The sequence below is a fragment of the Quercus lobata genome, chromosome 3, assembly GCF_001633185.2.
Source record: "Quercus lobata isolate SW786 chromosome 3, ValleyOak3.0 Primary Assembly, whole genome shotgun sequence".
NCBI lineage: Eukaryota > Viridiplantae > Streptophyta > Magnoliopsida > Fagales > Fagaceae > Quercus > Quercus lobata.
The window spans coordinates 18,393,544-18,464,652 of record NC_044906.1 but is presented as its reverse complement, the minus strand read 5'-3'; the positions used below and the strand labels follow the sequence as shown (position 1 = coordinate 18,464,652).

General features: G+C 35.0%; 4 protein-coding genes and 2 pseudogenes across 7 annotated transcripts; 5 read left to right on the top strand and 1 right to left on the bottom strand.

Annotated features, from left to right (window-relative positions):
- Nucleotides 1–9,258: 9,258 nt before the first annotated feature.
- LOC115980478 (zinc finger MYM-type protein 1-like) lies at nt 9,259–11,328 on the bottom strand. The gene is made up of 2 exons (XM_031102719.1): nt 10,965–11,328; nt 9,259–10,886 (listed from the first exon to the last, which is right to left on the bottom strand). The coding sequence occupies exons 1-2, from the start codon at nt 11,326–11,328 to the stop codon at nt 9,259–9,261; spliced, it is 1,992 nt and encodes a 663-aa protein (XP_030958579.1).
- A 5,124-nt stretch (nt 11,329–16,452) lies between these two features.
- LOC115979845 (GTP-binding protein SAR1A-like) lies at nt 16,453–25,943 on the top strand. 3 transcript variants are annotated; one of them, XM_031101913.1, is made up of 6 exons: nt 16,453–16,643; nt 19,188–19,319; nt 22,998–23,872; nt 23,960–24,067; nt 24,264–24,425; nt 25,406–25,943. In XM_031101913.1, exons 3-6 carry the CDS (start codon nt 23,810–23,812, stop codon nt 25,811–25,813), a joined length of 741 nt encoding a protein of 246 aa, XP_030957773.1. In that variant the 5' UTR covers nt 16,453–16,643; nt 19,188–19,319; nt 22,998–23,809; the 3' UTR covers nt 25,814–25,943. The 3 variants fall into 3 exon arrangements, with proteins under 3 accessions (XP_030957773.1, XP_030957772.1, XP_030957774.1); XM_031101912.1 differs by having other exon boundaries at nt 20,811–23,872; XM_031101914.1 differs by lacking the exon at nt 16,453–16,643 and adding an exon at nt 18,212–18,278 and having other exon boundaries at nt 20,811–23,872.
- LOC115983028 lies at nt 19,840–19,959 on the top strand (annotated as a pseudogene).
- Nucleotides 20,263–20,382, top strand: LOC115983035 (annotated as a pseudogene).
- A 9,202-nt stretch (nt 25,944–35,145) lies between the features above and the next one.
- On the top strand, nt 35,146–40,681 carry LOC115979846 (GTP-binding protein SAR2-like). Its single transcript, XM_031101915.1, has 4 exons — nt 35,146–35,445; nt 35,555–35,656; nt 37,022–37,147; nt 40,239–40,681. Exons 1-4 carry the CDS (start codon nt 35,302–35,304, stop codon nt 40,551–40,553), a joined length of 687 nt encoding a protein of 228 aa, XP_030957775.1. The 5' UTR covers nt 35,146–35,301; the 3' UTR covers nt 40,554–40,681.
- Nucleotides 40,682–61,440: 20,759 nt separating this feature from the next.
- Nucleotides 61,441–62,162, top strand: LOC115979449. 2 transcript variants are annotated; one of them, XM_031101497.1, is made up of 2 exons: nt 61,441–61,638; nt 61,732–62,162. In XM_031101497.1, exon 2 carries the CDS (start codon nt 61,738–61,740, stop codon nt 62,101–62,103), a length of 366 nt encoding a protein of 121 aa, XP_030957357.1. In that variant the 5' UTR covers nt 61,441–61,638; nt 61,732–61,737; the 3' UTR covers nt 62,104–62,162. The 2 variants fall into 2 exon arrangements, with proteins under 2 accessions (XP_030957357.1, XP_030957358.1); XM_031101498.1 differs by having other exon boundaries at nt 61,467–61,638; nt 61,709–62,161.
- The last annotated feature ends 8,947 nt before the right edge of the window (nt 62,163–71,109 follow it).

Here is a 71,109-nt window from a genome sequence, read left to right as displayed (position 1 = left end):
GGAGCTTATTTCTGTATCCATCCCATCAACCGTCCCGTCTAACTTTCTATTAGTTGCATGGATCGAAGTTTACACCGTCCAAACGTCTTTTCTCATTAATCATCTCTGGGTATTGGCAGGTGCATTTACTGAAGAGGGGACGCATTTTCCTTGGTTCAATTTCACACCCTGCTTCCCTATGGGCCCCATTCCGTTCACATTCCCTTGAGGGGGCTGTTTGGGGATTGCCTACACCATGGTGTTGGTCTTCCCATTGAAGCTCTGGAATGCCGAAGACAGGGTAAGTTCTCAGCCGTTCCCCTTGCTACCTCGGCCACTGATCATTCGTCTTCGGCAGGATACCTCCTCGGCACGGGCCCTGGGCCCAGATAGAGTTTGGGCCGGATTGCAGACCTCTCGGACCCACAATAGCCCCTCAAAATCCTACTATCCGTCCCCTCGGACGGATAGGAGGGTTTTGATGACATCAGGGATCTGCCAATGCCTATCAATCCTTGTCATCTATCGATTCCCGAGGTTTTTCACCTGCCCAAGGCACGTTCCTAGAGCCGTTGGAAGGCGAAACGTGGCCTCATTAAATACGGGCGGCTTGGTGCTTCCCATGTTCAACGGTGTGATGGAAATCGAACGTTGGTGATCTCCTGGCCTCTTTGGGCGGGAAAAAGGGCGTGCAACTTACCCTAGAAAGTATAAAAGATTTTTTTGGAGATGGATCCGTCTCTCCAGTTCTGTACTTAAGAGTTTTAGCGCGTGTATCCAGAGTTCATCTGAACTTCCGCCCAAATTCAAGTCTATCTCAAGCACATATAGCCCATCCGAAGCGTAATTCTCCTTTTATGTAAGTTCCCTACCCCCATTAACTCGCGTTTTTTCTTTTCTGAGTTTATTTCTCTTTGGCTCTCTTTCTTTTCCGTCGCGGGTTAGGTTTGTTTTAGTAAATGACAAAGGCGACTAAATTGAGATTGAGGAAGTTGGTCGATACTGAAGAGGCGATGAATAAGTTCATCGCTGATTATAGGATTCCCCCCAACGTAAGTCTGGAGCAATGTAAGATGGGGGAATGGTACATTAAGAGGGGAACGGGCGCGGTTGTAATTCCCGTCCTCGCCTTTGTAGAGAGAGGTATGAGAATCCCTATGGGACCAGTGACGAAGGGTTACCTCAGGCATTTCCGTTTAACCCTTACCCACTGCGCCGGCAACGTTCTTAGGATTTTGGGTTGCGTGGACGCTTTAAACGAGAAGATGGGTTTAAGACTGACCCACCATGATGTAAACTGGTGCTATAACCTCCAGAAATTGAAAGGAAAAACCTACTACATGAGGTCGAGGGACGATAGGGTTCGGTTGATCCAGTGCCTCCCTGATTCCAACAAGGGACTGAACAAGGATTTCCTTATCGTCTCTGGGGAGTGGCATGATGGCGATCCATGCCCCGTAGTAGAAGGAGAACCAGGTGGGGTATTAGGAATGGAAGAGGGAGAGGGATAACTCTTTAAACCATTCTAACCTAACGCCTTTCGATAACTAACCATGCATATATGTTTGTTGCTTTTGTAGATGAACACGCCTATGCACGGCATTTTCATTTAGTCAATCGGGCAAACTTGGAGACCGTTTTACAAGCGGCGGTTTTTGTGAATGACAGTGATGGCCAAGTCCGTGCAGCTCACAAAATACTAGGGTACCCTCCGGTTTAGAAGTCATTCGGGGACGCGAAGCACGTGATCAGTGCCCGCCGTCCTTGGCTTCCAAAAATTACCGTAGTAGAGAAGGGGTTTTTAATCTCGCAGGAGCCAGCTGTCCCCAAGAACATCCCCCTGGTGGGCCCCTCTTCGTCTCATCAAGCAGCAGAGGACGAAGGTGAGCCAGATCAGCCGGAGGAAGGGTTCGGGGTATTTGACTTAGTCTACCAATCCGAGGACCCTCCTGGTGACCTAGGTGACCCAGCCTTGTCCGAGGCGGAATTGTCGTTAAGAGGCACCTCTTCTCAAGCCGAGATGGGAGTCAAGAGAATACCTTTAACCCCCCTTCTCCAACTCCTCGAGGACCAACCAGGGAAGGATACCCAGGAGGCACCACAACCCAATGCTCCTCCTCCACCACCTCAGCCCCTTACAATCCAAACCAGGTCATCCTCCACCAAGTCCCAGCCACAATCCACCCGCCCCGAACCTCCCACCTCCTCCCAACCAGCTCGGTCTCCTCGACCTGAATGTGCTAATCCTAAGAGAAAGAGGAGCCCCAAGGGCAAGGACATCGTGGACGAGGGAAAATCCCAACCTCCTAAGGAGAAGGATGAGACTCCGCGCACAAAACAACTGAAGATCGGACCCCAAGGCAAGGGCAAAGGACTCGCGGTTCCAACCTCTCAAGGCAAGGGAAAAGGAATTGATTCCCAATCCCTACCGAGTGCCTGGCTTCCTGCCCCAATGCTTCACGGGGGTCCATTACTGGAAACGGCCTCTCTGAGGGACCTTGGAGACGGCGAGGGTGGATACGTGGCGGATGCATTAGGGAGAACCATGTTACTCCCTAATGATATGGATGAGCTGAAGAGAATGAGGATGCAAGAGGTTTTTCTCAGTACTAAGAGATACTTGGGCATGGTAAGATTTCTTGAAACCTAATACTTTATTAACTCCTGTCACCGGTTTGTCACTCACTACACGTTCATCTTTCTTGACAGGCTCTCCAGGTAACCTATAGGATGGAGGAAGAAGTGAATGACAGGAGTAAGGCGGCCGAGAACGAACGCAAGAAGCGCATAACGGCCTCAAAGACTCTCGAAGCTTCTGAAAAAGAACTTGCCAAAGTCAAAGATGACTTAACAATGACTACCCGCGAGAGGGATAACGTCTCGGCGGGCCTTGCTAGTGCCCAAAAACAGGCCAAGGATCAAACCAAGCGCGCAATTGAAGCCGAGGACCAGCTGCGAATAGCCAGAGATCTAATCGAAGATTTAAATAAGCAACTGGCCGCGGCTCTGCATGAGAAAGGAGTGGCAGAATATGCCCATGATGAAGCCGTAAGGGCAAAGCAGGAGGCCGAGTTTGCCAGGAATGAGGCAGAGGCTGCCAAGAATACGGCCGAGGACGATGGTTACAACATGGAGTAGCCGAAACCCAAGCCACCCTTAAGGCGCAGATTCCTGGAGTGTGCAGGTTTTATTGCTCCCAGGTCTGGGAGGAAGCATTGAAGCGAGCTGGGGTGGATGCTTCATCAGATTTATGGAAGGCGGAGAGCATATTCTACCCGGCGGCCATCCGCAAGACCACTTCCACCAGCTCTACGACCACGGATGATCAACTCGATGAAGAGGTCACCCCGTCGGAAAACTTACAAGCCAGTGGTTCCTCTAGCAAGGCGCCCAAAGAGGGAAAACTTCAAGATGTGATAGTGATATCGCAGCATACGGATCCTGGGGCATCTACAGAGGTTACTGAGCCCAAGGTTGGCACTCAGGTGTCCAGTACAGAAGAACCAGCCACACTTGCACAGCCGTCACAGGCCATTCCCCTTGCTGTGGTCCCTCAGAGTACCAGCGCTGGCCCTGTTCAGCCTTCCCCAGAAGGAACCGTCATTCCGGCATCGAAGCTGATCCTGTTCCCATCTCCCAAGATGTGACCGACAAAAAAGCAGAAAAGTAGAAGCCTTGGTTGGGCTTTTGTATTCGTTTCTATTTGAACGATCAACTTGTTTCTTTTCCTTTCACAAACTTCCTAATTTATTGATGGTTTACAAGTATTTGAACATGTATATATGAAATCTTATTTTTCCTTTTTCCTTCTGGTTACATCGTTAACCGCCCTCGTTGATGCGCACTATTTGCTTATGAACTCTGCGCTGATTCATTTTAACATGTACAAATAGCTATGCATGCAATACATTTATCATCATGTTCCCCAAACCCTAATTTACTTGCACCCACAAAGGCCTTAGATTCATTTCTAACCTTCGTCTTACAAAGATATAAGCACCATTTTCGACGTCACGCATAGTAGCTAAATCTCGCTTAGTACCTAGTTTTCCTCATCCAAGTAGTTGGTTTCCCCATAGGCTTGAGTCCGTGGACCATGCAATGCCTTGGTTCTGTCCAAAACCTAGTTTTCCTCATCCAAGTAGTTGGTTTCCCCATAGGCTTGAGTCCCATGCAAGGATCCAAGTAGTTGGTTTCCCCATAGGCTTGAGTCCGAGGACTATGCAAATGCTTTGGTTCTGTCCAAAACCTAGTTTTCCTCATCCAAGTAGTTGGTTTCCCCATAGGCTTGAGTCCGTGGACTATGCAATGCCTTGGTTCTGTCCAAAACCTAGTTTTCCTCATCCAAGTAGTTGGTTTCCCCATAGGCTTGAGTCCGTGGACTATGCAATGTCTTGGTTCTGTCCAAAACCTAGTTTTCCTCATCCAAGTAGTTGGTTTCCCCATAGGCTTGAGTCCGTGGACTATGCAATGCCTTGGTTCTGTCCAAAACCTAGTTTTCCTCATCCAAGTAGTTGGTTTCCCCATAGGCTCGAGTCCGTGGACTATGCAATGCCCTGGTTCTGTCCAAAACCTAGTTTTCTTTGGCACTGTAACTTGGTTTTACGGGAGTTAGCTCCTCGGCTAAGCCCCTAGAATTATTCACGCGATTAACGCTGACAAACGTAGCCCCTAATCAAGAAGTATAGCCCCTAACGGAACTTTACGCTGAAACTCTATAACCAATTGTTAGGAATAAAAAAGGAACTATTTCGACCTACCGCCTACGCCAACACACAAGCCTTTCCCACAGACGGCGCCAATTGTAAGGACACGATTCGTGGCGGACCGTAACAGTGTCGGGTTCGCACGTGAAAAGGCCCTAACAATATCATTTGTAGAGCGAGGGTTTGAAAGGCTAGGCCTTGATCGACAGGCGGTGGGTTTTTCGTGGTGTTCATACAAGGTTAAGTTTTCCTTCACCCCTGGAGTCTTTCTCCTGGAGGTGGGCTGGGAGGCTCTGGTTTTTGGCCATTTTTCCCAGCCCCTCTGTTGGTACACCTTCCTTTTTATTATATAGTCCATCTTGGCTGATCCTGACCCTCCACTTGTAGGTCAGGCAGGAGCTTATTTCTGTATCCATCCCATCAACCGTCTCGTCTAACTTTCTATTAGTTGTATGGATCGAAGTTTACACCGTCCAAACGTCTTTTCTCATTAATCATCTCTGGGTATTGGCAGGTGCATTTACTGAAGAGGGGACGCATTTTCCTTGGTTCAATTTCACACCCTGCTTCCCTATGAGCCCCATTCCGTTCACATCCCCTTGAGGGGGCTGTTTGGGGATTGCCTACACCATGGTGTTGGTCTTCCCATTAAAGCTCTGGAATGCCGAAGACAGGGTAAGTTCTCAGCCGTTCCCCTTGCTACCTCAGCCACTGATCATTCGTCTTCGGCAAGATATCTCCTCGGCACGGGCCCTGGGCCCAGATAAAGTTTGGGCCGGATTGCAGACCTCTCGGACCCACAATAATAATAAAAGAGGGAAATAAAATAATTTTTTTGTCCCAAATTGTTGATCCTATTTAGAAAATCAAAAATTTTAAAAGAATATTATTTAATGCATTTTTTATACCTAATTTTACTCCCATTGATTTAAATTACACAAAAAGAATGATATTGACTTTTTAGATAAAGAAAAAAGGTAAAATAAAAGTTTTATTTATTAATTTTAAATAACGAACTTTATTTTAGAACGTCCTAAATAGAATAAAAGATCAACCATTTGAGACAAAAGGAATAAGCATTAATGCCACTAATAAATAGGTCATTATTATTTTGTTTATTTTTAATAAAGGAGTTGTTTTTAATAAATAGGTCATTAAAATTTTGTTTGTTTTCAAAAAATAAATAAAATAAAATAAAGGAGTTGTGGTCCTCGTGGATCACAGCAACCCACATGGGGGAATAATCTCGCAGCCAATCAAAACATAAATACTAGTATAAAATACTACAACGGTTATAGGTAGGTATGTGACAACCTTTTTGTCCTGTCTGTTTTCAGACTTTCGCGTTTCCAGTTTCCACTGTCCAAGAAGTTTCTTCCAGTCTTCTTGTAAGCATTGAATATTTTAACGTAACGCTTTTTTTCTTTTTTTATCAAATCAAAGTCCAACGTTGGAAAAAATGATTGGTGCGGTCCGTGTGGTGTTTGTGGATAAGGATCTGAGTAACACTTTAGTGTATATTGTTATTTATTTCTTTCTCTTTATTTATTTCAACCTATTTTTTATTTTTTTATTCCATTGAGGGTCATTCTTTAAATGTTTATTCTCAACCAGCACTTGCACATTATCTATATTTTAAGTTGGGTGGGGAAGTGGTAAATATTGGTGGGGAACGGAAAAACTTGCTATCAGATTCTCGGTGTCTAATTTTTGTTATTCCTCTAGATAAATTAATTCGTTGGTCCATAATTTGGTGAACTTAAGCTACCTTTATTTCATTTGAGAAAGTTATAAAGGGGTCTTTATATAAACCTAAATATAGACACAATGCAGTTTATGAAAATTATAAATTAACAAAAATGGACGCAAAAAAAAAAAATAAAAATTGTCCAAGAGGCAAAATATAAGGCTTATGATAAATTATATAACTGATAAGGGAACTAAAAACGATAAAATTGAATGGTGTTCGGTGCATTATAGATGAATATTAAAAAATATAGAGACACTTGACATCAAATAGTAAGACAAGTAGAATGACACTTGCCACAAAATTGGAGTGCAATTCAAATTTAACTAGCCAATCTCGCATGCAATGCACTTATACACTATAAGTCTATAAGTTCATTTTGAAATGTTTTAATAAAAAATTATTTCTATGACTCATGTATAATTGTTGAGGAATTTATTCCAATTATGATGTGCGTTGTTGTAAAAAAGGAAACATAAACTTTTATGATTATTATAATTAAGAATATGAAATTATTTCTTAAGTGAATTGAAAATCTTTAATTATTTCCACTAACGTAAGCGCACAATCATTTTATTATATTCATGATTGCATGTTTCATTAAAAATATTTCTCATTTTTCTTGATTTTGTATCAATTGTTGTCAATTGTTGTAGGTCTTGCTTATTTTGTAGAAAATAAATAATTTTAAAATTAATATCATTGTCCTTTTTCAATCCATATTTGTACGTATTATAGAAAACGATTATATATATATACACACACTCACAAATATCACTACAACAAAATACATTTTTGGTGATGAAATTTAGTGATGAAACACTTTTTTGTCACCAAAACATAATATAGATTCCATTGCTATTTAAAAAAAAAAAAAAACTTTTGGTGACATAAGTATTTTTTCATCACTATTAGTTGTACTGAAAGTAGGGTACTGCCAAAGAAAAAAGTGGGGCGTGAAACTAAATTGATTTATAGCGATGAAATTTTTCATCGCTCAAAGTATAACATTTGGGCAACAAATAATTTTGTCACTATAGATTTTCTGGGAACAAATTAGGTGAAGAAACAATATTCATCATGAAAGATCACCAATAGCAACGAAATAAGTCATCATTAAAAAGCGGACAAAATGGGTTTCTGCCCTTTTTGAGCAAATTAATTAGCCTTTTGCCCTTTTTCCCAAACTAAATAGGAAAATGCCCCTCTTTTGGAAATCAAGTTTTTGAAAATCGATTTAAGCCCTATAGTGACGTTTTCAAGGACTTATAGTAACGTTTATAAAGACCTATAGTAGCGTTTTGTAACTTGATATCCATAAAATCGAGTTATAGGCAATAAAGTGACGTTTTAAATTGCCTATAACTCGATTTCATGGATATCAAGTTACAAAACGCTACTATAGGTCTTTATAAACGTTACTATAAGTCTTTGAAAACGTCACTATAGGGTTTAAATCGATTTTCAAAAACTCGATTTTCAAAAGAGGGGTATTTCCCTATTTAGTTTGGGAAGAAGGGCAAAAGGCTAATTAATTTGCCCAAAAAGGGCAGAAGCCCATTTTGTCCTTAAAAAGCTCACTAAAACTTTTAAACTTAGGTTTTTTCACCTCCCTTCACTCTATCTCGCTCCCTTCCTCAGTCTAATATGCCCAGCATCTAAAGAATCAAATAGTTGAGCTCAAGGAGGCAAAAGCAAAGCAAGACGAGGTAAACAGTTATATCTTTCACTTTTTGAGGAGCAAGAGTTACGATGACACTCTTAACTATAGGGGTAGCTCGTCTTCAAGCTAAAAGACTTATTGGTTAGTATTTTATTTTAGCAATTGTGCATTACATGGTGTGACTACTTTTATTGCATTGCATGATGTGACTACTTTATCTGCAACTCAAAAACTTCACTAATAAGTCATCTTAATAATCTTTGTCTAGAAAACCACTTTCGCATTCAAGTCTCCTCGTGAAAAATAAATGATAAGTTATTAGTGAAGTCTAAACATCGGTATAATATGTATAAGATGGTTTGTTTGGGCAAATAGTTTCCTAAATCCAATGGCAAGAAAACAAAAAATCGTTCGGATCTATGTCACTAACAATGACACCACCAACTTGTCAGGTAGTGAAGATGATGAAGAAATGCCAATTGTTCAACACCAAGTGAAGAAACAAGTTAGCGATATCATAATGAAATATTTATCAAAATAAGTCTCAAGCTGAGTCATGAACCAAAATGCATCAAAATAAGTCTCAAGCTGAGTCATGAACCAAAATGCAAAGCTAGCACAAAATGCAATGGTGAAAAGCAAGCCCAATGGGGTTAAGAATAGGGGCGTAGTCAGGAATACATACTTGGGGGGGCCGGGTTGTAACAGAGATATACCAAATATAATTCTTAAGTCTATTGGATACAAAATTATCAACTTTCATATATTATTATATACTTGAACATGTTGGGAATTCAACCGAAATTCCAAACTTGTGAGAAACAAAAAAATAGAGAAAACAAAACTCAAAAAGTAAAACAATCACACGCACAAGACAGTATTTACGTGGTTCGACAATTTGCTTACGTCCACAGAGTTGCAAAGATTTTACTATTATCAAAGAAAATTACAATATGCGGCTACAGTGTTTTTCTTTCTCAAAAACAACAATAAAACAAAACCCTAATCACCAAAAAAACAGCTTTTATATCCTGCGCACAGGATTCACAACGGGCTACAAAACGGGCCAAAAGTTTTTTGTCGGGCCAAGCCTTCGCTCTATGGACTAAGCCTCAATAAATCTCCCATTATTCGGGTCAGGTTGGGTCATCAACCGGATCAAATCATGCCTGACGACGATTTTTCATGGAATAAAATTCATCCATTATCATCTCTATAGTGAAATTCCCTGCAATTTCCTTCTCTATATAAACTATCATATTATCTGCCAAAAGCTCATCCTCCATTCTATTGCGAAGTCTTGTTTTTAACAACTTCATAGCTGAGAAAGCTCGTTCTGTAGTTGCTATAAAAACTGGAAGAGTCAACACAAGACGAATAAGTCTATCAATCAAAAAATAGATTTTAGACTTTCCTGAAATTTTTAATCCCCTACATAGCTCGGAAATTGTACTCATATTCTGAAAATCTGGATGTTTTATCACATCAAACTCATAATGTTGCAATTGAGACTCCAAAAGTTCTTGTTCATGTTCAGTGAAATCTTGAGAATAATATTTCTTAACCAAATTGCATATATCAACAATTTTGAATAATCTAAAAGCATCCTTGGGATTTAAAGCTGAACTAAGAATGATAAGTTCCGTTGTTAGCTCACAAAATCTAATTTTCAATTCTTGCAATTGAAAGTCTATTGCAATTGTAAATATGCCAATTCTAAAATGATGTTCCATTGTTAAATCGTCATCTTGACGACGATATCTACCTCGACCTTTAGTGTAACGAGCATTCATATCAGGAATATCAATTTCATATTGCTCACAAAATGATATAACACTAGCAAGTAAAGGCTCCCATCCATCATCTCTCAACTTTTGAATAAGTAATTTTGTAGTTGAAACTAAATGCATGGCATTTAAAAAGTCTTGAGAATGTTGTTGCAAAACTTGACAAAGAACATTAGTAATTCCCATTATCTCTTTCATCAAATGCAAGATTAAAATAAATTCAAATGATGTTAATACCTGATAAGCTCCCTCGGCATCACCGCGTTGTTTATAGTTAGCCCCTTCCTCAGAAATAGTGTTGATAACTTTGCAAGTAGTATCAAACATTTTAATCAAACTACAAATAGATTGAAAATGAGATCCCCACCTAGTATCTCCAGCTCGTTGCAAAGTACCAATCTGGTTTGCACCTATTCCGGTCTCAATTTCATTAGAAGCAATCATATTCTCAACTTGTTCTGTTTGAGCATGTTGCAATTCATCATTACGCTTACTAGAACCAACAACAATATTGATAATATTAACCAAATGATCAAAGAATTGATTAACATCTTTTACTTCTCTAGATGCTGTAACTAGAGCTAATTGCAACCTATGAGCCATACAATGTACATAATAAGCATATGGGCAATCTTTAAGAAAAAGAGCTTGTAATCCATTCCATTCACCACGCATGTAACTAGCCCCATTATATCCTTGACCTCGAATATTTTCAATGCGGAGATTATAACGAGAAAGGATAGCACATATCTCATTCTTTAAAGTCAATGCAGTAGTGTCTCTAACATGCACAACATGAAAGAAACGCTCTTTAATGAAACCTTCTTTATCAACAAACCTCAAAATGATGGCCATTTGCTCTCTCTTCGACTCATCCCGGGCTTCATCAACAAGAATGCAGAATTTTGCATCCCTAATTTCTTCACGAATAGCATTTCGCACATTACTAGCAAGAATATGCAAAATCTCATTTTGAATTGTGGGTGATGTATATTTGGCATTTCCTGGAGCATTTTCCAAGACAACACTAGCTTATTTGTCATTGAAAGTTGATGTGAATTTTATCAATTCAATAAAATTACCTCTATTTTTTGAATTAAGGCTTTCATCATGACCTCTAAAAGCACAAGCTTGGAATGCTAGCCATCGAGCACACTCTATTGAGGTTTTGAGCCGCAACCGATTATTCTCTAATTCTTTTGACGTTTGTTTCTCAATTAGCTTGTCAATATGTCGTGAATAATTCTTTAAATCCTCGCAACATTTCACAGCAATTTTATGTGGGGAGTTTGGTTCTTTCCCTTCATGACAAATTAAAGGACAATTCATTCCATCTTTCACCTTTTTCCAATTATTAAAACCTGTTGAAATGAATACATCTGATCCAGGACGACCTATTGGTTTCTTACTAAAAAGGTAGCAAGGTAGACAATATAACGCATCCATTGAAGGTGAGTATTCCAACTAATCCTTATGTGAAACAAACCATGAAGGTTGAAATCGACGACGATAAGTATCATCATTGTATGGATAGACTATATTTTCAGGTTAGTATGGACCTTCTATGAAATAAGCTTGTCGGATTTCATCTTATTTGTTGATAGGAAATTCACATATTTGTTCATGTGTTCCTGGATATTAGCACAAACCAAAACTTCATACGAGAACGGAAATTAGCAAGTCTTGAACAAATAGTATTTGATATTTACAAACCATAAACAAGATAAATAGATAGAAAATAGTCAAAATTCCTTCCATGGCTTCAAATAGAGAGCAAAAATTATGAATTTCAAAGAGAAAGATTGTGTTTTATTGTCAACAATACAACGGACACAATTAACTTTGCCACTTTTCATGATGCCTATTGGGCATTTATTAATTTAATTTAATTTAAGGGCATAAAACTGATAATAATTGACGGATATTAAGGAATGAGATTGAGGAGACAATTATGCTTTTAATTTAATTTTATGGATGTTTTAAAATTAATAAATGGAAATTGTTGATATATCTCTTGGCCACGTGTCATTTGGATCACTTGTTACATGGCAGCTCATCCAACTCTATATTGCACCCATTATATATTATTATTATTATTATGCATTGATTTATAAACTTTTGTTGGATTTTATTTTTTATTTTCTCGAAACTTTTGACTCTTTCCTCAAGCATAGGAGTCACACAGATTCTAAAAAAAAGCATATATAGGAATCAAACTTAATCGTTGTTTACTTTCACATTTCGTGTGCCCAAAGCATCCAACTCTTTTTTTTATTTTTCTTTTTTGCTTTTTGAGCTTAGCACAACAAATTTGGACTTTGGAGGCACAACCAAAGTCTACTTAAATTAAAGCTACCTCATTTAATCCTAATTACTATAAAGGGCTCCACAGCTTTTCTTTATAAGTACGTACCTAATGAAATGCCTAGATAATATTCTTACTCAGAGAGATTAACAATTAAGGGAGAGAGAGAAAGATATAAAATAATAAAAAGAACAATTAATTTCTTTTCTACAAAAGGTTGGAAAGAAATTTCTACCTTGTGAACAAAATCATATGTAGACTTCTTTACATGGAAAGGAAATAAAAGTCGGCCACCTTTTATAGTGGATAATTTATGATGGTAATTTATGATCATTATATTCTATTCTACCCATTTAAAAATTCAAATTCTTTAGGAGTAATTTAATGATGTACATTAAAGATTCTAAATTTAAATCTTTCGACTCAAAGTACACGTGGACTCATAAACCTAAAGTGTAGCACAGGTTTTCATAATTGTATATAATATTGGATTAGATTAGATTAGATTATGTTGGGGGGAGACAACACCTTGAGGAGTTTTTAATTGAGTGGTTAATATAATATATAATAACACCATTTGACTTAAAAGACTTAAATTTATAAGTTTAGACCCAACTATATTATATTAAAGGGAAAAATGCCTTGCCACCCCCTAAACTTTGAGGTAGTAGTCATGACACCCTATAAACTTTTAATTTAGCCCATTTAGTACCTGAACTATACACATGTACCAAATCACTACATCTATTAGTCTACTGTTAAAACTAACGTTTGAACTCACGTGAGAGACATGTTCAACAAAAATTACCAAATCCCAACCCCAAGTGAACTGATTGAGAGGAGAGAAAATTAGAGTTTAGTTTTGAGAAAGGACAGAGGAGATTGAACTAGATCCTCCATTCGTGGCTCGTCGGAGCCGGAGTTCGTGTTTGGCTACCAATTGCACTATGTCACCAAATCCTCTTGTCAATTCTCCCTTTTATTTTATTTTTTACAACAAGGTGTACATATTTACAACAAGGTGTACATCATTACATCTTACATGTTGATTATGCTTTCTTGTTGGTTGTTTTAAATAACATCTGGGAAATGTTGAAAAAAAAAAAGGTGATCCTTATATATCTCTTGAGATTCTGGATTAAGAATTTGGCTTAATTTGTGTCTAATTGGATAACAAAGTGGAAAATGTTTCTAGTTATGCTTGGCATTGTGAGTTGCTCCACCATGCTGCCTTCCCTGTTAAGTAATGCAATTTTGCTTGATACATTTCAATTTTTGTTCTGTAGATGGATGCAGTTGTCTACATTGTGGATGCTGCCAGGGCCAATGAGCAATTTTTGGGGCCAACAAGAGACCTGAATGATCTACTCTCAAATGAGGTCTTTGCCAATCTTCCATTCCTTATTTTGATTACCCAGGAGAGGAATTGTGTTCCATTTTATACACTACCATTCAGTCATTTACAATTTGTCATATATTTATAAGAAATGCTATATTCACAATATTTTTACAATAAATCATAAGTGGCAAATTGTTATTAGCTGTTACTGATGGATAAAAAAGTGATTTCAATAGTGGATTTAAACTATGGGCTATAAAAACTTACTACTAAAGATTTGTTGTGAAAGTATTGTGAAAATGTTGTGGATGTGGTACTTTTTTTTTTTTTTTTTTTAACTTATAATATAACCAAAGTTAATAAAAAAAAAAAAAAAAAAAATCAGACACGGTGTTACACACCGTGATTGTAGTATTCAAAAACAGATTTTTGATAATTGCCTGTTGGAATATATTGGTTACATTATTAAAAACAGACTATTTGTAAGTACTAATTGGAGTGCATTGTCTATTTGATTGTAGATTCTATAGATTCTGTGTATTTTAGAATGTAATTCTTCTTTTATTTAATTTTTATTTTTATTGAACTTTGTTTATACATCCTCTTGCATCAATGGAGTTGTTAAATTCTTCTTATCCACTGATTTCGATTTTTCAAATGAGCGGATTTGGAATTTACTATGTCACCAAATGGTAAATGTTTTACCCTATAAATAGTAGAATCCAATTCATTCATTTCAAAATGAGTAAATACAATTTTAGAAACTTTACAATGAAATTATCATAAAAATTCTTGAAAAATTTAATCCATGAGTAAATACAGCATCATACATTAACTATGCAATGTATAGGCCTCCTATCCTATACCCTATCCAAAGAGAATATCCTAGTGGGCGTAATTGTTGGCAGTGATGATGGTTTTAGCTGTTGTGAGAATGCTCAAAGATTTGTTTACTCCTTAAGCATGTTTATGTGGGTGTATGCGTGTAATGGCCTGAATAAGGTGAGGAGTGTTTCTCTCTTAGAAATCAGCTATGTTATTTATATTTATCTTTACATGATTTTTTTAAAGAATGAATTCGGCATTAATATAGTCGAATTCAAAATGGCATTTTAAAAAATTTTGAAAAATGTGAAATTAATATTAACATTTTAACATAGCAAATTTTCAACAAAAAAAAATTAATTAATTTTTTTTACAGTGATGTTAATGATTTCTATTTTTTAAAAAAATAATGAAATGAGCAATGGCATTGTATTTTCGCATTTACTTTTGGATGAAATATATAGACTTATAAAAAGTTTCTATTTCATTAGAAAATTTTAACTAAAGTTTTTCTTAATATTGTATTTTAGGTTGTTAAATTAAATTGATCCACGTGGTTGTATAATTATCTATATTCAACTTTTTCAAAGGTAATTAAATTCAACCTTGCGGTTGAAAAAGAAAAGAAAAAACACAAAATGCATAACTTTAAAAAAAGAGTCCAAATCCTCTATACGACTTTTTGTATACCACTTTATGTTCCATATCACTACTTGCCATGTTTTCATTTTACTTCTCCTTATAGAATAACCGAAGTTTAAAATGGAAAACAATCATACACATGGTAAGTAATGATTGGTGGAATATAAAGTGGTCTAGAAAAGGTAATACTGAGGATTTGGACTCCTAAAAAAAGCATACATATTGTGGGAGGAATGAATCTTTCCCCAATCAAGTATTGTCCGCTTTGGTATGGGCAGGGTCAATCCTTGCTCCCACCCGCACGGATTTGCTCAATCCCACATTAAGGAGAGACGCCTCCCACCCTTATCTTATAAGCATTTGGTCTAAGAAAGGGTGTACCATAATGTGTGTGATCACAGAGCAAGTCTAAAAAGTTGCTGTGCATCGCATGCACTATGCACTCCTAAGCAAGTCTAATAAACTAGCAGGGGGAAGGTGGTTTCCCCTTAAACCCCAAAAGGCGTCTTTTGTGGGAAGAACAAATCTTTCCCCAATTAGGTATTGTTTGCTTTGGAATGGGTAGGGCCTAAAGAAGGGTGTACCATAGTGTGTGTGATCACAAAGCAAATCTCAAAAACTGTTGTGCATCACATGCACTATGCACTCCTAAACAAGTCTAATAAACTAGTAGAGGGAAGGTGGGGGTTTCCCCTTAAACCTCAAAAGGCACCTTTTTGTGGGAGGAACAAATCTTTCTCCAATTAGGTATTGTCTCCTTTAGGATGGGTAGGGTTGATCCTTGCTCCCACCCGCACGGATTTACTCAATTCCACATCGGGAAGAAACGTCTCTCACCCTTACCTTATAAGCGCTTGGCCTAAGGAAAGGTGTACCATAGTGTGTGTGAAACCCCCACCTTCCCCCTTCTAATTCAAAGTGCTGGGCCCAATCGAAGGAGTGCATAGTGTGCATGAGTGCACATATACTTATAAGGTAAGGGTAGGAGGCATCTCTCTCCAATGTGGGATGTCGCAAATTCGTATGGGTTAGAATAAGGGTCGACCCTGTCCATTCTAAAGCGGACAATACTTGATTAGAGAAAGATTCGTTCCTCTCACACATATATTTATACTCTTAAGACATACATTAATTATTCATTTAAAAAAATTTATGATTTTTTTTTAATATTAAGTATTTTTAACACATATGAAGAGAGGGGTTAAAAAAAAATTGACAGTAGTGTATATCTAAATTAAAAAAGTGGTAAAAATTGAAAAAACTGTAAAAAAAAATTAGTCACTTTTTCATACAAAATTTCATAAAGTAATTTACTAATATACCCCTATATTAGTAAAACCCGATATTTATTTACTTATTATTTGGAGGAAAGTATAGTTTTAGTTTTCATTTAAACCATCAATCAGAAGGTTTTTTTTTATTTTTTTTTATTTTGTGGAGAGGAAGAAAAGATGGTAAAAACTTGGAAACTTACATCGGCCCGACCGTTGGAATGAAAAGTTGACTTTGCATCTTGGCCATCCATGGGTGTTGCACCCGTGCAAGACCAACTTGAAAATCTAAAGCGAAGAAGGATCTAAAGATTTAGGATGACATTGAATAGCTGGTAAATTTTGTGGTTGTGGAGAGACAGACTACTACTGTGCCAAGGTAGATTTTTTCTCGATCTACCAAATTGTCTCAATCATCAGAATATTCCTTCAGTTAATATTGCACTGTGACTGTAATTTCAATTTCTCTGTTTTATCTGATATATTCTCTTTCTGTTAATGTAGAGACTGTAGAGCCAATTTTTTTATTTTTTATTTTTTAATTCAATTGTTGTGAGTGGCTTTTGATAGCAACCCAGATTCAGGTTTGAAGCACGATGAACTTTGAGTTGTGACTTATAATATTAACAAAATACTAAGGAAAATGAGAATGTTGGGGTGCTCTTATATATCTACAGTTGTTATTATTATTATTTTTACTTTATTTTATTTTTATATAGGTAATAGAAGCTTTATTGATTAGAAAAGTACAATGTGTTTAAGATTATAAACCCGCTGCACTTGAAACGAATACAAACTAATCAAAGAGAAGAGCTAACAGAAATTAAGAAATCAGATATGGAAATACAATGCGTAAAACCCCAAATAATAGACCACTCAAACAAAGTCCCAACTAGCAAAGCCTTCAAAAGATCTACAGGTCTCTCTATATCTTCAAACGTACATTAATTGCATTCCCTAAAGATTTACCTATGTTATTGCCTGACCCTAAAGCAAAGCTTTCTGTGTTTATATCTGATTAATGGGAGAACATCGATGACATGAGTTTGCCGATAACGCCTCTTGTTGTAAAGTAGCCATTCCCTTCAATTCTCCCTTGATGCAAGATACCATTCCTCTGCTGCCATATGTGATACACAGCAAACCATAAAGCTAAACGGAATACATTGGATCTAAGGCTCTAACCTTTGGCATGTCCTCCACCCCCAGCTGCAATCTTGAGTTATTTTGATTATCCAAAAGCTTTTACCCTTTAGGAGATTAGTTGTAACCCATGCTACCCATAATGACCGAGCTTGAACAAAGAGAGACCAAATAAAACCCATTATTGCTGCTTTATTCTAATCTTCAAGCCTTTTCAAACCCAAGCCATTTTCATATTTTGGTTTACAAACCAAGTCCCTTTTTACTTTAATAACCTTTTTAGGCAATATGAACGTCCTACACCAATAGGACTGAAGACTAAACAGAACAGACTTTATTAACTGGAGCCTACCTGCATAAGAGAGATATTTCACAGACCATGACTGCTGTGATTTTATCTACAAGAGGCTTGCACTCTATTTCAGATCATCTTCCTGATATAAGAGGGACTCCAAGATATTTAACAGGCAGCTTCCCTTCTTTAAACCGAAGGAAGTCTAGGATCTGGTGCTTTAAATGTGCAGGAACAGCCAAAAGAAATTTTTCACTCTTTGTAGGATTTGCACTAAGGTCTGAAATTCTTTTGAAAGCCTCAATAGTATCTTGAATTATAGTAAGAGATTGGATGTTAGCACTTGAAAACAGCATCAAATCATCTGCAAAACAGAGGCGAGTGAGTTTTAGAGTTTCACATTCAGGATGGAATCTAAATGCAGAGGATCTTGCGATAGCTGACTGTAACATTCTCAAAAAGACTTCAATTACCAATACAAATAAGTAAGGAGACAGCAGATCCCCTTGTCTTAGCCCTCTCCTCCCTTTGAAGTATCCCACAAGGCTGCCATTGAAAGCAATAGAGAATTTTGTGGTGGTAATACACTCCCTGACCCAATATGGATTTTCATAATTTTACTAGTACATCATTTACTTCTTACATGTTGATTATTCTTTCTTGTTTAGCCCTTGTTTCTTGTTAGTTGCTTCAAAAACCATTTGGGAAGCCAAGAGCCTTGTAGCTTATTGTTGGCACCTTCTGGTGTTTCCAAGGAAGACATTAAGGGTTCAAATCGCTTCTCCCTAGTTATTTCTATTGAATTATAAAATAAATAAATAAACCATTTGGAAAATGTGAAAAAAGGGTGATTCTTAAGTGTATCTTGAGATTCTGGATTGAAAGTTTGGCAAATTGCTGCCTGATTGCCTAACAAAGTGGACTGACCATTTTCGAGTTATGCTTGTCATTTTGTGTTGCTCCACCATGCTATCTTCCTTATTAAGTAATGCATTTTTGCTAAATTCATTTCAATATTTGTTCATCTAATCACAGAGCAATTTTTGGGGCTAAGAGAAGAGCTGTATGCTCTACTCTTTGATGAGGCCTTTGCAAATGTTCCATTCCTGATCTTTTGCATAACATTTGCTGGATCTTCTTCTTGGCCAGAAGAGGATTTGTGTTCCCTCCTCGGCCTGACCAATGTCATCACAGGGCCTTGGGGTAGAGCTGGCAGAAGCACGTCCCTTTGAGGCTAAGAGAAGAGCTGTATGCTTTACTCGTGCATCTGTGGTTTTCTCCCTAGGGGTGGGTCCAAATGGCCTTGCCTTGGTGAGATTCCACGTCGTCAAAAAAGAAAAAAGCCATAACAACACAAAACTTAAGACTGAAACAGCTTTTTTTTTTTAATTGTGATTCTAAGCAAACAATTGGTGGATTTTGTATGGTTTGATTACCATTGGCTTGATCTTTTTTTTTTTCCTGGGTATTGGTAAGGGAACATTGCAGAGATTAGTTCAACACCAGCCAACTCAGTACCCTGCATCAGAGGAGATGAGTATCGGGAAAATCAAGTTTAATGCTTTTGACTTGGGAGGACATCAAATAGCTCATAGAGTGTGGAAAGACTTCTATGCCAAGGTAGATATATCAATCTATCAATTATCTTTGATGAGAGTGTTTAGTTAATGTTTTTACTCTTGAGAGTACTTGCAATTTTTATACTTGTTTTTCATAGAGCGTCAATTGTGTGATTCAAGGATGAACAATAGGGAATGTGGTTTAAATGATTGTGACTAGTTTTTGCTAGCCAGATTCAGATTTGCTTTGATTTGAATTGTGATAAATTTAGGGTTGTAACCATATGTGCCATAAATTTGGCAATAACAAATATTTTGATATGGAATAATTACCCCTTTGTAATAAATTAAACTAATTTGGCTGAAGTCTAACTAAAATACTAAGAAAATGAAAATTTTTGGTGCTTTTATATGAATTAACCCCCCCCCCCCTCCCGCAGCCGCCTCTGAACTAGCTAGATGATAATCCATGTCCCATATTCCTGAGTTTTGCTATCCTAATAGAATACCAGCGTCCTGTGAAGTTGTTTTTGCTTATGTTGTCACCTGCAGAATGATCTTAGGATAGTTCTTCCTTCATAATCCCAGACAAACCTTTCAGTGTTTATTTGATTCATGGGAGGCAGATATTGATTGTGGGAGTTTGCTAATAGCACCTTTTGCTTTTAGAAGGTCTGCTAATAGTATCTCACCATACACGATTCACTCTCTACTTTATTTTGCCAAATCTATCTAGGTCATGAATCATGATGTGCATTTTGGACCTCTTTCATTAAAATATGGAATTTTTTTTTTACTAGTAGATCAGAGATTTCTTATATGTGAATTCTTTCTTTCTTGATTTGATCTTGTTTCTTGTCAATTTTTCTTAAACCAGAGAAAAATAGTGACTATTGTATTCCTGAGCTTTGCTATCCTGATTGAGTAACAACATTCTTTGCAATTGTTTTTGCTTATGTTATTGCATGCAGAATCCTAAATGTTATGATAGTCCTGCTTTCATAAACCCAGACAAACATTTCCATGTTTATCTGATTCATGGGAGGCAGTCTTTGATTGTGGGAGTTCGATGAAAGCACCTTTAGTGTTTAGAATGTCTGCTAATAGTATCTCACCATACATAATTCATACTCTTAGCCATTGTACCAAATCTATCTACGTCAAAATATACATTGAAGATCTCTTGCATTAAAATATGGCATTTCATAATTCTACGAGTGCATTGGTGACTTCTTTGCAAGTTAATTTTTATTTCTTGATTGGACCTTCTTTCTTGTGAGTTTTAAAAACCAAAGGAATGCTTTTAGTAGTTGAGGGTAAAAATGCTTCCATTTGAGAAATGTAAAGAAATAGAGATCCTTAAATCAAACTTGAAACTTGGCAAGATGTTGCCTTATTGCCTAACAAAGAGAAATATATTTCAAATTATGCTCATCATTGCATGTTGGTTCACAATGCTGCAGGATTTTTTTTTTTTAATGGCTCAAATTATGCCTATATCTTCCTTGATAAGTAATGTATTTTTGCTAAATACATTTCCATCTTTCTGAAGGTGGATGCAGTTATCTACTTAGCGGATCCTTATAGAGCTAAAACTTATAGCTTTTGCAAATTCATAAACTTGGTTTAGAAGTTGTGAGTTCCAAGTTTTTTTTCATGATTAATTAGGTCTGAAACAGAATTTAGACCTAATTGTTGAAGCTGTGAGGGGGTTAATTTAGGAGAGAACCAGTCCTTGTGATTAAGTTCAAATACTACAACCATTACCCACTCTCCACTTTGCCTGAGTCAGAAGGGAATTCTTGCAAGAGCAAAATCCATGAGTCTAGTGGTTTGAACTGTCCCTCAATGGGGAAAGTTTTGGGAAAGTATTGGCTTTCAGTGTCCTAGACATGATTGATTGGGGCTGATTGGCTAATCTACAGACCTGTTTAGCTAGTACAACCTTAATAACCAACGAAGCTTCTCTAAACTCCGGCCCCCTCTCCAAATAGGTTGACATAAGGCATCCTGACCCACCATATGGAGTTTCCTAATGCCCCCACCAAAAATTGCACTGTCCTATCCATGGCACTAAGTTTCTGGAATCTTGAAACAAGAAAATGTGTATAAAGGCAAGGAACTAATCACTGGTTTAATTAAGGTCATTCTACCTGCCTGGGATAAGAGTTTAGCTTTCCATCCTTGAAGCTGGAATTAATTTTATCCAGCAAGGAGTGAAAGTGTGGCACCTTACACCTGCTGAAATTAAAATTATAACCAAGGTACCTTCCAAGAGTGCTCACACTTCTAATGTGCAAGGAGTTTTCCTATTATAGTTTTAGATCTATGGCTGTGTTTGGACTGAAAAAAATCTGAGATTTGGATGTGTTGATCACTTGTCTAGAAACTCTAGAATACCAATCAAGTTTTTCCACCAAGATATATATAATTGCAGGAGCATTTCTGGCTATTTTGATGCCACAGAAGGTCTTGGACGGTTCACCATCAAGAACAACACGAGAAACATTTGTGCAGAGGATGAAAAGGTAAGGGGATGGAGGATCCCCCTGCCTAATTCCTCTTCTTCCTCCTATGCTTCTACACAGGCAATTACTGATGGCTACTGATCCACCATGTTTTGAAGGTTGTGTTGTCTGCCTCCTTTGCCTATTGTAGAATGCCATTATCTCATTTGAGAAGTGGTCCGCCGTAGCTTCTAATTTGAATTGTACTCCATGAAGTTCGGTTAGTCTTAACCTTTGAGCATGCAACATTCTTTCCACTTCATCTGCCTCCAAGGTTCATTGAAGCCTTTCATGACCTATCATCCTGCACTTTGTACACAGCTTAAAAAAACTCGTTCATATCAACACTTCATCCATTGCTTTACTCCATTGTCCATCTTAAGGACAAAGCCTGCAAGGAGAGGCTTCAACGGGTCCACTTGAATTCTAATGTTTCTGTGGTGTCTGGTTCTGCCAATCTTCCTTTTCAACCAAGCCAATCAGACCACCCATTCTTTCCACCATGCGAGAACTGGTACTCTATCAGTAATCCATGAAATTGGACCCCAAGAGAGAGATACTTTGAAGTTCCAGGTTACCCAAAAACCAGATTGGGTCTCCAATGTTCTCATTAGTGGCTGTGGTGTGGGGTCTTGGCTTGGAAGCGGTTAGAATGCTACTATGATCACGCTTAGGTCGGAAAGCTACACTAGTTGCCCCCCTCAAACCATTTTTCTTTTACCAAAAAAAATCACATCTAGGGACCATGGCCCTTTAGCACAAATGAAGTCCTGATCAATTCTAGAAGAGAAATGAAGTAGATGAAAGGAAGCTTCCATACTCAACACCCTCACTATGCCTTAGAGACGCCATGCAGCATTAATCAGTTGCTGCATGCAGGGCACAGAGAAAGATCTAAACAGAAACTTCATTGAATCAATAAAGTACAGCTACTTTGAGCCAATAAAGTACAGCTACTGAAGGGCAAGAGAAACCCCACTTGCTTTCCAAAAGCTCTAGGACAAGAATAATAAACTATAAAGTATAAAGGATAGAGAAGCTTTTAAGAGTCAAGAGAAGAGGGACATATTGTGAAAAGTAAGGTTAAATTAAGGTGATTGAAGATGATGATTAGCAATTGCAGGACCACGCCCTTTGTCACAATTTTTCACTATTATCTTATATGGGAGACTATGACTAGTTGCTTTTTACTTTCATATGAGACTGACCAATTTTTTTTCTACTACTCACAGCTTGTCACATTAGAATTACGGTGTAGCACAAAAAGATGTGATCCTAGATTTGATGGTAGTCTATGGAGAAGACAAGAAGACACTTTAGAAACTGCAAGCTAATGCGTGAGAGAGAGAGAGCAATTAAGTAAAGGCACGCAATAGGTTGGACTTCTCAAATCTCAACAGTCAAGACTATAGAAACGGCGGCTGGTATAATCTGAAAAAGATATTATTAAGCACTAGAAGACTAGAAGTAATTAAAAATGATTGCCTCCTGTCCTCTACTCAATCCAAGAGAACATCTTATTGGGCTTGTATATTTTATAAGCCTATTGGGCTTGTTTGTTGGCGGTAAAGTAAGCAAACTATTCTTTAAAATTTTCAATTAAACTAATCACCTGATTATATTAATCATTGCAAGAAAGTCAATGTTATCTTATCTATAAACATAATACATAACTAAAAGCAACTAATAAGTGTCGCCTATTTTGACTGAAATGTCAAAATCCAACTGTCATTCAATGTGGGTGATGCTAAGTAAACTTAAAGTGGTTTCACCGTTTGAGGATGGGACAAATTGACAGTTTTTTGTTTATTTTCCTCTCTTGACCCTGACACATAGCTTAGTGGGTCCCACAATTCCAGCTGTGGAAATTGTGGACCAATTGTACCTTAAAGGGTACCAAAAGCTCCAGAATCATTGCCTTATAAACACTCCCAGACAAAGCACACGCACATATAACACCTAGGTTGTCTACTTCTCTCTCTCTCTCTCTCTCTCTCTCTTTCTGTCACTGAAACACACAACAGAGAAGAAAAGAAAGAAGGAAATGGATTTTATCAACTGGGTTCAAGAGTCGACGACTCGGGTCTCTCGTTTCTTCATTTATCAGGTGCCTCTCTCTCTCTCTCTGTTTTCTTGCTCATTTTTGAAGTTGTGTGTTAATTTGTATGTGCTCTTTCTTTTTCCCTGAGAAAAGCTGGGCGCCTTTAATCCCTCTGAAACAAATTCAAAGGAGGCCAATATCTCGTTCTTGGGCCAGGATATTGACTGCAAAGAGGCTGTGATTTTTAGCCTCTCAGATGAGGTATCTCTCTCTCTCTCTCTCTCTCTCTCTCTCTCTCTCAAGTGTTTGGTTAATAACAAAGAAAGAGAAAGGAAATAGCTGAAACTTAATACTGATAAAGCTTCTTTTATTTATTTAATTATTTAAATTTATTCTCAACCAACAAATGGTGAACTTGATGTTCTTTGTTGTGGGCATTGATGAGTGCATATTGCAGATCCAGAGCATATATAGGAAAAGGACAAATATTATGCGATCTATGTTTCCATCTCAGTATTTGACATCATGGGTGTCTAGTATTGGGAAAATCAAGTTTAACTTTTTTGATTTAGGAGAACATGGGATAGCTCACAGAGTTTGGAGAGACCATTGTGCCAAGGTAGATTTCTCAATCTATCAATCATCTTTGATGAGAATATTTAGATAATTTGTGTAATATGATGGTCTTATGATTATAATTTAATTTTTTTATTAACTCTTGAGAAAGCTTGCATCTTGCAGTGGTAGACCAGGCTGTTTAATGGAATCCTTTATGTCTTTAAGGTTTTTATTTTATTTTATTTTATTTTTTTATTTTTAACATAGAGTCAATTTTTTGATTCTATTTTGACAAATAGGGAACATGTCTTACATGATTGTGCTAGTTTTTGTTAGAAAGTTAGATCCAGATTCACCCCAATTGAACCATGATAAACTTTGAGTTGTGACTGTTTATATTTGCCTGATAGATTTGGCAATATTGAATATTTTGGTTTTAAATGGAAAAGTTAACCATTGCTATATTTTTAACTGATTTGGCTTACATCTAATAAAAATACTATGCAAATGAGAATTTTGGTTCTCTTAACGTATCTACATTTATTAAATTCCTTTTATACATGTCTCATATGCTTAAGCTTTGTTATCCCAACTGAACACCAGTGGCCTGTGAAATTCATTTTGCTTATTGTATTGCGTTACCCTAAATCTTAATATACCTTTGCCTTCATACTCCCAGGCAAACCTTTCTGTTTTTATATTTCATTCATGGGAGGCAAGCATTGATCATGGTATATTGGTTATAGCACATTGTGTTTTAGAAGGTCTGCTAATAGTGTCTCAACATACAAGTTGATTATTCTTTCTTGTGTAGCCTTTGTTTCTTATTAGTTGTTTTGTTATACCATTTGATAAATGTGAATATATATACACACACACTGATCCTTGTATGTCTCTTGAGATTCTGGATTGGGATTTTGGCAAAAGTGCTGCCTGATTGGCTTGCAAAAGAAAAGTGTTTTGAGTTATGCTTGTCACTGTGTGTTGCTCCTCCATGCTATCTTCCTTGTTAAGTGATGCATTTCAATCTTTGTTCTGTAGATGGATGCAGTTGTGTACATTGTGAATGCTGATGCTCTACTCAGGTGGCGATTTCTGAGGCCAAGAGAAAAGCGGGATGCTATACTCAGGGAGCATTTCCTGGGACCAAAAGATGAGCTGAATGCTTTACTCTCTGATGAGGCCTTTGCAAATGTTCCATTCCTTATTTTTGGTGTAACATTTGCTAGAACTCGTCTTCACCTTGAAAGGAGATTGTGTTCCTTCCTTGGCCTGCCCAACATCACCACAGAGCTGGCTGATGCAAATGCTCGTCCATTTAAGGTTTTTGTGGCTAAAGAATTACGCAAAGACCAATATCTAGATGGTCCCCCTGAACATTTTTTGGCTAAAGCATGCAAAGACCAGTATCTAGATGGCTTCAAGTGGCTTTCTCAATACATTAAATAGCAGTAGAGGTGTATCTTATGTTTCATACATATACGTGTAACATTATTCTCACAATGAGGTTGTATTTTATGGATCTTATAGGCAGTTTGAATGAATATTTGGCATCTTATCTCAAGTGGAGTTGCTGGCACACTTTTAGCTTGATTGTTGATTTTCCTCTATTGATTGCCTGCTATAAGAAGTATATCCATTTGGTTTAGGTGGAGAGGTGGGATCGGAAGTATTGCAAAAGATTGAAATCCGTTTGGATTCAATCACTGTGCATTTAGGCAATTCCCCTTCAGTTTCTGAATTTGGGAGCTTGAGATGGATGTTTGAAGTGAGTGCCTATTTCAGTGGGCTCTTTACCAAAAATTCTTATATCTCCACCCATTAGACGCAGCTAGAGCACAGAAACTATAACATCTAGGTATATGCATATATTTTTAGCTTAAAAGCAATGATATACTTCATCATTTCCCAATTGAGGTTACCTTATGCCAATTCCGAAGTACTTTTTATCTCCTTCAAAGTAAACTTAGCTTCACTTTTGCTATATTAAGACAGAAAGACCTTAACTATTGGTAAAGATTGTACAACAACAAACCAAAGCAACACTTTCTTTTGGAATGTAGTTCTTCTATTTTTTTAATTTTTGCTTGAACTTTGTACATACATCCTTTGTACGTGAAGTATCTCCTCTTTATCGATAAAAAATGTCTTTGTTACCGGATGAATTGTGAATAATACAGATAAGATAAATCAATTCAACTCACTTGTAGCTATAACCGCTAGGAAGATGATTATAATAAATAATACACAACTTAAGATTGTTCTTTTCATAGAAGAACGTTGGTCTAACATACTAGTACATATGTGGGAGTGATATGCAGAAACTCTTGTGAAAGTTTCTGAAAGCATGGATAGCAAGGGATGTAGCGGGTACTATAGCCACTGGGTAATGTGTTGCACTCATAGTAATTATGGAAGCTTACCCCTGAAAGTTTGTCATCTTTAAGGGCGATTCTTAAAACAGCATTTCAACCATTAGGATGATACTTGGAACAAAATTGGAGTGCAATTAGGATCTAATCGATCTCATGTGTGATGTATGTATACACTATAAGTTCATTTTTGAGGAATTAATTCTAATTATGTTGTATGTCATTGTAAAGAAATGAAATATGAATTTTTGTGATTATTATAATGAAGAATATGAACTTATTTCTTAAGTAAATTGAAAAAAATTTAATTATTTCCACTAACTTAAGCATACAATTATTTTATTATATTCTTGATTGCTTGTTTTCTTAATCAAATATTTTTTTTCTCCTTTTGCTTGATTTTGTTTCAATTTTTGTCAGAGTAATTAAACTCAAGCAAGAATACAATATTCCTAATCAATAGTTTCTCATATAAAATTTAGAAAAAAAAAAACTATATAATTTCGTTTGATATAAATAATCGGTGTACCATTTATAATTAGTAATGAAATAAATACATTTACCCTTGTAAACTCTTCTTAAAAAAAAATGTGAACTATTGATTAAATATCACATCCCTTTTATAATTTTAAGTTTTCTTTTTGTATGTATTTAAAAATTATACATACATACATTTATATATATATATATATATATAAACTTAAGTTTATTAATCAAATAGTAATTATTAGCATCTTATTAAAATGAAATTTGATATGTGTGTTAAGGATTGTGAAAATTATTTAACCCAATTATGCAATTTTGAATTAATTAAACTAACTAAAAATAACTTATAAGTTACATACATATTTGAAATTGAAATAAAAACAAATTCAAAACAAAAAAATAATAATAATAAAAGAGGGAAATAAAATACTTTTTTTGTCCCAAATTGTTTGTCCTATTTAGAAAATTAAACTTTTTAAAAAAATATTATTTAATGCATTTTTTATACCTAGTCCTGCTCTCATTGATTTAAATTTAAAAAAAAAAAAAAAGAATGATATTGACATTTTAGATAAAGTAAAAAAAAGTAAGATAAAAGTTTTATTTATTAATTTTAGATAACAAACTTTATTTAACATCCCAAATAGAATAAAAGATCAACCATTTGAGATAAAAGGAATAAGCGAGTAAAGCCACTAATAAATAGGTCATTATAAATTTGTTTGTTTTCAAAAAAATAATAAATAAAATAAAGGAGTTGTGGTCCTTGTGGATCACACCAACCCACAAGGGGAATAATCTTATCTCGCAGCCAATCAAAACATAAATACTAGTATAAAATTTGGTCAAAAAAAAAAAAATGCTAGTGTAAAATACTAAAACGGTTGTGGGTAGGTATCTAGATTCCAGAGGATATTCATTGTCGCTACCATAAATGACAACCTTTTTTTTTTTTTTCAGACCTATCCAAGAAGTTTCTTCCAGTCTTCTTGTAAGCATTGAATATTTTAACGTAACGCTTTTTTCTTTTTTTTCTTTTTTTAAAATCAAATCAAAGTCCAACGTTGGAAAAAATGATTGGTGCGGCCCGTGTGGTGTAAATAACGATCTGACCAATACTTTAGTGTATATTGTTATTTATTTCTTTCTCTTTTTTTTTTTTCAACCTATTTTTTATTCCATTGAGAATCATTCTTTAAATTTTTATTCTCAACCAGCACTTTGCAGATTATCTATATTTTAAGTTGGGTGGGGAAGTGGTAAATATTGATGGGGAATGGAAAAACTTGCTATCAGATTCTAGGTGTCTAATTTTTGTTATTCCTCTAGATAGATTAATTCGTTCGCCCATAATTTGGTGAACTAAGCTACCTTTATTTCATTTGAGAAAGTTATAAAGGGGTCTTTATATAAATCTAAATATAGAGACAATGCAGTTTATGAAAATTATAAATTAACAAATATGACCGCACACTCTTGGTACGGTGGTCACTCTATAAATATAAACGTTTATGGAGTGTGGGGGGTAAGGGCCGGGATTCAAATCTCCAGTAGGGAGCTTCATACACATATACACTTAGATTAGGTTAGAATATAAATTCTATTTTGTATCAAAAAATAAAAAACAAATATGGAGGCAAATAAAAGTTGTCCAAGAGCCAAAATGTAAGGCTTATGATAAATTATATAACTGATAGGGGAACTAAAAACAATAAAATTGAATGGTGTTGGTGCATTAAAGATGAATATTAAAAAAATATAGAGACATTTGACATCAAATAATAAGACAAGTAGAATGACACTTGCCACAAAATTTGAGTGCAATTAAAATTTAACTAGCCAATCTCGCATGCGATGCAACTATACACTATAAGTTCATTTTGAAAATTTTAATAAAAAATTATTTCTATGACTCATGTATAATTGTTGAGGAATTAATTCCAATTATAATGTACACCGCTATAAAAAAGGAAACATAAATTTTTATGATTATTATAATTAAGAATATGAAATTATTTCTTAAGTGAATTGAAATTTTTTAATTATTTCCACTAACTTAAGCGCACAATCATTTTATTATATTCATGATTGCATGTTTTATTAAAAAAAAATTCTCATCTTTCTTGATTTTGTATCAATTGTTGTCAATTGTTGTAGGTCTTGCTTATTTTGTAGAAAATAAATAATTTTAAAATTAATATCATTGTCCTTTGTTCAGTCCATATTTGTACCTTTTTATACGCACACTCACAAAAATCACTACAACAAAATACATTTTTGGTGATGAAATTTAGGGACGAAAAATTTTTTGTCACCAAAAAATAATATAGATTCCATCGCTATTTATAAATAATAATAAAAACTTTTGGTGACATAAGTATATTTTCATCACTATTAGTTGTATAGAAAGTAGGGTGCCAAAGAAAAAAGAAATTTTTCATCGCTCAAAGTGTAACATATTTGGCAACAAATAATTTTGTCGCTATAGGTTTTTTGGGAACAAATTAGGTGAAGAAACAATATTCATCATGAAAAATTACCAATAGCAACAAAATAAGTCGTCATTAAAAAGCTCACTTAAACTTTTAAACTTAGGCTTTTTCATCTCCCTTCACTCTATCTCGCTCCCGTCCTCAGTCCAATATATCTAGCATCTAAAGAGTCAAATAGCTAAGCTCAAGGAGGCAAAAGCAAAGCAAGACGAGGTGAACAATAATATCTTACACTTTTTGAGGAGCAAGGATTACGATGACACTCTTAACTATGGGGGTAGCTCGTTTTCAAGCTAAAAGACTTATTGGTTAGTATTTTATTTTAACAATTGTGCATTACATGGCGTGACTACTTTTATTGCATTGCGTGGTGTGACTACTTTATCTGTAACTTAAAAACTTCACTAATAAGTCATCTTAATAATCTCCGTCTAGAAAACCACTTTCACATTCAAGTCTCCTCATGAAAAATGAATGATAAGTTATTAGTGAAGTATTCTAAACATCGATATATTATGTATGAGATGGTTTGTTTAGGCAAAGAGTTTCCTAAATCCAATGGCAAGAAAACAAATTATGTCAAGTCTGTTTTCAAAAAGTGGACACAAACTATGGGCTTCACTATTGCTCCAGATGCTATTTTGCTACCCACCTTGGTTGTGCTATTGATGAGGGAAATGTGGAGGAAATAATTTTGCTGGGACTTAAAAAGGAGTAGTCCGTCGTGTCAAAAGCTATGCTAGAAAATATAGATTCAAAGCTCGTTCAATCCGTTAACTCAGAAGTAATGATTGTGGGGGAGGACGGAACTGAAATTGCCACAGAAATCAAGCACTTTAGCCATGAGGATGACTTAAAGCTTACTGATGAGGTTCCAAATAACAAAATTTGCAATGGGTGCATACGAGCTATTCTCCCTCCATCCTTTTATAATTGTGTCAATTGTAGCTTCCTTCTTCATATATCTTCTATTAAATTACCCAAAATAATACGATACCCACTTCATCAACACCAACTCACGCTCAATTATCTAGAATATGGTTTTGGGTGTGATGCACGTGTCCAGAGCTGCAATGGGTTTAGGTACATTTGTACTAAATGCGACTTTAGACTCGATGTTCAATGTAGGTTGATCTCAAACACAATTACTCATGCCTGTCATGAGCATTGTCTTTACCTCTCCATCACAAACTATGAACAAAAGTGTAGCATTTGTGGTTCTAAAAGATACCATGTATTCTGTTGTAACACATGTGAATTTGTTCTAGACTTCAAATGTGCTACACTACAACAAACTGCATGGTACAACCAACATGAGCATACCTTTTCTTTATATTATGCTCCTAAAGATGAAATTGATGAATATTACAGTGACATTTGTGAAGAAGAACATGATCCCAAGTAATAGTTCTACTATTGTGCAAATTGTAGTTATCCTACTCATTCCAAATTTATTATTGGGAAAGACCCAAATTGGAAGAAAAAGATATATTAGCCCCCTGTTTAGAGATGCTACATATTAATTTGACTGTAAAGACAACCCTTAATGACCCAAATGATCTATAAATCTATCCAATGTAATTTCAATATACACAATAATTGTTTATAGAAAGAAAATTTTTGTTTTAATTTTAATTTGTATATTTTTCATTTGGGTCAAGTTTTAATTCTTTGTTATTGAATATAATGTGTTATTATGACCGTCTATATGTGTAGTTTAGGAAACTTTTTTTTCTTATTTTTTTGCCTTTTGAGATGAAGCTAGTAGGATTGCTGTTTTGTACTCATTAAAGCATTTAATGTATTTTGACATTATTTAAATTTGGATTTTAATTCTACAATCTGCTTCTTAAATTCTTCATTGCAACTACAAATCATGGTGTTAGAAATAACCCTAAGTTGAGTTTTTTTCACACTTTTTTTTTTCTTGTTATTTGTGATGGTTTGCACCTGATCTACTTTGGTGGGCATGTTGTGATTTTGCTTGTGTGTTTAGGTGTTAGTTGTCGGTGATGTGACACTTTTGGGTTTGTGGGTGGTATTTTGGGTATATACTACATGTTTGACAAAAGGTCTTAGTAACCTCAAGTGACAAGTTGCATCAATTTATGATGTATAGGCAGATAAGATTCATAACTTTAAAAATTCAAAAAATTTCATTTTTAGTAAATTTACCTTCTATTTTGTTGCGGCCATAGTAATACTACCTAAAGGTTATTGCAAACTTTTTTTTATATATTTTTTTTTACCATATTTATCAGTATACCTAAATTACTATTTTGCTTAAATAATTCCCAATGCACCAAAAATATCAACTTTGTTGGATTCCTATGGAGGAATTGTCTTAAATAGAGGAAAACATTGTGGCCATCAAAATAGCCCTATAGGCAATTATGCAATCTCAGAGAAGACTAGAATCAAGGAGGGAAGATAATAAGAGAAAGGAGATTTTCCTTTGACGAGATATTTCATTGCTATTAAATTGAACAGTAAACGTAACTAACATTTGGTGATGAAAAAAATTTGTTGCCTTAATGTGGAAAATTAAAAAAAAAAAAGTTTTGGCCATGAAATATTTTGTTGTCAAATATGATTAAATAAAAAATAAAATATATTTGGTGACGAAACTTTTTCATTGCTAAATAATGTATTTAGTGAGGAAAATATTAGGTGACAAAATGGTTTCGTCACCATTTTTTTTTTTTTTTTTAAATAATCGAACTTTTTGGTGATGAATTGTTTTGTTGCCATTACTTTTGGTGATGGGGGTATACGTAGGTGATAACATGAGAAAAATACAATTTTATTGTAGAGTATATATAAAAGAATTTTGTTAATGAATTTCCTAAATGTAATGATTAAGATTCATTTAATACTTTATTACATAATATTGTTATACATTTTTCCAATAATAAAGTAAAACATAATACAAAGCACACATAAATACAATGAATTATTGACATGTATATTTTTATTATTTTAAAAAAGTGGGCATTATAACTTGTAATTGAGTAGTTATGAATCTTTAATATATAAAACAAGCATGGTTTATTAATAAATTAAATATATATATATATATATATGGATTTTACTAATGTGTGCCCTTAGGGCACACACTAATTTCCATTTTTGGAAAAAAATTTCTTGAGAATTGAAAAAGTAATGACAGCTTTTTCAATTGTTGAGAAAATGTTTCTAAAAATAGAAAGATTAATGTGCCGGACCCTTATTAAAAAAGCCGCGCTTTCTTCATCAGTAGGTTTCCGCTTTCAACGGGATATTAATTGCAACTCTACCTAGATAGAACCCAGCATTCTTGTGTCGGCTAGTCGCTACCATGAATGGCAAAGAAAACTATTGTACTTTGTGCCGGTTTGGATCCAGCTGAAAGTCACGTCTTGCATTTTGCCTTTTTTTTTTTTTTTTTTTTTTTTTTTCTTTTTCTGCACAGATTCTGCTTTGGGAGGACAAGAGTACTGTTTACATACTGTTGAGCACTGTTTATATACTGTTTGACACTGTTTATGGGTTAAAAAATATTAAAAATGAATCCCATGATACTATTTACATATTTAAAAATAATTTTGTTACAGTGTTTTCAGTTTTCAATTTCAGTAACAATAAGTTCAATCTAAACGGACTCTCCTACCTTTTTAAATTTAATTAGTTTTTCATCATTTGACCTCTTTTTCACGTGCAAAAGCATTGGGTGTTATATGATTATATCCACCAAACATATTCCAGTCTTTGAAGTCGTTTGGGGTACAAGTACCATTGAAAAAATTCACACGCTGCTTGGAATTTGTTGATGGGTATGGAATGTGGACCACTCTTTGAGGTCGTTATTTATTACTTTTATTTTTTTAATTTTTAATTTTAAAAAAATATTGGAAGTCATTTTTAAAGAGTCATATTGGGTGTATTTAGAGTAATTATTAGTAAATTATTTTAAAAATATTTTTATACAGTTTTTTTAGGCAAGATAAAAAGCCCTCAAAATTTTTTTTTCCTTATAAAAATTTTCTAAACATATTTTTTAAATCGTCCCCTTTAGTGCATTCGTCAACTTTTTCTATTTTGTAAAACTCATTCTTAATCATTGAAGCAATTGCACAGTCGAATACTCTAGGACCAGGATTTTAGATTTAGAGAGCCAAATTATGAATATATATATATATATATATATATTAGAGTTCTAGAATTAAAAAAATATATAATAGAATCCAGGATTAAATACACTATGAATAATAACACTAACACTAATTCAATATTAACAAAATACAAACAAAAGAGAAGAGAGAAAATAATTATTCTCAATAAATTTTAAATCAATTATTTTTTATAATAAAATTAGACATTCTTTTAAATCCCAAATATAATCTATAATTTATTTTATATTAGGTTGTAATGAGGTACAAAGCTAGGACTTGTAGTTACGAGGGCGACTTTGGTGCAGCTTGTGTGCGGTGGCTTAGCCGCTGAGTTGGTTTTTTATTTATTTATTTATTATTATTTTTTTTGACTTTGATGTGTGTTGTTGGGTAAGGACAATTATTTTGTTTGAAATTTTTTAAAAGGCCAGATTGTTTATTTTGAGTAAAATTAGTTGATTGGACTTAATTATTTTAGCTTCATTATTAGTAATTTATGTTGTTGAGCTAATTTTTTTGAGCTTGTATATTTTGTTTTAAAATTAAAATTTATAGATTTTTTTATGGTCTTTTAAAAGAAGAAAGTGGTAGAGCTACAAATTTTTTTTACAAAATACTAATGTGGTGAGTGGTTATTGGTAAGTAAAAAAATGGTGTAAGTGATAGGCCTGGATGCGAAATCTTTGTATATCTCTTGATAGCAAAGTGGAGAATGTTTCGAGTTATGCTTGACATTGTGTGTTGCTCGACAATGCTCATTAAATGCATTTATGTGAAGCATATGTTATGTATCAAGGTTATGCATATTTATTAAATGCATTCATAGACACCTAGAGCACAAATACTATAACATTTACTTATAAATGTATTTTATGTATCGAGGTTTTTTTTTGGTGGATGTGAAGCCTATGTATCAAATTAAAAGCAACAATATGCTTCATCATTTCCCAAATTAGGGTTACCCTTTGCTAATTCCGGAAATATTTGATATGTTCTTGGAAGTTGAAAGTAAACTAAGCTTCAATTTTCTTTCATTTACCACCAAAAAAACAAAAACTTCAATTTTGCTTTCATAAGCAAATAGAGTATAAAATAGAAAGACCTTAAACTATCTGCAAAGATTGGACAATAGAAAAACATTCACTTCCAAAAGTAGGCAAATCATTTAGTGCATTAACTACAACAAAGTGGTAAAAGTGTTGTAAAAATAGAATGGTGTCCGGACCGTTGTTGTCTCAAAAGTCAAAAGGACTAAATGTCCACCTAATGGTCACTGATACGTGTGAAAGGTACTTGCCCGTGTGAGAGAAATTTTTTCCTTGTCTCCTTCCCCATCCATCATCACCGTACACTCTGCACTCTGCTCTCTGTTGCTTCTCTCTCTCACACACACAGTCACACAGAGACACAAAAACCAGAAAAGTAAACAAGAAAGGATGGATATTCCGAACTGGGTTCAACCTTTGCCCTTTATTCTGTTGAATTTGGTAAATCGTTACTTTCATTTCCTCATTCAAGCCTGGCCTTTTTTTTTATTCCTCTTGCTGGATCTATTGTTCTCTCATTTCTTCAACACTGAGGTATCTCTCTCTCTCTCTCTCTCTCTCTCTCTCTCTCTAATTTCTTAAGTTTAAAGCCTTTTGTTAATTTGATCTTTCTTCTTTTTTTTTTTTGCTTGCTTAAGAGAAGTTGGGTGAATTTTATCCCTTCAGACCAAAAACAGCCAATCTGTTGTTCCTAGGCAGGAATGAGTTCTGCAAACGGTCAGTGATTTCGGATCTCTCAGATGAGGTAATCTTTTTTTGTGTGTGTGTGTGTGATAGTTTTAGTAGATTATGTTTTTTTGGTATAGGATAGAGTTTAATAAATGTAACTAGAGTAGCAGCTAACACCTAGTTGGAAATCTAGATGGTTCAGAATTTAATAATGTGTTTGGCAAAAACAAAGGGACTGGGAGAGAATATGGAAGAGAAAGTAAAGATGTTAGCTCATTGATTGATCCCACAGATAAAAGCCCTTCTTCTCTCTCCATTTTCTCCCAAATTGGTGGCCCGGGGAGGGAAATAAATCCCTCCCTTTTACTTTCCTCTACTTCAATTCATCTCAACCATACAATAGATTCCCTTTCCTTTCCCCCCACTTTCCGTCAAACCAAGCATAATGTTAGAGGTTTTAGGTTAAGCAGAGTGTGACGTTACTAAAAATAGAAGCAAATAGGGTTGTAAAAGGTAAAAACTTGATGCCAAAGAGAAACCAAGTGAGATTGATTTCTTGGGTCAATAATTCAAAAGGATGTAAAGCAGGAAAAAAAAAAGACCGAGCAGAACTCCTACCTAGCGCAAAACAGTTATTGTGGAGGTGCAGCCCACGCTATGGTAGCAATCATTAGGCTTGGGTCACAATTAATTTATATAAAACTGAGGGTATAACTCACAATGGGAGGTTCAAGGAAAGATTAAGCTGGTGGTTGGTGGTTAGAGGCTGTTATATGGTGGTTTGGGATTATCTATTAGGCCATCTGAGGAGATTTTCAGTCGGCAAAAGTACCTTTCAAGAATTCCGAACTAGACACTCTTACCCAAAAGAAGTGTGTCGTCTTCTTGTTCGCTCATGTTTCTCACCCCAAAAAATGTTCCAACCCTTTGTTCTTTGAATCTATCTTCTTTTATACTCTCCCATTAGTGGGTCAGTAATGATGGGAATATTCCACTTGTGCATGAGCTCTACCACTTGCAAGATTTGGGTGGCTCTACCACTTGTGCACTGTTCTAGCATGTCTAATTTCGTACCAGGAGATGGGTCCCCTTGACTCCGTCACTGTGATGATTCCCTTGTAACTTGAACCATGCATCGAGACCTATGCTTGGATGGCGGACTCTCCCAAGGAATTATTTCTCCTTGGCAGTACTTCTCTTCCTTGGGGAATAAGAGAGATCTATCCGGACCCTAACATAGTTACTTATGTAATGAGCCAGTTTGGGCCTCAGGCTGAATTAGGTCTAGGACGAACTTTATCCACCCACAGTTATTAAAATCAATAGTGAATGTGAGAATTTTTAAACTGAAACTTGATACCGGTAAAGCTTCTTTTATTAATTTATTTAGATTTGATTCTTATTGAACAAGTGGTGACTTGGTGTTTTGTTTTACTTGCAGAGAATACTAGAAATACAGAGACCACCATATTCACGGCTGTCTATTATTGGGAGAATCAAGTTTAACTTATATGATTTTGGAGAACTTCGGACAGCGTGTAGAGTTTGGAAAGGGTACTGTGCCAAGGTAGGTTGCGCAATCTATCAATTATCATTGATGAGAATATTTAGTTAATGATTTGTGCAGTATGATGATATTGTAAAAGCTAGCATGTTTCGGCATAACCTAGATCTAACTCTCTTGCTGTGTTAGACCAGGCTGTTTTATCTGATGTACTCTCTGTTTTAGTTTAATGGGATCCTTCATGTCTTTGGCTTTTTTAGTTTTTTAATTAACATACTTATAGTCATTTTTTTTATTCAATGTTGACTGATAGGGAGCATGACTTACATGATTGTGGCTAGTTTTTGACAGTAAGCCAATTCAGATTCGCCCCAATTTGAACCATGATAACTTTGAGTTGTGACTGGATATTCCATAAATTTGCCAATATTGAATATTTTGGTTTAGAATGGAAAAGTTAGCCTTTGCTATATTTTAAACTAATTTGGCCAAACCTCTAACCAATATAACAAGAAAATGAAAATTTCGGTGCCCTTATATATCTACCCCTAAATCGCTCAAACTGCACGACCATACCCAAATCGATCAAAATCGCCCGCAAAATGAAGTAAACGCACCACACCGCAAGTGGCAATGAATTGCATCGCATGTTGCGGTGTGGTATACAGTTTTATGATAAGAAAACTGCATAAAACTACATCGCTCCCATATATATATATGGAGTATTAAATATATATTAATAATTTAATATTATATGAAATAAGTGGCCCGCCCAACATTAGTGCGTTCCAGTTTCATGTTAAAACGGTTTCGTTTTGGATAAATACAAAATCAAAAGTTCAAAACCTCATTCACTTCTCCATCTCACACTCTCACTCTTCTCTCCCGGTCCTCATTCACTCTTAGTCTCTCTCAAGTCTCACCCACTCTCAGCCTCTCTCGAGTATAGCATTGGATGGATGGACCTTTTTTGTTGCATTCACGTTTATTTAAACAATTTCTTGTTGGGTTTGTAATTTAATACTTGTTTTGGGTTTGTAATTTATTTCATGCTTGCTTTAGACTTGTTTCCATTTTGGTTGTAATAATTGAAAATAATAGGCATGGCTAGTCGTGTATAAGATATTCTATTATGGACCTTATGGTTGATGCTTATTAAGCATTTTTTTGTTATATGTTATATTTGTTTAACATGTATAATTTTGTATCGTTTACTTTCATGGATTATTTTTTTGTTTTGTATATATTTGTGGTACTTTTTAGTTTACTATATCATGGATTTTTTTTTGGGTCTATTATATATTTGTGCTACTTTTTTTGTTACATAGGTTATATTTTTTTTGGAAACTTATGGTCATATTTTCATGGTCATTAATAGTAAACTAGTAATTAGCCATGACATCTTGAAACATATACCAGCCCATAACCGACCAAATTGCACCTTGTACATTGCACCAATTCCGCACTACATCACACATGTGACCACAAAACTAAGGTGTGGTGCAATGATAGTTTTGGCCAAACCGCACCGCAAAGTGCGGTGCTAAAAATGGCTCAAAACCACACCAAACCGCACCGCGAATACCCCTTTATTTACTTTCCTTAATATATGTTCCTTATGCTTGAGCTTTGCTATCCCAATTGTAGAGTCCATATTTTTAGGTTGGCAAACCGTGATCAAATGTAATCCATTTATAGCGTTTTTGATGAATCTTGAGTGTGTTAAATGTGTATTTTATAGTCCAAGACAAAGACCCAAGTTCAGATCAAGAAAGAATCAAGTTCAGAGCAAGAAAACAAGTTTCTGTCAGTTTGAAACCTGATTCGACACCTGGCTCGACTGATCGAGATTTTCAATTACAAGCTCGATACTTAGCTTGACCGATTGAGATTGTGATATCAGCAAAAATCTGAAATGTAAAAAAACCCATAACTTGCTCATTTCAAGCCCAATTCATAATGTGTATGGTGTGTTATTCAAAGGACATCATAAGCTATCCCTAGAGAGCCTTTTTAGAGAGAAAAATCACTGTATGTATGGCTAGGGTTATATAACCAAGTTTCTCTCAATCTCACTATACTAACTTTCAAAGTAGATCTGAGCCTCTATCTATTCAACCTGTGAGATTTCAAGAGCACATAGAAAAAGATCAACACGATGTTGCTACTGCCATAGTGTAGATCTATATGAAGCCATAGAGCATTCCAGTCTACAACATTTGTTGGTCAAAACCTTTGAGTAGAGATCTCAAAGTCACAAACTAGAGAGTTTGTGTGTAACAGTTTCACAGTAGAAGAGAAGAGTCCATGGATTCGGAGCTGCGTGTAGTCACGTAAATAAGTATTACATGAGGTAACAATAGATTTAGGGTCAAGTCTATTGTACAAACATCTATTCTATTAGTGAAATGTTGCCTTGAGGATTGTTTAGGTTAAATTCTCCTTAGGTTTTTTACTTAGAAACCACAGTTTCAAAAGTTTTCCTGGGTCATCATTCTTGGTGTTCATGTAATCTATGTTTATTTGATTCAGATTTATTGCATAATTAATCTAATTAATTATTTGGTTAATAATTAATAAAATCTTAGACAACTAGGGTCTAAAACCCTAACACCAACTGAACACGAGCGGCCTGTTTCAATTTGTTTTTGCTTATGTTACTCCCTGACCCTAAATCTTGATATAATTTTGACTTCATAATCCTAGGCAAGCCTTTTCGTGTTTATATCTGATTCATGGGAGTTCGTTGATAGCACCTAGGTCTGCCAATTGTGACTCAACATACATAACCCATTCTCTCTGTCATTCTACCGAATTTATCTAGTTCAAATATTACAATGCAGATCTCTTGCATTAAAAAATGGAATTTCATAACTTTACCAGTACATCATCTACATCTTACATGTTGATTATACTCTCATGTTGATTGTTTTAAATACCATTTGGGAAATGTGGAAAAACCAAAAAAAAAAAAAAAAAAAAAGGATCCTTGTATATCTCTTGAGATTCTGGATTGGGAATTTGGCAAATTGCTGCCTGATTGGATACCAAAGTGAGAAGTGTTGAGTCGTGCTCGCTATTGGCTGGCAAAGTGAAAAGAGAAAAGTGCTATCTTCCTTGTTAAGTAATATGCATTTAAATCTTTGTTTTGTAGAGGGATGCAGTTGTGTACGTTGTGAATGCATGCATGGAGCAATTTTCGGAGGCAAAAGGAGAGCTAGATGTTCTACTCTCTGATGAGGACTTTGCAAATGTTCCATTCCTTATTTTTTGCGAAACTCCAGAACCTTCTTATGCCTCTGAAAAGGAATTGTGTTCCCTCTTGGGCCTGACAGGCAAGACCACAGGGAAGGGTAGGGTGAAGCTCGCTGGCACAAATTCCCGTCCCCTTGAGGTTTTTGTGGCTAAACCATCCAACAGAAAGCAGCATCAAGATGCTATCAAGTGGCTTTCTCAGTACATCAAGTAGTAGGCATTAGAAGTGAAGATTTAGCAATCTTATTTCAAGTAGAGATTCTGGGTGTACTGTCAGTTAAATTCTTGATTCTTGATTTTTTGTTTTTTGATTCTTGGATAAATTATTCTTGATTTTTGATTGCCTGCTATAACAAATACGTCATGAGATCCATACTAAGAAATTAACGTACAAAGTTACAATCATATGCATAACTAAATTTGAATTTAGTAAATTCATTGTCACATTTTAGGACATCAGAATTTTCAAGTAATCTCAGATCAGTATGCTACACTTCATTTTTCTCTGGTAAAATCACAAAGACTTACAGTTTCAAATCTCTTTGCTTCATTTGTTGTTACAAATTTTCAATCGACTCACTAAGTTAGCACCAACTTAACAAAAAATTAAGGATAATTAACATATAAAATTCAAATAGCAAAGTCATTTTGGAAACATTATATAGCCAAGTGCCAACCAAAATAATCAAATCGAACGACACCATTACATATTAGAAAATTCATGCTTCAAACAAAAAAAAAGTAGTTATCAAGAGAGAACATACCAAGCTTAATTGACTTCAATTTCTCACAAGCTCTCTTGAATTTCATCACATTCCTCTTTCTAATCCTATATAAAAATCATTAGGAGAAGATGAAAAGGTGTAGGCATTTTGATGATGTTTGTGACAATGAAAACTGACGTCGTATATTCTTACGGGTTCTTATTTGAGCCAATCACTAATATCACTTTTTTACTTATCAATAATCACTCAGCAATCAGTAATTTGCACATTAGCATTTTGTAAAAAAGTTTATGACTTTAGCATTTTCCAAACTTCAAAGAAGCCAAGTATTTAGAGGTATATTATTGTAATTTTTGGATATATTTGTATTTGGTAGAATGTAAAAGACGGATTTTAGGAATCAATTTTGCATTAATTATAAAAAATTATATGTATGTTTGGTTTACCACCAATATTTTTTTAACTGGAGGTTTCTTTTTATTTTATATACACAATGGCCGTTAGTAGTGGGTTTTAATCTTCACTTTTTATTAGGTTATTAGGTGATGTAACAGTTTTTCATTAAAATAAAAGGAAATTTCAGTTAAAAAAAAAATATTGGAGGTAAGCCAAACATATTATATGTAGCCCATTTTTGGATATATCCGTGTATGATAAAATGTTAAAGAGGGGTTTGAGGAATCAACTTGCATTAAATATACATAATTACATGTAGAATTTAAATGATAGAATTGATAGTAATTTTAACTGAAAGGGAGATGGCAAAAACTTTAATCTAGGACTTGAAAGGTCAATGGAAGACATTTAAGGGCATATTTATTCTTCACACATGGCATGTACGTAGGTTGTCCCAAAAAAATTGACATGTACAAATCATTTTCAGACAGGAAAGTCTAGTGCTACAACTACAATGCACAATTTGTGCCACAACTTGTCACATGGTGAGTTGTGGTTGGTGAAAGGGTGATGTGGGGATACTCTTCCACCAACCACAACTCACCATGTGGCGAGTTGTGGCACAAGTTGTGCCTTTTTCTATAGCACTAGACTTTCTCTTTTCAGACACATGATACTATTTTGTTTGAATTATTTGAAATTTTGACACATGGCATAGCTTCGGTAGAGGTTTCTATAATAATATAAATATATATATATATATATATATGGTAAAAAGTTTCTATAATAATATATACTAGCTTATCATCTGCACTATGCGTGAGTATAATTCTGGATATTTATTTTTCTCCTTTTTTTTTTTTTTTTTTGGTTTCCCAAGGTATCCCAAGTTTTTATGTCAAAACTAATCCTTCGAGGTACTGTCGGGTGCCAGGGCGAGAACCTCTCCCTAGAAAGTTTGCTGTGAAATATGATACTTCTTTATAACCACATGAAAAACAATGTAAATAGATAACATGAGGTTTTAACTAAAAAGTAAAAATACATAAAATAAAAAATACATCAAAGTAATTTCATGTGAAGTAACAACCATAACACTCAAAAACAAATATTAATTATTGAAATAAATTAAACCCTTTCTTATGTAGATAACAGGCTTGCACTTCTCTTCCATTAAACAATTAGTTCTAGGCCTTAAATGGAATTAGACCTAAAAAATTAACACTGTTGAATCTTAGAAGAACAGAAAAATTGGAATGAAATCGAAAGAAAAAAAGAGTAAAAATATAATAAATAAAGAAAATCTAAAACACTCAATTCTACATTTTTTTATAATTTTTTTTCCATACTCCAATTCATAAACTTTTGTGGGGCCCAACAATTCGTGGACCAGGCCCATTCACCTTTAGAGAGTCCGAGGGCCCAATCCGAGGAGAATTGTAGCCCAAACTCCATGACGCAGAGCACAGACCAATTTTGGGAGGCAGCCGAGGACAGTCTAGTCCTCGGCAGACCCATAATCCCCCCAGAATAAAGGGACAAATTCGGGAGGAAATCCAAAATACCTTGGGGCGATTACCCTAAATACCCTTCTGGATAAGGCCCAATGCCTGACAGAACCGTACTCTGCAGCTTTATCAAGTCATCCCCAACAATTCCGGGATTAGACTGATGGGACCAATGTCAGTATTTGTAAAGACTGACCCTACACGTGGACGAAGGACATCGAACGCACGCTAGTATAAAAGGAGAAGTAAGTGAATCTAGTGAGGGGGGGAGGAAAAGAGAAAGACTTCATGAATAAGATCGCCGGAACGATCCATGCAGAGAATAGAGAAGGTCCTCCGTTGGACAGCCGGAAAGGACCACAAGGGTCCTCGGATCAAGTCCGAGGAGCCCATTCTCAGAAGTGGCAGCACGGCGGGGCTTTAAACGTTTAGGCCCAGTCCACTTTCCACAGGGACCTCTCTGAAATCCAGACCGGACCATCGTCCCGTGACCAAGCCCAAGCTTTTCAAGCCCACTCTCTACAAATTGTATTGTGAGGGATCTCTCCCGCGTGAACCCAAAAATGTCACTGGGCCGCGCAGGAATCGTGTCCTTACAATTGGCGCCGTCTGTGGGAAAGCATGCGCGCTTGGCGCAGGTGGCGGTGGAGTCAACTCTCTACTAAGCAAAAATTCACGGAGCTTCCGCCGTCTCTTTTGACGTGCAGCTGTTGTTCCGACATAAACTTCTGCTAGGGGCTACTCCTTGCAGCGCCCATGGCGTAGGCCGCCCTAGGGGCTCTTGGCCTCAAGCCGGCTCTCCCCGCCCTGATCTAGGGGCTTACATCCGAAAAACAAACAAACACAAAAAACAAATCTCAAACTTTGGACAGAACCAAGGTCTTGCATGGTCCTCGGACTCAAACCTATGGGGAAACCAAGTACAAGAGATCAATATCAAAAGTTTTGGACAGAACCAAGGCCTTGCATGGTCCACGGACTCAAGCCTGTGGAAACCAAACACGAAAAACAAATCTCAAACTTTGGACAGAACCAAGGTCTTGCATGGTCCTCGGACTCAAACCTATGGGGAAACCAAGTACAAGAGATCAATATCAAAAGTTTTGGACAGAACCAAGGCCTTGCATGGTCCACGGACTCAAGCCTGTGGGGAAACCAAACACGAAAAACAAATCTCAAACTTTGGACAGAACCAAGGTCTTGCATGGTCCTCGGACTCAAACCTATGGGGAAACCAAGTACAAGAGATCAATATCAAAAGTTTTGGACAGAACCAAGGCCTTGCATGGTCCACGGACTCAAGCCTGTGGGGAAACCAAACACGAAAAAAAAATCTCATAAACTTTGGACAGAACCAAGGTCTTGCATGGTCCTCGGACTCCAAACCTATGGAAAACCAAGTACAAGAGATCAATATCAAAGTTTTGGACAGAACCAATGGCCTTGCAATGGTCCACGGACTCAAAGCCTGTGGGAACCAAATCACGTTGGCAAAAACAAATCTCAAACTTGGACAGATAACCAAGGTCTTGCCATGGTCCTCGACTCAAACCTATGGGAAACCAAGTACAAGAGATCAATATCAAAGTTTTGGACAGAACTCAAGGCCTTGCAATAGGTCCACGGACTCCAAGCCCTGTGGGGAACAAAACGAAAAACAAATCTCATAAAACTTTGGACAGACAAGGTCTTCTCTGGAGCGTTCGCTTACCGGACCAAACCTATGGGGAAACCAAGTACAAGAGATCCATATCAAAGTTTGGACAGTATTCAGAGAGCGCCTGCCTATGGTCCATCGGACTGCCAAGCCTGTGGGAACCAAATCACGAAAAAACAAATCTCAACTTTGGACAGAACCAAGGTCTTGCATGGTCCTGATTCGGACTCAACCTATGGGGAAACCAAGTACAAGAGATCAATATTCAAAAGTTTTGGACAGAACCAAGGCCTTGCATGGTCCGACGGACTCAAGCCTGTGGGGAAACCAAACACAAAAACAAATCTGAAACTTTGGACAGAACCAAGGTCTTGCATGGTCCTCGGACTCAAACCTATGGGGAAACCAAGTACAAGAGATCAATATCAAAAGTTTTGGACAGAACCAAGGCCTTGCATGGTCCACGGACTCAAGCCTGTGGGGAAACCAAACACGAAAAACAAATCTCATAAACTTTGGACAGAACCAAGGTCTTGCATGGTCCTCGGACTCAAACCTATGGGGAAACCAAGTACAAGAGATCAATATCAAAAGTTTTGGACAGAACCAAGGCCTTGCATGGTCCACGGACTCAAGCCTGTGGGGAAACCAAACACGAAAAACAAATCTCATAAACTCTGGACAGAACCAAGGTCTTGCATGGTCCTCGGACTCAAACCTATGGGGAAACCAAGTGCAAGAGATAAATATCACGAGTTGTGGACAGAACCAAGGTCTTGTATGGTCTTCGGACTCAAACCTATGGGAAAACCAACTACTCGTAAGGAAAAACTACATTACGTAGAATTTGGATTCATCTGAGGAAAGCTCTCCACTCGCCATTGGGTCAGTTCCCAAATTGCGGGGATTCGCAAGTCTGCTCTTATATCTGCAGCACCAAGGGAATCGACGCGACGTAGGGCAATACGTCCTCTGAGAAACGATTTGAGTTCTTTACCCTCCGTCAACTCCTCGGACGGTACTCATATTTATCACAGAATATTCAATTGTTATCTTTGCTAGTTTCCTGAGTTAAACTTGCTATGAATTATTGCCGTAATGTTTGGTAGTGTTGGTACATTAGAATTGATTGGATTATGTTTCAAAACTTCCTGCTCTAAGTATCATTGAAGAAACAAACACAGGGAGCACACCCTTCCACAAAATAATGTTGCCAAAAGAGCAGTATTCAAAATAAGTAGGCAAAATTTCCTTTTTTATTAAAACAAAGAAACAGTACAGCATACAACAGAAGCTGAAATCAACTTGTGATAAAACTTGCTACATGATAGAAAGGAAAGTTGCAAGAAAGCAAGAGAAGGCCGAGGAGGTAGCACAGACGAGAGGTTGGCTACTGCTTCGAGGCCTTGTCCCTTCCCCCATGCTTTCGCATGCCCATAGCTCCGGCAGCAAAGGAGCCCAACTTGAGCCTCACGCCGCAGTGGGAGGATGCAGGTAGCACAGAGGAGAGGTTGGCTACTGCCTCAAGACCTCGTTTCATCCTCTACGCTTTCACGTGCCCGAAACTCAGGCAGCAAAAGAACCTGACCTCAGGCTAACACCATCTACAAAGAAGGTGCAGGGAGCCGGAAGTTGGGGAGCCCCCGCAGAAATTTGCCGGCTACAAGGTAGACAGTGCTGATGGTGGAAATTCCTTCTTCGGACATACCAAAAATCTGGCATGACCAGAACCTGCTTCGGATTTTGACTAAAAGCGTGGGAAACACCCTCTCCCCTCTGTCATAAGGGAATATCTCTTTGAATCTACGCCTTCGTTGCCCGTATATCACTCTTCTGAGCCTTAGGAGAACGTGGCGCCTTTGCGGCGGAGAGAGTTTTTCTTCCCCGACCCTCGTCTCAAACATGACTTACTGCGGAAGGGAGCTGAAGGAGGAGACTAAGGAGCTGGTGCCTAGGCAAAGAAACTTGCTCTCTTATTTATTTGAGGAGATAGGGTGGTGGCATTTAATTAGCGCAGCTTCCCAAGGAACGCTACAGACAAAACGTCTCCAGCTCGACTTCCAACAAACCTCTGTAACGACAAGACTAAAGGAGCCTCGTGGAGGTGCACCTCGAACATCGGGACACCCAAAAGTGCCGCGTGGCCAAAGACTATGGAAATATCTCCTGATCTGTGGGCCTAGAAAATTCGCGGCCCATGCCCCTGCTACATGATAGCCCACGGACTACGGCCCACGCCGGGTAATAACTAATGCCAGGGACAACCTCCTGCCCGGCTGCGTACGGGGTACCTAAGGAGAGGGAATGAAACAGAACCAAGGCCTTGCATGGTCCTCGGACTCAAGCCTATGGGGAAACCAAGTATAAAAACTATTATTATTATAAGTTTTGGACTGAACCAAGGCCTTGCATGGTCCTCGGACTCAAGCCTATGGGGAAACCAAGTATAAAAACTATTATTATTATAAGTTTTGGACTGAACCAAGGCCTTGCATGGTCCTCGGACTCAAGCCTATGGGGAAACCAAGTATAAAAACTATTATTATTATAAGTTTTGGACTGAACCAAGGCCTTGCATGGTCCTCGGACTCAAGCCTATGGGGAAACCAAGTATAAAAACTATTATTATTACAAGTTTTGGACTGAACCAAGGCCTTGCATGGTCCTCGGACTCAAGCCTATGGGGAAACCAAGTATAAAAACTATTATTATTACGAGTTTTGGACTGAACCAAGGCCTTGCATGGTCCTCGGACTCAAGCCTATGGGGAAACCAAGTATAAAAACTATTATTATTACGAGTTTTGGACTGAACCAAGGCCTTGCATGGTCCTCGGACTCAAGCCTATGGGGAAACCAAGTATAAAAACTATTATTATTACGAGTTTTGGATAGAGTCAAGGCCTTGCATGGTCCTCGGACCCAAACACGGCATCAAACCTCCAGTTCTCTCCTCGGCCAGCATGGTAATTATTACTTTTCACTGGTCGGCCTTATTGGGCCAAACACTTATATTAAAGTTATGGCAACATCTTTTTATTATCAAGTATTTTGGTCTTAGTTGTCATCGGTTTTAGATACTTTCTCATTGAGCCGAGCAGCGTTTACCAATATACAAAAACATAAACGGAATATGCAAAATGAAATAGTAAACACTTTTATTAATATAAGAGATTATTACAATGTACGAAAAAGGGCTCAAACAAGCCTATACAAAAGAAGAACTGCTAAAGCAACGATAACACTCGCAGTACAGAGAAGTAAACAGTCAGGCTTCTTCTAAACTCATCTTCAAGGTCTCTTCAGTCTCTGTCTCAACATTGCTCATATCGTGACAAGAACCTCCTTCGGAAAAGGATGAAGAACAAGGGAGAAGAACTGAAGGAGAAGGAAGAAGAATTGAAGGAGAAGGAAGAAGAATTGAAGGAGATGGAGGAGATGAATGAGGAAGATGGAGGACATGAGTAAAGAAGGAGGAGAAGAAGAGAGTAGGGATGAAAAGAAAGAAAAGGAACAAAAGAGGGAAAAGGGAAGGCACCAAGACGGAACTGGTGCTGGGAAGACTATAAGAAGAAGGTGGAGGAGGGCACCGAGGAGTAAAAGAGGGAGAAGCAGAAGCACTTAGCCCCTGCCTCAGCCCTGACTCCTAACACGTTGGTGCCATATTAGGTACGCTCATGAGGAGCCGGGTGGTGCTGATATTGGGTACTCTCGACTCAGTCACGCCAAGAGTTCGGCGTGATGAGCCCCTGCTTCGGATTTTGGCTAAAAGAGAGGCGGGACGGATCTTAAGTCTGCGCCACCCTTGCCCTGATCGAGCCATTTCAAGTTTTATCAGAATACGGTGTCTAGAGGAGGGGCATGATTTCTTCATCATTTGTCGTGATCTCATAAGAAGGGAAGGGGGTTAGTACGAAAGTGATGGCCTCCTGCTTGCCTACTTATAGGAAGAGCAGAACGGATGGCATTAAATGTATTCAACTTTCCCAAAGAATCTGAAGAAAAAAGAGGCGTCCGTTTCACTTCTCCACCTTATCAAATGAGCTGCCGGATATAAATGAGCCTCGTTAAGGGGATTCATTAAGGGCACGTCTGGGACATCCAAGCGGCAGGAGCAGATTCCGAGCGGATTAAAAGGAATCCCTCAAAAACCGCCTAACTTCCTGGGAAACCGCTCACATAAATGCGGGATCAAGCTAAATGGGCCATATTAAGGGCCCGGGTTTGCCAAAACCCTCCTTTCCAATCCGGAATTCGGATAGAAGGGTTTTGAGGGGCTATTGTGGGGCCCAACAATTCGTGGACCAGGCCCATTCACCTTTAGAGAGTCCGAGGGCCCAATCCGAGGAGAATTGTAGCCCAAACTCCATGACGCAGAGCACAGACCAATTTTGGGAGGCAGCCGAGGACAGTCTAGTCCTCGGCAGGCCCATAATCCCCCCAGAATAAAGGGACAAATTCGGGAGGAAATCCAAAATACCTTGGGGCGATTACCCTAAATACCCTTCTGGATAAGGCCCAATGCCTGACAGAACCGTACTCTGCAGCTTTATCAAGTCATCCCCAACAATTCCGGGATTAGACTGATGGGACCAATGTCAGTATTTGTAAAGACTGACCCTACACGTGGACGAAGGACATCGAACGCACGCTAGTATAAAAGGAGAAGTAAGTGAATCTAGTGGAGGGGGGAGGAAAAGAGAAAGACTTCATGAATAAGATCGCCGGAACGATCCATGCAGAGAATAGAGAAGGTCCTCCGTTGGACAGCCGGAAAGGACCACAAGGGTCCTCGGATCAAGTCCGAGGAGCCCATTCTCAGAAGTGGCAGCACGGCGGGGCTTTAAACGTTTAGGCCCAGTCCACTTTCCACAGGGACCTCTCTGAAATCCAGACCGGACCATCGTCCCGTGACCAAGCCCAAGCTTTTCAAGCCCACTCTCTACAAATTGTATTGTGAGGGATCTCTCCCGCGTGAACCCAAAAATGTCACTGGGCCGCGCAGGAATCGTGTCCTTACAACTTTAATTATAAGAGACCTAGAAAAATGAATAATGAACAAAAAGTAAATAAGGTAAAAAAAATTACTGTTTATAACCACGTGAAAAACAAACAATACAAATAGATAATATAAGATTTCAACTAAAGAGTCATACATATACAATTAGATACGTCAAAATAAGTTTACATGAAGCAACAACATTAGCACTCGAACACAATTCAATAAAGAGACCAGGAAAAATAATAAAGAACAAAATGTGAAGATTGTGAAAAAGAATTGTTCTTTATAACCACGTAAAAAAAATAAACAATGTAAAACAATATAAGATTTCAGCTAAAGAGTGAAAGACAAACATATACAATTAGATACATCAAAGTAATTTCATATGAAGCAACGATATTAATTAGTACTTCAAGACAGAAATAAATTATTAAAATAAATTTAAATCCCTTATTATATAGGTAAATCTCTCTAAGTTGAGATAGAGGCCAAATTTGCCATTTTCGTCAAAACTTTCCAGCAAAAATGCCCCTGTTCTGAAACTATTTAGCAAAATGCCTCTGTTTTAAACTTGATTTTCTAAAGATCGAGTTTCAAAATAGGGGCATTTTGCTAGATAATTTCAGAACAGGGGCATTTTGCTACATCTTTTAGGCGAAATGGGCAAATGCCTATTTTGGCCATGAGATGGATCGTGGATTTTCTTGTATTTGCTTCCTGTTTTTGTAACTAGTTTAGTTTTTTCAAGATTAGTTAATAACATTTACCCTTTTTTTTTATTGCCCTGTGCTACGAATGTAGTTTTGATCATTGCCGCTGCTTGAATAATTGCTTTCTTTAGAGTGAAAAAACTCTTGTAAAGATAAAGTCGGCTGGCTTTTTTCACCAATTGTCTTCTACAATCTCCTTATTTTCCCCTCGTGAACCCGAATAAGGAATAGTAATGGTCAATCACACAACCTAATATTTAAAATAATAATAATATATAATAATATAGATGAAAGATCTAAAATTTAAGTGCAAATCAACCTTCATTTACGCTTCTCGTTGAACAAAAACAATTAACACAAACCAAAACTTCATATTGAGAACGGAAATTGCCAAGTCTTGAACATATAGCATTTGACATTTACAAGCCATAAGCAAGATAAATAGATAGAAAATAGTCAAAATTCCTTCCATGGCTTCAAATAGAGGGCAAAAATTATGAATTTCAAAGGGAAAGATTGTGTTTTATTGTCAATAATACAATGGACACAATTAACTATGCCACTTTTCGGAAAATTTTTAGGTACTCCCGGAGCACGGAGAAATAGTGTTTCCTCCTCTTACATTCATGATAGACCCCATATGAATTTAATGAGTGGACCCCACCATGAATGTAAGAGGAGGGAGCACCATTCTCTGTACTCTGAGAGTACTTAAGAATTACTCGCCACTTTACATAATGCCTATTGTGCATTTGTTAATTTAATTTAAGGGCATAAAACTGAAAATAAATCACGGGTTTTGAGGAAGGAGATTAAGGAGACAATTATGCATTTAATTTAATTTCATGGATGTTTTAAAATTAACGAATGGCAATTGTTGATATAAACTCTTGGCCACGTGTCACCTGGATCACTTGTTACAAGGCAGCTTGTTGCACGGTTTCTCAAAAAAAAAAAAAAAATCCATATATGTTGCACCCATTATATTATAATTATCAGTAAATATTAATTGCTAACCTGTGTGATGCACGGGATAGTTAAACAAAAATTACAAACAACAAACAGTGGAGCTCGATGGTCATCTCTCAGTGAGAACTCTCTCAGTTGCTACCTCCAAGAAAACCTTCTCATAATCCTTAACGCATGTTTAAAGCAACATGAAAGCCAGAATTGCAGATGAATAACCAATGAAATACATAGAAAAACTTTTTAATGTTCTCACCTTGAGGAATCATACACTAAAACAAAACATGTTGAAATGTAGCAGGCCTAAAATTTAAGTAATAATTAACAAAAAAAAAAAAAAAAAACACCCTTAAAGATTAAAAACTATATGAAAATACACACACACCACACAATATGAAAATTAATGGCTCTTTCCTATAATTTAAAACAACAATTTAAATCTTCTTTTGGTAATAACAAAATCTTGTGTCAAACACTCAAACATCAAAATCTTGCATCAATACAGATAGTATCTTCTTCCAAGTAATAACAGTGAGCTCCATGTGAAGATTTTGCTTAAGATGTGAAAAGATGAAAATAGGGAAAGCAACAAATTTATGTATTGAGCACTATTATGATGCTAAAATCCTATATTACACTCATTAAGATTTTCCCATTTTAGAGGCTCTACAGGTGCCATCATAAATTGGAAAATTGAAGATTGAGCTACATATAATTAAGTATATTTTCCTCAACAAAAAGATTTTGCAAAAAAAAGATAAAAAGAAAAAAAGAAAAGAAAAAAGGAAATGGAACTCCTTGATTGATGCCTATTACATAAATCTCTATCATAAGAAATCTCCAATTCCTTTTTAGGGTTCCTTCTTTTTGGGAGGGCGGGGGGGAGAAGAACCTAAAATTTTTCAACAATAACCTAAAGCATCACCATTTCATTTTGGAAACATGGTCCAATAACTAAACTGCTTAAGCAAAGTGAAGCAAATAGCCACTCCTCATCCACAAGAAGCATAAGAAGAATAGTCATTGCAGTTTTAAAACTAATATTCACAAACAAATATCCTCAAAAACATTAGCTCTGGAAATTGATTTTGTTTTGGGTCATCCAACCTTTGGTTCCTATATTGATTTGTCTAAGAAACTTGGAACAAAAATGCAGCCTGAGGATATTGTTGCTAATAGTAATGAATGAGAAAAAGAAGAACTTCATCCTTTCAGTCCTTAATATAATTTAATTAGCATCTTGAGAGAAATCAGTTACAATATTGAAGGCATTGTTAAAATGACTGTATTATCCTATCATGCCATCGATCAAATAGACATCTTGATATATATTGGGCAGCTAAAGGGCCAAGCCATACTGATATTTTCAATGATCTCTAAGTATTTTTTTTTTTTTTTTTCTTGGAGAAAAATGATCTCTAAGTATTTGAACTTTGGGATTTATCAAACATATTGTATGTCTGTCCAAAAAAGAAATGATTTTAGCAGCCAGTGGAACTGCCAAAATTTTTCCCATGCAAATAGGAACTTTAGATCAGACATTTATTTAAATCTTCAAGCTAAAAGAAAACCCAAAAAAAAAAAAAAAAAAAAAAAAAGGAAGAAGATATGTGCCTAATGTTTCTTCACCAATCTGAAAGGTACGTTTGCCCATGCTATGACATAGCACTTCATTGTCCTTATTTATTTTGGTGGTGTTGAAGTTGTTTAGTTTGGTTTAGTATGCAATATTATGTATTAATCCAGCTCAAGTGAAAAAAAGTAAATACGATATATTCTTGATGATATGATGTAGAGCATTCAATCAATTATATTTTGGTGATGATCATTTTAAACTCGTCCACATATTTATATCTTAATTATATAAAAAAAATGCACACTAATTTAAAATTTAAGTACTTTTAAAAATTCACCTTAGTTCCGCTTGATAGCGGACATGAACTCATGCAGAAGTTCATAATATTCTTGAAAAGAATTGTCAAAATCACCTTAGGGAATGTATATTATACTATCACTTGTAAAAATTTATGAACCAAAATTGGAGCAAGGTGCAAATGTAAACTATGAAACCTTCCTAGTTGGCCTCCTCCGTCTAAGCCCAATGTAGAACTCGTCTTTCAACAACTGTTCAGTGTTTGTCCTCACATCAATTGTTATAGGCAAACACTACAAGTAGATAGTCCATACAATTCTTGAACTTGGTTTTTCTTGGCATTTAGAAATGTTCCCTAAGGTTTAAAACAAAGTAAATCATGTGAACAAAAAAATTTACAATGTAGTAAAACGAAGCAATAACCACAAGTTTTATTTGAATAAACTTACTGCTGAAGGACGAAGACCTCCGAGTGCTATATACAAAGACAATTTCCCCATAGGAATCCCCATCCCCTAAAACATATCCAACACCATCATGTGAAGGCTAGTTCACTTTTACAGCCCAATAATTTACATAGAACCCTGATTAATAAGTTTAGAATTTAAAAACGATGATTGACAACATAACTACCTGACAGACAAGATCCCCAAGTCCCAAAATTTGCTCACCATTCGTCACAACAATTCCTTGAATAGTCCTCTTAGTTCAGTTGTTCAACACGTCAAGAATCTTGCCCTTGCAAAATTCGAGCACTCCTTCATATTATGACTAAAGTAATTTAAACTTTCTCACACTCATAAATTGATAAAACCACCCACGTCATCACTTCAAAACACATCCACATTCAATGACACCAAAACCAATTGTCAACAAAGCTTATAATTAGAAACAAAACCTTGCTAGCATAGGATTTAGACTTTCACAGATTTCCCCATCCGATTATTTTCATTTTTTCACTAAAGTACTACCTAATTCTATTCCTAAACTGAATCAACCCTATGACTCTTTTTTTCCCCCATTCAATATACATATGAAGCAATTTTCAATTATTTGACATAAACTTTCTAAAGTCGGGTATATGAATCTTTTTGGAATTTGGGTGAGAAAAAGGAAATTACTATATTGCTTAAGAAATTAGATACCTAACTTAGCAATTTTAAACTTTTCTATTACTCTCCTATGTTCTTTAATAGATCCAAATGGTCGCTTAATGAGATATCAATGCATAGTGTATTCCTTCTCCCACATGTACCCATTATCCACACATCAGTAATCCAACCTAGTCTTCAAAAATACAATAAAGTTAGTTCACCCCATCAGCACAACCCCATTTTTCATATAGCAAAAATATACACCCGTGAATATAAGTTATAAAACAGAAATACATGACTTAATGACATATTGAATAGCAAGATGTAGCTTAGTAACAATGGGCCATCATCAAATAGTTTATGCCAGTTCATTTATTTTATTATTCCAATACATGTTCAACAGTTACTCTTGTAGGCCTTTTGTCAAACACCTAACAGATATAGCCAAGACATAGAACTTGATTGATGTACAGGTGCTGAAATAGAGGAACTTGAAAAAAAAAATTAGAATAATGTAATCTAGGAATTAAAAACTTATTGACATATTAGGATGAAAGAAAAAAGAAAAGAAAAAGAAAGCAAAGAACGAAAAAAATTACATATTTATTTTGATTGATGGTATAACGACTTAAAAATGAATGGAAATATGTAATTTAATTCAAAGTAAAATTGAATAGATCATTCCCCTAATTATGTCATGCAAACCTAATCCCTAAATCTGATATACCACCAATTTCAGGCTTAAGCCGAAAAATCCAATTTATATTCAATACATACAACAAAAGAATTGGGGATATAACCTTATTGCAACCAATAAACACCATTGTTAGCCCAACAAATCCATCTCAAAGAGCTACTTAATGGTCATCTCAATCTTCTTCGACACACTTATTCTATATGTTGTCTCTCCATCAGACTGGGGATGTATCTGCAACTTGGGCGATTGCAGTTGTTGAGTTGTGCTAGAGAAGGTGGAGTTGTTGAGTTGTGGGAGAGAAGGACTGATGGTGGTTCTGGGTTGTGGAGAGAAAATTGAGAGTGAAGATGGGCAAAGAATTGGGTTTGAGAGAGGACCAAATTTTTTTGTATATTGGGTTTTAGAGAAAAAAAAATCAATGATTATTGGGTTTTAGAGAAAAAAAAAATCATAATTTTTGTATTTTTTTTTAAATGATGCTGACGTGGAAAATTGTGGTGCTAGCAAAGACTTCGGTTTTATATATTTTTTGTATATTTTTAAAATGATGCTGACATGGAAAATCGTGGTGCTAGTAGAGACTTCGGTTTTTTGTCGTTGTATAAAAGATCTGTGGTTTGATCATTGTCTACAAAAAAATATCAATTGGTATTTTGGTCTGATAATAAAGAGCAATAATCAAGTGCAGACACTGTAGGTTGAAACTATCTTTCAAAAGTGGAGGGGCATATGTAGAGTTTTGGGAAAGGAAAAAACTTAAATACAATACATTTTTAAGTGTAGTATATATATTACATTTCCTAATGAAACTCAACCACCTATTTACCATGACCAATAAAACACAAACGTTATTTTCATTTTCAAGAACCATTGTTGAGTTTAATTGTGGAATTTAATATACTATAGATAAGTTTTATCCCTTTAGAAAAAAATGAATGAATCTTTTTTTTGGAGAAAAAAATGATTGAATCTTCTAAATGGAACTAAAATTAAAAGTTAGAAGAAGTTAATAAAAAGATATGAGATATGGCTAAGTGTTAAGAGAAGGAATAGAAAAAGACAAATGGTGAAAAATTAAGATTTGGGAATCCAAATTTGGCTGATGTGTTGGAGAAGGGGGGGGGGGGGGGGGGGGGGGGGTTGGCAAGCTTTATCATTGTGGGGGTCGGCTATTAAAAATATGGGTGAAATGTAAATTTTCCAACTATTATAGGGTTTTTAAAAAAATTTGGTGGGATCATGGCCCCCAACTCATAATGTACCTCCGCCCCTGCTTTCACATTTCGTGTGCCCAAAGCATCTAACTTTTTTTTTTTTTTTTTTTTTTTTGAGCAAAAAGCTTAGCACAATAAATTTGAATTTTGATGCAAAACCAATGTCCACTTAAATTAAATCTACCTAATTTCTTTTCTTTAAAAAAAAAAAAAAAAACTTCCTAATTTAATGTTGATTACCATAAAGGCTCTACAGGCTATGTTAATAGGTGCCCTTATAGTAATTATTAATAAATTATATTATGAAATGTTTTTTTTGAGAGAGAGTTTTAACCTATGGCGTCCGCTCCTGATGATAGCTTTTTATCATCAAACCAAGACACCAATCAGTTTTTGTGTAGGTGAGGATTGAACCCTATATATCTTATTCAACTATCAGAGACTTTACCAGTTGAGCTAGCTAGAACCCACTATATTAGGAAATGTTTAACATCACTTTCATGAGAAATATAAAAAAATGTTAAAAAAATTAACTATTTTATCATTTTCTCATAAAAAGTTTTTAAAAATAGTTCATAAATCAATGCCCTCAAGGCAACCGTTAACATTTTAAAAACAAAAACAATGCCCTTAGAAAGAATAAAAACAAAAACAAAAACAATTAATTTCAGCACGTTTATTTATTTATTTATTTTTGTTTTACAAAAGGTTAGAAAGAAATTTCTACACGGTGAACAAAATTATATGCAGACTTCTTTACATGGAAAGAAATTTAATGATGTATTAAAGTTTCTGAATTTAAATCTTTTGACACAGTACGCATGGACTCATAGTCTTTTTTTAATTTTTTTTTTAATTTTAATTAAATTTTTTTTTTTATACAAAATAGAAATTCTACTATAGTCTAATCTAAGTGTATATGTGTGTGAAAATCTCTCCTAAAGACTTGAACTCCGAACCTTGCCACCCACATCCCACAAGCACTTATACTTGTGGAGTGACTATCACACTAAGAGTGTGCGGTGGTCTTCAAGTGTAGGAATTATAACTTGCCATGTGGAATTTTTACTTTTTTAGTATACATGGTTCTAAATAATCTAATGAAGCTGTCACATGTCAAGTAATGGGTGCTTCAATTTTGACAAATGGAGGAATTTTAGCACAAGTTTCTATAATCTATATATTACTAAAAGCTGAAGCGTAGCATTTAATGTTGCTACGCTCACATTAAGCCACGTCAGCAGCCATGTCATTCCCATCCTTTTTCCTAAATTTATCCTACAATTTTAAAATAGTTTTTATCAATTTTAAAATACTAATAAAACTAAAATTATTTTCAGCCTATTTCCACCATAAAGCCCACTTCTTTTAAATTTAATTCCACCAACCCACTTCTGCTAAATTTAATTCTTACTTAAAGCTCAAACCCAAGTCTTCTAAATTGAAAACCCTTAGAAAACCACAATTACAACCTCTGGATTTCCTTCCCTTTTGTTTCTCATGTATTCCTTCTCCTTCCCCTTCCCACCTTCTAATCTATATATTACTAAAAGCTAAAGCGTAGTATTTAATATTACTACGCTCACATTCACAATTACAACCTCTGGATTTCCTTCCCTTTTGTTTCTCACGTATTCCTTCCCCTTCCCCTTCCCCTCCCCACCTTCTAATGGTAGATTCCTCGACAGCCACATCATCCACTTATTTTTTACATCTCCTTTACTCACTTTTATTCTCCCTATTAAAAAAAAAATAAAAAACTCTTACCCTCCCTATTAGTTCACATTTGCTGTTACACTTCTTGTAACCTTTCCCCTCCCTCTTTGCCTCTATATCTCCCCACTACTCTCTATTTTACCGTTTTTCTATCATTTTCTCTTTCTTATATTTTGATTCTTCTTCTCCCTATTTTATTTTGTATAAATTCGATATCACTTCTCACATTCAATCCATATTTTTCCAACAAAAAAACTGTGAGTACTCTCTCTCTCTCTCTCTCTCGGTGGATTTTTGTTCTTTCTTATAACTTTGATTAAGGGTGATGGTTTTTTTTTTTTTTAATTTTTTTTTAAATACTAGCTATTGACCCACCTATGTGATGCACGGTATAGTTTAACAAAAATAATATTTTTTACTTTTACAAAGACACATTTTTTAGACAAAAGTATTTAAAAAAATAATATTTTTTACTTTTACAAAGACATATTTTTTTAGACAAAACTGTTTAAAAACAAATAAAATTTCACTTTACTTTAAAATTATATTTGTATGTAAACCTTTCAAAATTCATATCTTACTATCTTAGGCTGAAAATAGACAGATGTCAAAACTTATATATACTAAAATTTAAATTTTGGTTAGATCGCATACTTGAGCAGTTCATGCCTATTTGAAAACATTGAATATGAGCAGCAGGTAGTAAGTGGTCATGGTTTTATATTCCACTTAGAATAGAAACTGATGTGACTTACATTTAGCTCAAATAACACATTATCTTCTTAAATATGTGGATTTCTATATTGCATTGCTTTCATACACGTTCTTCATACCACAATAATGCACCACAATATAGGCATTTGCATGATGGCCAAAGCCCAAAGTTGCACGGTTCATAATATTTTCCTGAATTATAATTAATGTAGAGTTTTAGATTAACATCCGATGTCTAAATAATTAACAAAAAATATGATTTAATGTAAAAATATGTTTATTACTAAGATGAGGAGCCTTTGTTTTGGTTGGTTGCTGGAAATTATAGGAAATTATAGCTGAATTGTTTGGTATATTATCTGCATAAACATGAATATGTAACTTTTCCTCAAAAAATAAAATAAAAAGCTACTATAAAACAATATATGTTGTATTTATTGCAAAATAATTAGAAACATAAATGTTTATAAGAAATAAAAATAAAAAGTAGAAACACTTCTTATGCCAGTTTTATTTCTAACATTGTTGAGATCTTCTCTTCTAGATTGTAGTCACTTTTCAGTTTAAAATGAATAAAGCAAGTTAATTTTAGATACTATGGGACAATACAATTTTATATTTATTCATAATGAAAAGAAAAAAGTACCTGCTATATCTTCTCTGCTTTCTTATTTGCTTAAATTGACATTGTTGTTGGACATGCATATATTGGAGAATGTGGGTAGCGATTTGTTGCTTTTGAATTATTTTGCAACTTTGCCTCTTTATCTTTTTTGCATTCTTTATAAAATTCTACCAAAATAAAGAGAATTAGTGCAATAAGACAAACCGAGGACTGAAGACCCCATTAAATTAAAAATGTAAATTCTAATAATATATTAATATTATCTAATTAAAACGTTAAACAAAGAGAGAAAAAAAAAAAAATTAAAGCTTACCTTCCTTGAAGCCCAAAAACTCATATTCTGTCTAGATATTACCTTGCTTAATCTCAATTAAAGTCTAAACCTATTTAGTTTAATGGGTTTTGGTGGTGTAGAGCATGAATCAGGTATTTCATTAATTCATCCAACAATTTGAGTGAGAGTAATACAATACAATTAGAGATAGAGATGATTCCATTCAAATATAGTAAACAATCCAAATGACTCTAAAATTCAAGGGACAATCATATATAAATTTAAGCAAATATTGTGATGCAAAGATAATACCTGAGTCTTTTCCAATTCCAGGCGGATGTGGTTTCAACTCTATAAGCGAAGAACAAAATAATAAATTAAATTACATTTAAGTGAAGAATGGAATGTGTAATTGGAGGTTATAGGGGTCACAGAAATGGCAACAAACCTTAATAAATCACATGATGAGAAAAGCAATGTAAATGCTAGTCCCAAAGCATGTATGAAATTGCAGTAGTTTCAATTAGTTGAGCCTTGAATTTTTGTTTATTATATGTTTGCTAACATATGAAACGCAATGTCTTTGTTGTGAACTTGAATTTACATTTTGCTTTAGGTTTCTGTGTGATTAAGATGGAGAAGACTGGGGAATTCTATACTGCCGTACCCATATTGGGTTGTTTTCTCAAACTATTGCTTATAATGCAGCTTACAGTCTCTCTAATTAGAGTACCACGTTGTATGATGTTTGTAGTTTGATACAGCTTGTTAACTATCGTAAGTATTGTGACACAAAAATTTTCAAAATATTTTATCCAAAATTTGAGATGTGATTGGTGCATATTGACAGTCGTGGATCCATATGAAAGCAAGGTTGTATCAATCATAACTTACCACTTCAAGAATAAGTGGGAAAAAAATAATAATAAAGGGAAATTTAGTCATGTTCCTAACATTGCTAGTTAAGTGTTTCCCTTATAGTTGGATTTCATTGTTAACTATTAGGCTATGCTTTGTTTTAAGGATTGGCTAGGTTATTAGTTAACTCTTAAGCTATGTTTGGTTTAAGAAATTGGGAAAGAGAAGAAATAAAGAGGAGAAAAGGGAAATAAATTCATTTCTATAGTTATGATGGATTGAGGCGAAGGAAAAGGAAAGGGAAAATGGAGAGATCCATTTTCCTCCATGGCCCACCATATTCTTTCCTCCCAATTAGGGAGAGAGAAGAGAGTTTTTATGGTGGGACTCACCAATAAGGTATATTTCTACCCATTTCTCCCTTAATCAAACAAGTGAAAAGAAAAATGTTATCATTTCTCCTCTCTTTCCTATCCTCTCTCTTCCTCCCTTCCCTCTCCCATGTTTAATTGTTTTGTGTTATGCTTTGTGTAATTGCAAGCATCCAAATCCAAGCGTGGCAATGTCAATTTTTATTTTTGATGTCGTCCCCCATTAGTGGAATGGCCTTGGTTTTTCATTTATTTAGGCTACGAGTTTAGACTTTAGACTACATTCTTCCACCCCATTAAAAATTCAACACAATGGGTAATTTGGTTTATATTTATTGCTCATATAAGTTATACATTTTGTACCAGACTGTTTTTTGATTTCTTTTAAATGCTGCAGTAATTTTTCATTAAAAAAAAAATTATGTATACTTTATTTAGTCTATAACGTAAATTTTACATTAAAAAAAAAAATGAAATGTAAACTAATAATTTTCCCAACTTTTACATTAAAAAAGAAAAAAGAAATGAAATGTAAACTAATAATTTTCCTAACTCAATAAATGGTCCAAATTGATTAAGTGAAAAAAAAAAAAAAAAAAAAAAAAAAAAAAAAAAAAAAAGAGAGAGAGAGAATAATTGGATAAAAGGTCTATCTTCATTGGCAAACCAATTTACTCTTTACTTTTTCTTGGCCAACATTTAAAGTGGCACTATTTTTCCTTTTTTGTTCTCAATAACCTCATCTGCTTAGCTTGTCTACCAGCCATTCTCTTTCCCACCTTATCCATTTTCTTCCGTCTCTCACCATACAAAGTTTCATTTTCTTCCCTCCCTCCCACTATCATTTACTTCCATATACTTAACAAACAACTCTTCATAAACCAACCATCACAAAAAAAGGTATAATTTTATCATTCTAAAACACTTCCTTACTGATCTTTTCGCATCTTTTGTGTAATAAGTAGTTTAGTTTTTTGCTCTCTTTTGTTTCAGATAACAATGGCCACACTATCTCCACCCACCATTACGGCTACTTCTACTACTACCATTGCCAGCTCTAGGAGGATGAAGAAGAATGTGAATTACATAACAGGGTTGAACTCTTTTGGTGGGTTGAAGGCTCACAACAGTGTAGCCTCACTAGGCCTTCCTGTATGCACTGAGCAATCTTTTGCTAAGGTTGTGAGCTCCTTGAAAGTTCCATCAAAGAGCAAAGGTAGAGGTGGGGGAGCTCTATCTTCGACCTGTAATGCTGCTGGTGAGATATTCAAGATTGCAGTCATCATGAATGCGCTGACTCTTGTTGGAGTGGCAGTGGGGTTTGTTCTTCTTCGAATTGAAGCTTTTGTTGAAGAGTCTGAGTGAGAATTTTATTTTTAACAACTTCTGTTGTTTTATGTTCCATGTCATTATCAATTTTTTTCCAATTTTTTTATATAATTTTTTAACCTTTAAAGTGAATTAAAAATTCTATTATATTACAATCAAAATATCATATTTAATTTATCTTATTTTTTAATTATTCTTATTTATTATTCAATTTTCAATTCCATTTTAACTTTTCATATCCCCACTGCTCTCTACCTTAACTTTCTTCAACCTTTCTCATTCCATTTCAACTTTTCATATCCCCACTACTCTCAATATTAATATTATTCTATCTTTTTATCTTCCTTTATTTTTTACTCTTCTTATTCTTATCCTCATGCTATAAAATTGTCATTCTCCCTCTTATTCCATGCATAATTTCTATTTTTCCACACACAAAAGTCTCTCTCTCTCTCTCTCTCTCTCTCTCTCTCTCTCTCTCTCTCTCTCTATATATATATATATATATATATTTTCCTTCAATTTTTGGTATATATATATATATATATATAGTACATCCATAACTATTTTTTATGATATGTTTGGTTTGATATTATTATTATTATTATTATTATTATTATTATAAATTTAGTGTTTCTAAAATAGCATGTGTTTTGTATTCTCTTTTTCTATTAATGCATTGTAACGTTTTATGGGAATACTTTATAAGAAAATTGTTTATTCTTTTTTTTTTTTTTTAAATTGAGTCTTTCTAAATTGATATTTGTTTTGTATTTCATTTTTCCATTGATGCATTGTAACATTTCATGGGAAGACTTTATAAGAACAATTTTTATTTATTGAATAAAATATTATACATGGCCGTTATTAATTTACTGACTTGATAAAATAATTAAAAGTAGTTGGATAGTGCAAAAACATATGTTTATTTAATATAGGGTTATGGCCATTTAAGCATACTATTTTTGCGAATACATCTCTGAAGTGGACTCCATTAAAGTCAAGTTTAAGGTAAGTACTCAATTTCTTTCTAAGACAATATACTAATATAGGGAAAGTAACGTATCATAGAAACCACACTCACATAGTTCTCCAAAATGCAATTATGATCAGCAACTTGATGTATTAAACCGTGCTTTGTGACAAAACCTGTACTTAGCAGGTTGTTCCATGCAGATAATAAAAAAAAAAATACAATAGGAAAAAAAAACCTGAAGACTCCCATATGTATTGGGATGCTTTGTGAGGATATTTTGTGTTCTAAATGTTTCTTAGATTTGTTTCAATCAATTACCTGCCTAAAAAAGAAAAATTAATAAGTTAAAAAATATGCAGACAGTAAAAATATTTTATTCAATATTATATTTTATATTATTTTATTAAAATAATAACGGTAGAAAAAACATATGTATAATAATTATTAAATAGCTTCATATGCGTAAGAAATAATTATTTAGAGGATGTATAAAGGTTGGATAGTGGGCACAATTTGTCAAAAACGTTGTGGAAATCAAACCTTGCTTATTGAAAAAAATATTTTAATAAAAAAAAAAATCAAGCATTGTGTATATATAATTGCTTCTTGTAAAAATTTTGATGTTCAAGAGTATGACCAAGCAGATATATTAGCTTGTACAGTTTATGAATATGTTAGTTCTGAGATTTTTGAAATTATGGTGATGAACTTAAATATGTAGACAAAATGATACGAATTTTTTCAACAGACTAGTAAAATGAAATTAAACATGTAGTCGTTGATACTGATCACACAAGAGGAAAATATTGAAACTACCAAACAAGATCTTTTACTTTGAATATTGTTTAACTCTTTTTTATATGGGGGAAAATTCAAATGACTCTAAAATTCAAGGGACAATCATATATAAATTTAAGCAAATATTGTGATGCAAAGATAATACCTGAGTCTTTTCCAATTACAGGCGGATGTGGTTTCAACTCTATAAGCGAAGAACAAAATAATAAATTAAATTACATTTAAGTGAAGAATGGAATGTGTAATTGGAGGTTATAGGGGTCACAGAAATGGCAACAAACCTTAATAAATCACATCCTAAAAGTAATTACACATTTTGATTGGAGCACATTATGGAACATTTCCCGCACCATGGAATCCACACCAAAATGGCGTTTTGTTAGTAGCAATTTCAGGGGAAATTACACTTATTTTCATTTTTATGAGTGATAATTATGGTATTAGATAATAACCGGCCCATAAGTATGGAATTAGACTTTTATTATACCTATTCCTTTTTAATTATTAGTCATTAAGTCTCTACAATTATTGTGCCATTGAAACGTAGCATTTATTGTTGCTATTTTCCTATTGAGCCACATCAACATTCATGTCATTATTTTCTTTTCAATAATAAACTAAATTATTTTTTCCAGTATTTTTCTATTAGTCTTTTAATGATTTCACAATTTTCACTTCAGCTTCTAGAGCACCCCTGAGATTATTATAATAGTATAAATTCATCACAAATTTACAACATTATCTTAACCAAAATTACAATGAAACAAAAGGAATAAAAGATAGACTTTAAAATAATTTATCACCCAAAAAATTGGCAAGCATTTTCAAATTCATAGTTATGTAGATTGTGTTTTGACATAAACTCAAATTCCTATTTCCAAAAAAGCTAAGTATAAGCTTTATGCTGGCAAACTATATATTTTTGATTAGTCTAGGTGCGTTGGGGTTCTTCAAATTGTTCTTCTATCATTGAGTTTCTTTCTACTCTTAGAATTTTCCCCTGAGTTATTTTTTTCTTTGATGTTGTTTGTTGTTGTTGTTGTTTTTTATTTTTTTTATTTTATTTTTTTTATGTTCACCATCATGAACATCATGTATTTTCTTTCTTTGTTTTTATTTCATCATGATTAATATTACTTTTATTACCTAAAAAAAAAAACTAAGAATTAACCCAAATCAAAATTCAAGCAAAGCTGTACAAAAGGGAGAGAGAAGACTTTATAATGGGAAATTAAAAAAAAAAAAAAAAAAAAACACAATACCAAAACACATTTTAAAAAAAATCATCAACCTTAAACAAAACTATAAGAAAGAAAAAAAAAAATCCAAGAGAGAGAGAGAGAGAGAGAGAAGAAGAATATAGTTCACCTTAGAAAAATGTTAATCAAACATACAAAAAAATAATAATATGATATATTTGCAGAGATAAAAAGATAAAAAAATACTTATAGAAATATTTTTTTTTTAAAATAATGCTTGAATTAATTATTACTTTTTATACACTGCACCCAATTATATAATATTTATATATTCCCACGCATCGCGTGGGTTTGCGACTAGTTGTATATAGTAGTAGAGTATATTAGATTATGTTAGGGAGACAACCTTGAGGAGCCCCGTAGTTAATATAATATATATGGATACCACTTGATCCAAAAGGCTTAAGAATATGAGTTTGATCCAAACCATATTGTATTAAATTATTAATTACTCTCTCTTATTATTTTTATTTAATGTGGATCTTTACTCATGCGTGTATTCTCAACAATTTCTCTCTCATGTATGAGTTTTTGCCTTTCTATAAACCATGAACAAGTCATACTCACTTCCCCTTGCTTATGGGCTTTTTTTAATCACCAACGTATCATCTGTGAGCCTCTTGTACGCCATCCATGAGAACCATATGTTAACCCTGCACACTCATTCATAGAAACCAGCCCACACATCCATGTGTATTGGAACCACATGTTTCACTATGATCTAGCACCATTGGCATTAATCCTTTGTTGGGCCTTTCTTTGTGATCCTTTGTGTGGGCCCTTGAGACTTGCTCTTTCACTGCTAGGAATGACCCTAAACATCTTGCCACTTTTGCTATACACCATCCTAAGCTCATATACTACTTGTTGGGTAGAAAACAAGAGGTATCAAAAGAACTACATCAAAATAGTTCTTGAAAAATTCTACATGCAATATGCTAAGCCTATAAGCACTCCATTGGCGAAACACTTTAGATTATTTGATAGTCTTTGCTTAAAGGAAGAGAAAGAAATTGAATACATGTTAAAGGTCCCTTATACAAGCCATACCATATCTACCATTGAAGCTACAAAGGAAGCATTGTGGTTGAAGAGCTAGTCAGAGAGCTTGGTTTGAACGAAGGTGGAGATTCTTTGAGTGCCATTTATTTGAAAAAGCATCAGGTTTGTCATACTTGGACAAATCATATTGCTATGAGGTTCCACATGATAAGAGAGTTGATTTTTATTGGTGACATTGTTATTGAGAAGATTCACATTTTGGAGAACGCAGCCGATATGTTGACAAAGCTGGTTCCAATAGACAAGTTCAAGCATTGCTTGGACTTGGTCGGTGTTTGCAGCTTGTGATAGCCCCAAGGGACTAATACGGTGTCAATGAAGGAGTTTATTGATCAATTCAAGCCAAGATAGAGATTTGTGGTGTAAATATTACTCTTATGGCTTAAATTGCAAGCCAATATAAGCCAAGTCGGTCAAAATAAAGTTGACTGAATCCCACTTGTAATTGAAAAGCTCCAGCCAACTTTTAGTGTCTTTTATATATCAAGTTAGTGTGCTGCACAATACAGCTGTGAGAAAAGAGTGGTGCTGCAACCCCTAGAGCAAATAAAATAGGGTGTTCTCTATTCTTTGCAAGAGAGAGCTAAATGTGTATTTGGGGTTTGGGTCTTGTGAGAGTGTTCCTGTGTTACTATTGTAATATTTTTATTTCATAGTGAAACCCTCTTGTTGCTGTTTGTGACGTAGGCATATTGCCAAACTATGTAAATTATCTATGTTTATTTTTCTTCTCTCTTCTTTAATATTGCATAAACTAATTATTTTCACAATAGATTAGATATTAGATAGATGCATATATGTATCAACTTAAAAGCAATGATATATTTTGTGTCAATTTAGGAATTGCTTATTCCCACTAACTTATTTTTTAAAATCTTAAAGTTAGATTATTTGAAATAAAACCAATATAAAAAGTAGTGTGAGATCCACAAATAGTAAAAAATTTAAGCAAAAATACTAACTTTTAATTGATTGCCAAACACACACTTCATCATTTCTCAATTGTGGTTACCTTTAGCCAATTTTAGAATTACCTTATAATTATATCTCCTTGGGAGTTGGAAGTTAACTTAGCTTCTTCTTTTTTGCTAAGTAAGTAAACTTAGCTTCACTTTTGCTTTCAAAAGCAAAACGTATAAAACAGAAAGACCTTAACTATTTAAATATTGGACAACAAGAAAACAAAGCAACGTTAACTTCCAATGATTGGCCCTGTTCTTAATAAAGTGCATGTTACTTGAATTACTTACAAAAGATTGATCGAACAATACCAAGTCCCAAACCAGATCCTTCTTGACCAAAAGCTGTTTCCGTAACTTGATTATAGAATCCAAAAATAGATTTTTAGTAAGTACTAATTGGAGTGCAAGAGTTACAGTATTCAAAGCATATATATATATATTATTAAAATTTTTGAGTGATTGAATAATAAGCATGCATAAGCATGATAGAGAAAGCAAACATGAAATTTTACATGGTTCGATCTAACGGCCTATATTTATCATGATTTTGAAATTCAGACCGTTCAATGAACCGTAAAAGGAAGAGATTCAAGGTTTTTGAGGTTGGATTGGGGTCGAACCAAGGTCAAACCGTGATGACGTCATAATTAATTTAATAATTATTTAAAATATAAATAAATATATTAAATTAGTAAAAATGGAAAATTTAACTAATAATAAAGATAAATAATTATATACATATATATATATATATATTTAAAACTTTTGTTAGAGTTCTTAAGTCATGACAGTGCACATTTGAGTACCCAATAATTTTTATTTTTATTTTTATTTTATGAGACCCAATAAAATGGTTAAGGGATAAATTAATCTGTCCACCCATGGCCAAGCCCATTTGACAACCCAAACAAATTTTTTTTTATGCCCAAGCCCATTTGAATAGCCCACCATTTATGAATTAAAAAAAAAAAAGAAAAAGAAAAAAGAAACTATAGGATGTCTGCCCATTTAGAGCATCCACAGCAGTAGAGTTAAAAATTTAGCTTTTTAACTTCACCAAAAGTTACTTTATCTATTTTACCTACATATATGCTGTAGCAGTGGATCTATTTTAGCTTTTAACTCAATAAAATAATATAAACATCACAATAAAATAATATATCCATTACAATAAAATAATATATCTACTACAATAAAATAATATATCCTATACAATAAACAATAATCACAACCACCTTCAACCGCCACCACCGCCACCACCGCCATTGCCACCGACTCTTCCGTCGCCGCCGCATGATAGCAAATAATCGTCTAGTGTTAACAAGTGATTTTTTCAACCCCAAATTATACTCATACATTTTTTTTTTACTAAAACAATTTCTCAATTATCATGATAGCCTATTATCGTCTCAATTGTCCGGAAGTAACCTTGGAATAATGTGAACTATGAAATGAAGGAACTTTATAAGAAAATAAATAGTGATTCATGGATGCAACCTTCAAGACAATTGGAAATCAATTATCACTATAGATGCAAGATTAAAATCAAGTGACATAAGCCACAACAAAATGAATATAACCAATTCACGCACAAGTCACAACACAAACACATACATCTAAAAAAAAACAACTTGGAAATACTATGAATGTTCATTATTCATAGATTTATTTTAAGACCTGTCATCTCAAAACCAAGCATATGATACTAGGAACTATGCTTCTACATATCCGACGAGTTCTTGCCGACCCAATTTTTCAAACCAAACAAAAGATTGGTTTGGTTGTTCATTGAATTTCTCTATTCTGAAAGTAAGTCCACTCCATTAAATTCAAATCTTGACCATTTTTATTCATTGTGAATTTATAATGATAGCAAAATAATTAAAATATCTGACATGATTGCTTTTGAAGAAAACAGCAGAGACTATAATAATAATAATATATTGTGCACAAAATGCATGTGATCAAGATTGCCCAGAAAAATTTAGAAATTTGACGACTATAGCTCAGATTTACAAGAGAAGTTAGTCTGGCTGTCAATTTGCTCTGCCACCTGTCTCTATAATTTCTTACTGGGCTTTATGGGCCACGCGCACCAAGCCATCTCACAATTTGATTCACCATATGTTTGGCGTCATTTCCATGTATTTTACAGGTTTAAACTGAAATAAACACAATTAAATTTATAAATATTTACAAATTAATCAATAAAATATTTTGAAATAGACATTAAACGGCCGAGAAGTTATACAAGCCAATTACCAAAAGACAACCCAAAAGCATTGAAAAGAATCCCATGCTACAGCTGCAAGTCCATAGTCACGCAGACCAGGCATTTGATGAAGTCCTCCAGTATTTGATATTGTTTTTGGTGAAAGGTCTTTCAATCTGCAGAATTTAAACGGCGACGGCGTGGGCTGGGCTGGGACGGCGACGACGTAGAGAGCTTGATGAGTGAGATGAGAGCTTGATGAGTGAGAGAGATGAGAGCTCTTGAGAGAACTGAGATGATGGAACGGAGATAGAATAAAAGAATGATGAAAAATAAAGTGAGTTTTATTATTTTAATAGGAGTTGGATTAAATTTTTTTTTTTTTTTTTTAGATGTGTGCTACAATGCATATCTATCTATAGATGTGCTCCACTGCTGCAAGCATTTTTTGGTATATTGGTGGAGCTAAAATAACATTATAGCTTTTTAGCTCCACTGCTACAAATGCTCTTAAAAATGGTTAAATACAAAAACTAGAAGTGTTTGACAGTGAAGCATTGGTGATTGACAGTAAAGCAAGCAGCTAAAAAGAGGATTCCATTTACCAAAAAAGAAGAAGACTCCAGAGGGAAAATGAAGAAACGACATCGTCAAAAACACAGAGAAAGTGCGAGTGAGACAGAGAAAAAGAATAGGAAGATGGCAGTGCGATCTCAAGTCTGATAGCATCTCACGGAGGTTGAAGCTTCAGCCTTCAACAATGGCTGTAAGTACCAAAAAATTTTCAAAAAAAAAAAAAACCTTTAATGGTCTAATTGTGAGAACCGTTTACGGTTTTGAAACCCAAGAGTTTCAACCGCGGTGGGCACGGTTCACTGACTTTCTTGCATAGGCCGTTCTTGAGGTTTAAAGAACCGTCTTGATAAACAGTTCCCCGTTAACCCGGTTGAACCGTACGATTCGGTCCGAGTTTCACAGCCTTGACATTTATAGTAAAAAGCCCTTGAATACTATAACCATACATTTGTTAAAGTTCGTCATCTTTTAGGGTGATTCTCAAAACACCATTCCTTATCCATCACTTCATTCACTTGTTAGAATTGAAAAGAAGTCATAATATAATCACTACCAAAAATATGGTCCTATACTGGCGTTTCTAAATTGTCGCTATAGGTCTAAAAAATGCTAGTATAGATCTGATTGGACTATCCCAATACTTTTAATGTCGACGATTTCAACTGCTAGCCAATAAGTGTGACAATAGCCCTAGGTGAGCTACACTAACTGCTGGTATAAGTCCTGGCAGTTTGTAACCCTATACCGTTTTATTAATTGCCATAGTAAGTTGAAATTATACAAGTGGTTTTAAACCACTGCTATAGGCAATTTTTTTTTTTTTTAAATTATATTTTTCTATAATATAGCCTTTAGACTATAGGTTCTATTTTCCTTTTTCTAGGCACAAAAATTTTCCCTGCATTTTGCTTTCACAACCTGTTTATAGATAAACAAAAACTAATACTAAATACAATACTAGATCTAGTTTAAATTGTAAATTTTTATGCACGCAATACACATTACCAAATTAATAATACAATACCAAAATAATTTTTTTTTTCTATAATAACAGTTAGAGTAATTCTACAGACATAAATTATTTTACAACATTTTTACAAACTGCTGATGTAACTTTAATAATTTTCAAATAATCATTAATAAACATAATTATGATATTAGTAGTGGACCCATATTAGAACTAATAAGAATTTACTA

What these genes read in the sequence shown, in the direction of transcription:
- LOC115980478 (XM_031102719.1), bottom strand. Translation starts at nt 11,328, where the DNA reads ATGGATGCGTTATATTGTCTACCTTGCTACCTTTTTAGTAAGAAACCA. An exon ending in CCTTAATTCAAAAAATAGAG is followed by an intron (nt 10,887 to 10,964) that starts GTAATTTTATTG and finishes AAAATGCTCCAG; the next exon opens with GAAATGCCAAATATACATCA.
- LOC115979845 (XM_031101913.1), top strand. Translation starts at nt 23,810, where the DNA reads ATGGATTTTATCAACTGGGTTCAAGAGTCGACGACTCGGGTCTCTCGT. An exon ending in CTCGTTTCTTCATTTATCAG is followed by an intron (nt 23,873 to 23,959) that starts GTGCCTCTCTCT and finishes CCCTGAGAAAAG; the next exon opens with CTGGGCGCCTTTAATCCCTC. An exon ending in TTTTTAGCCTCTCAGATGAG is followed by an intron (nt 24,068 to 24,263) that starts GTATCTCTCTCT and finishes TGCATATTGCAG; the next exon opens with ATCCAGAGCATATATAGGAA.
- LOC115979846 (XM_031101915.1), top strand. Translation starts at nt 35,302, where the DNA reads ATGGATATTCCGAACTGGGTTCAACCTTTGCCCTTTATTCTGTTGAAT. An exon ending in TTTCGGATCTCTCAGATGAG is followed by an intron (nt 35,657 to 37,021) that starts GTAATCTTTTTT and finishes TTTTACTTGCAG; the next exon opens with AGAATACTAGAAATACAGAG. An exon ending in GGAAAGGGTACTGTGCCAAG is followed by an intron (nt 37,148 to 40,238) that starts GTAGGTTGCGCA and finishes TTTGTTTTGTAG; the next exon opens with AGGGATGCAGTTGTGTACGT.
- LOC115979449 (XM_031101497.1), top strand. Translation starts at nt 61,738, where the DNA reads ATGGCCACACTATCTCCACCCACCATTACGGCTACTTCTACTACTACC.